This window comes from Saccoglossus kowalevskii, chromosome 12 (assembly GCF_978046115.1).
Source record: "Saccoglossus kowalevskii chromosome 12, keSacKowa6.1, whole genome shotgun sequence".
NCBI lineage: Eukaryota > Metazoa > Hemichordata > Enteropneusta > Harrimaniidae > Saccoglossus > Saccoglossus kowalevskii.
The window spans coordinates 28,189,587-28,261,675 of record NC_140652.1 but is presented as its reverse complement, the minus strand read 5'-3'; the positions used below and the strand labels follow the sequence as shown (position 1 = coordinate 28,261,675).

The window sequence follows — 72,089 nt, the reverse complement described above, 5'->3', positions numbered from 1 at the left end:
GTGGCACAATCTCACGCACAACCGAAACATTCACCAAAAATCTCTTGCAATTTAGTCGTTTTATGCATGGGGATGCGTGGTATAAGCCGTTAATCGCAACTCGTTGCCGTGCGTTTACAACTATAAAGGCCACAGTTTTTGCTAGCATCTTGTAAACGCACTCCAACTCGTGCGATTAACTATACATATAGTTGTCATTCTGAACAATGCTATTAACATGACAAAAACAACAAACAACGTTCGATAATAGCAAATAATCGCACGACACGTCACAGGTGATGTAGCAGTCAGCAATAGAAAAGATTCATGACTGCCTTGTAACTAAGGTTTGCGCATTTGTGCAAAACGCACAAACTCCCGTCAAGATCGTAGTGTGTGTTTCTTTGTCATGTCATGGCAAAATACCAGTAACAACTACGTCATAATTAATACTGTCGAAATTCCAAACATCAATAGAGATATAGTCTCTGATAAATAGTATCCATTACTTCAGTCGGTGTTGTGTTGTTTGAGTTGCAGTTTATATATCCGATTGAACACAATTTTGTTTCACTCCCTTCACATACAATCCAACATATCAACAAATTTAAACTTGTTTAAATATTGTCAGTGCAATAAGCATAATTCACAGTCAGTTGACGTAAAAGTGATAATAAAATAAATGCAATTAATAAACCGCTATTTAAAATACATCAAACATCAAAATTGCGTAAAATTAGTCAGATCGAAACGTGTTCCAGTGTCGGCGACAGGGTTTGTAAACGGTTTTGTTTAGGTTAGTTGAGTAGACATTTATGATAAACAAATACATTGTAGCAAACATAACGCCCAACCATCCACTGCACGTAATATAAATAGGTTATGGTAAATGTTGTATTGATGACGCACATTTGTGTTAGGCTAGTTTATAGCCCGGGGGGAGGTATAGGGGAGCATGGGCATAACTCTTCTGTGTCGATAAAAATCCTAATATCTGAAAAAACAAATTTGATGACACCAACTAAAAAACCACCACAAAGACTAATAGCCGACACAAAAAGAGCAACGGACCCACAGCTGAATCAAACTGTTACACTCGTTAAAACACGGTATATCTCTTTCTGGGGAATGTGGTGGCCCTAAAAAGTACCGTTTTGTACAGTTTCTGGGCTAAACGAAGATATCCTGTTGCACTGAAAAATGATCTAGTGTCAGTTGGTGTAATGTGCTCAACGGCAGAGTATATAGAATACGGAAAATGTTCGAAGCTGATTAAAGACAACGGTGGTCGCTCTGAACACCTTTATTTTGTTAAAACCAAATTCCCCAGACTATTTCACACACACAAATGCTTTTCACATTAATGGCGACTGTACGTGCTTAACGCGTGTTCAGAGAAACTTCCACTTCCTGAACTCAAATGGGTGCCAGACTGGGTTGCCAGACCGGGGTGCCAGGTAGTTCCAGCTTATCGACGGCACCAGGTGTCTGAAAGGACAAACGCATAATCAATCAAACGGACCGACTGTTCCAAACTAATTTCAAGCAATTATGCGGTTCGTTGTATGAAGCCAACATCTTGAATGCGGAATTAAACTAAATAAAGAAGACACAAGTTGAGAAACGCGGATTCCTACAATTTCGGATTCCTACAAAAAGGGAGGAAAATACCAAACTTCCTCAGCCATTATTATCACTTACACGCTAGCTGACTGTGACAAAATGTGTTCTGTGTATTATGTGTGCTACTTCCTTATTCCTATCTACCACAGATTGTGCTCAAGGGGACGCATTCCATGGTTGCCTGGTACTACAGTACAAGTGGTTTGTTTACAAAAAAGAATAAATGACTGCTGTAATGTGGCTCGAGCATATACCTCGCCGTATATCCGACTGTGTCGATGTTTTATTGATAATATGTGTGAGATATAGCACGACTACCAAGGCGATAGCCATGATATTCGGCTGATGTCGATATTATGGCTATCGCCTAGGTAGTCGTGCTCTATCTAACATACACACATTGTATAATGAAATAACCCCAAATCAATTGTATTCTCATTTTAAGTCGATGTAGCCAGGTTTGATTAAAAATACCTTCGTCCTGCTACTCCATCCGTAATCGTGCACTAGCATACAATTAAATGCGATGAAACTGTCGTATTTTAATATTCACAATACTATTTTAATACACACAAAACTGCTACAAACACGTTATCACATATCAATACAATTCAGGACATAAAACATTCAATGTCCTGATCAATGTACCCCTGACTAAAACAGGAAGAAAATAAATGATTCTTTCCTATACAAGTAACCTGTATAATGCTGTGTGGGTAATATTTTGTATTGATTTTTGTTGCATTTGCAGCAATTAGTTACCAAACAATGAGAAATCTATAGGATTCAATATACCTCTCAGCAGGCTTCGCATGCATAGTTCAAGACTGCCTAACTGGTGCTTATACCAGGATTTAGTTACAGCACTTAGACAATAGAAAATAAAAGACTGACACTCCTATGCAATTAATAGCAAGTGAAATTTTGAAGTCACTGATGTAGGCAATGAATAACTTCAAGTTGACGAGGTGCCGTAATTTATTTTATCAGTGCTGAACTAGAAATTGAAATTATAATTACTATGACGTTCGTTGTCATATAATTAGTTTATTTCAATTTCTTCTGTAGTCGAATAGAATTTCACTTAATTTATGTTCCCTGAAAAGTTTTCGAGGATTACGTGTGAATCTAATTTTCACTGTACTGTATCAAGTCTCAATAGAGTATGAGGGAAATGGCATTTTCACTAGAATTTATTTTAGCGGAAAAAATGCATTCCACATTATTACATATATACCGCAGTTTATTTTGATTCGTCCCTGCAATCAAAATCGATGTTTACCGTTGTCATAGCAATAGCCAAACAACTTTTTTTCTTGGATAGCTTCGCGCCAAATGTATCTCCTCCTACAAATTTAGGATAAAACACCTCAGATATAGCTCATTCTACTCGGCTTGAGTGTGGGCACAAATTTGAATTTTTGATATCTTTTTTCATTAGCGAGAAATTTAACTCCAAAGTTGGGGTAACTGTTCACCAGGAATGGCTTCTTCTGTGATTTTTTTGGCTGGGCCGATTTGGTTAAAAAAATGATTTTTTGAATACCTTCGCGCCAAATGTTTAACACCCTACATTTCTACTATTAAAAAGCACGAACGTAATAATCTCATTCTACTCAGCTTGAGTGTGGTCAACTATTTACTGTTTTTGTATGTCTATTTTCATTATCGAGTTCATTTACCGTGAGTTGAGGTAACTTTTCACCAGCAACGGCTTTTTACTCTGTCTTTTTGTTTTTGGCTTGGCTGATTTTGTTCATACTCGTTCATACAGGTAGGTCGTACTGTCACTAATTGGGAAAACAATCCTGGTCCACCCCTACCATGGCAATAGCCAAAAACTGTTTTTTTTAATTCGTTCGCCCCATTTGTTTTACCTCCTATGAGTCTTGTAATAGTGTTCAAATGATCATGCTTTTTATTTTGGTTACGTTGTACACTGGTAAGAGATCACCGGCGCCGACATTGTTGCACTGTATCAACGCAATCCCAACGCAACTTTGAACTTTGAATGAACAGTAAATGCTGCCTTTAATCTAGAAAATAATTTTGCAAAACGGCTGGAAATGTTTTTGCGAACTTCGTATACGGTGCCCGGTTTTAGTTATAAACCGACGTTAGCTTCACGTTCATGTCCTACCATAGCAACAGCCGAAAACATGTACATTTTTTTTGAGCGGAGCGGATCGCCAAACAGCCTACCGGCTTATTTCCATTGGCAACCGAACTATTTTTATTTTGTAAACAAATTTTTGTCTGCTATTTTTATCTGGTTCAAATCGTTTAGCAACATTTTTGGTATAGTACATCACATGAAATACTACGATTGAGTGACCTTGATGTATGTTGAGTTTTATAAATCTTGAAGGGCTCTTGGAATATCCACTCTCAGTAAAATTAGCGATTACCGTGGAGGCGCAACCATCAACAGCGAAGTACCAGGGGGTTTCTGCTGGTGACGTTGCGGCGTTACCCAGTTCCAAATAAAGATTACCACCGCCAAATGAGCAACAATCAAGATTCATTCAATCCACGACCAGCAAGCAACATCACAAGCAAAGTTGTAGCGTGCAGCTCGGCGACGACCGCAGTCGACGAAAGTCATCCCGTCAGTTGAGTACCGCAGTTGCACAGCATGTTTTCCAATGCAGAATTGTAAATTTAAACTACGTATGACTGACTTCGAAAATTTCGTCACATCGTGCCAATCCTTCACCATTGTATTCAAACGAATCACGTTGTGCGCTGTTACATTCCCATTCAAAACCGGGATTCAACATCACAAATCATGTAACATGTTCAAATCAGTATACGGAAACAGAAATGCTCAGCGATACAAAAGAAGGACAGATATTACTTTTCAGTATAGACATCTCTGTTGATACAATACATATTCTACTCCCAATTATTCCTGCGTAAAATAGAATAGCCCCTTTCGATGTTGACATTTGAGTAAAGTCACGTGATAGGCAGTTAAAATTGGCTGTTACAGACTCTTTCGCGGGTCTGGAAAATGTGTTTAATCAGCTCTCATTCAAGAAACAAAGCAGATTTCCCAGTTGGAGTGAAACTAGTTCGACTCTGTCATAAACAAATATTAGTGTTTTCAGCAAAAATCGAATAAACCTGGAGAGCACACAATACACTGAATTTCAGAACAAATCTTGCATTAGTTACAGCAGCAGAATACCACAGAAATATCAGACGAAACATGAACACACTATATATTAGATTTCGGACTGAACCCTCTCTATTACAATTCCAGGAATTACCCCCATATATGCAATTATTTTCCGACTTGGTATCACTCACCCGTGACAACGAACTCTTAATATCACGCTAAAGCGTTTGGAAATAATGAGCGGTTGACGCAACTCAACAGATCAAGTTTACATTAAATTAACAATATCGCTAGCGTACAAACAAATGATAAGTACTGGCTTCAATAAGCTCACAATATAACATATATTTGTCCTAAACAACAATTAATAGAGCGACGGCGTTGCGGCGTGTATACCGGTTCCTTTGTGACTTCTTCCATGCCAGCTTTGCTAGGATTCGAACCTATACTCCATTCCATTACGAGTTTGCACCCGTTACACGACCAGTTACTTAGTAGTTCACTAAGACGCAGACCAGACTATCAGAACAAATGGATTCATCCTATTGTTCGAAATTTCCATAGAATCGTTATACACATCTTGGACAAATTGTTCAGATTTCAACCAATCGCTTTGATTGGAATATAACTCAGGTGATTATAAAAGTGATGTGATTCGCCAACACGCTATCGAGGGGTATAAATAAGTAGCCCGGGAAGCATGTTCTCTTTTTTTTGGCATTGTTGGGACGATGAGTTACCCTGTATTTTCAGACGCCAGTGAGAACGAAGAAGGTGCGCGATATCGTTCTCATTGAATATAATTAATAATAACGAACATCGTTTATTGTTTCGTGCAGGATATAAAATAATGAATTACATGTCATTTATTAGTCCCAGTTCGGACGCAGTCCGAAAACGGGGACTTATGGATTGACCTTTGTGCGTTCGTGCGTTCGGACCTGTATCTTAGACTTGTCTCGTCCAATTACAATCAAACTTTACACATACATCATGCATAATACTATACATATGCACATCAATTTGTTTCACGATCTGATTCAAAATGAGTTTTGTTCAAACTTAGTATATACATTGGACGTTATAGGACCTTGATACACATCATTTTGTTTTTCAGGTAAGATTAAAAATGGCCGACTGGCGGCTATTTTGTTTTAATGAATGTGATTCTAGTGCCATATCTCTGAATTGCTTTGACTGATTATGTTCAAATTCTAAATAATTATTACACATCATGTCATAGATATACAGATATATTGGTTTGGCGATCCTATTAAAAATGGCCGAATGGTGCCCTTTTCAGTGCTAAAAAATCATCAATTATCAAGCATTTCAGGCATTTATGGATGGATTGTGTTCAAACTTGTACAAATATTATACATTACGAATTCCTGATGCACGTCATTTTATTTTTCAGATCGGATTCAAAATAATTTACTAGCGGCCATTTTGTTTTAATGAATGTGATTCTAGTGCTATATCTCTGACATGCTTTGACTGATTATGTTCAAATTGTATATATTCATTTTACATTATATTATAGATATATAAATGTATACAAAACGGCCGATTCGGTTTCAATTAATGCTGTTCCAGAGCAATGTTTCTCAATATGGAGAAGTACTCGTATAATTATAATAAACAATATGTCAACCATTTTATTATTAAAAAATCATAATTGAGCATCTTCTTCTGGACCCATATTTCTGACATGTTTATGTTCCAACTATATTACTATAAACAAAACTATATATCTTAAATTCTATAACTAACGGAGACTGTTCGTGCATGACTTGTTTATATTGTTTCAGGGACATTCACGTGGACGATTTGCTGACCCTGTGACCGATTCGACAGTACGAGTAGTTGCTAAAGATCCTATGAATACACAGCGACGCAACATGTGGGCACTTCGTGCATTTATCACGGGGGAAATTCTTCTGGTCTAGGTTTCTCCAACACGTGTCAGGGGAAATTCTTGTCTGTGTATCTATGTCACGTCTGCTTGAGGTACCGGACCGGGAAAGTCACATAAGCTTACAGTCAAATAAGACACACACAACGAAATACGTTTCAATAGCCAGTCTTTAGCCACATCGAGAACGCCTCGAGGCAAACTGCCTCGTAGGGGTCTCTGCCCAGGACCGACCAAGACTCTCTCGCCTCGTGGAGTTCTCTCCCTCTCTCTTTGTGGCCAAGGACTTAGACTCTCTTTGTGACCAAGGAATTAGACTGTTTATTACCTATCAACACTTAACGAATTACAAATCAGTTTAAAGACTCTAAGGTGCCTTTAATCATACAGCCAATCACACTAAGTACTTGACACGTCATATCTACTGATTAATCGTCCGCTATATTACTAACTGCAAATACCACACGTCAGAAATAGCGGTGCAGATGGCGACGGTTATATCGTAATTTGTTCCAAATCAATGAGTCAAGTTCCGTCCAGGACCTCGCATGAGCCTAAATGATGATAGATATAACTCAGCCATTCACTAGTAATCAGCTAAATAAGTCGGTCAACAGATACGCGAAAACTAATTCATGACACATTCAACGAATGAGCCATGGTCCACAATAACACGCGTTTAGAACTCAATTCTGACAAGCACGCGAAAATCCTGCAAAGTTTCGATGTAATGGATATAAAAGATGTGTTATTTTAGAGGTGAAGAAGGTAGACGGAAATTGTTACCCTCCTAAAACATTACTCTCGCTGGTTATGAGATTACAAACTTGCATGTGATATGAACGCCAACAACGTATTAATTTCCTAACCGATGTCGAATTTGAAGGTTATCATCAACTGTTAGATTCCGAATTTGTGTGTGGATAGCATGTAAAAATATTGAATGTGTTGACTGTATTCCTCATGTTGCAAAATTTGATAAACACATGCTGTGATCCTTATGTTCTGACTACGAGACTAAGTATGCACAATTTAAATGACATAACTATTTGCATTTTTTACTTGACATTGAAAACATATATACTTTGACCCTATGATGCAGAAGGTCGTGATGATTCTACAAATATAATTGTACAAATAATTAAAGAAATGTAATGAAAAAATATGTAATCTGAAACGCCTGCAGATATGATACACGAATGCTATGCATGTTAGTAATAGAAAACAGAACCGTGACTTGTGTTAATTGGTCAAGGGCAGTAGACACCAGCTCTCGAAATATTCGTAGTTAAATTTTGGTGGTTACAGCAAATGTTAAAATAATACATAGAACAACAATCACGTGATGACAGTTTTTTATCCATCTTGTCCAAACTCGTGCTTTGTAGACTAATCATGCTACCACAGCATAGTACGATTAACAAATTGTACGCACATTAACAGAAATACGTTGGTCACATGGGCTATATGGCGAACATCTAGTGGCAAGATGGAGTTTGCATACGAGCGTATTAACAAAAAGCTATGTATTTTATGAGTCAGACGTACTAAAATATAAGCAAAGCGTGCAAACAAAAGTTCGTGTCAAACATGTCAAGTAGTGCCCTATCCATTGAGGCCCCAATGTCACTAATACTTTATACCCGATCAACTTTGTTTATTGTCATTGGACTGGTATGAATTTACACATTTCATTTTTAAATCGATATCTCATCATGCAACCGTGCCAGCCTCTGTGTGTAAACACTATTAGAGGGCAAACACTTGAGTTTTTCTGAAATTCGATCATATGTACGACTGCTATCAGTCATCTCAAGAACTAATTCAATTGAAGTAGAGAAGCCAACGCGATAAAATGGGTCAAGTGTGAAAATCGCACTCATAAAAAGGTGCGTCTCTAACGCATATGATCTGGGGTCATTTAGTGTAATTTTTATAGACTTGTCAGCTTATAAATCCTAATATGACGTGTAAGAACGTAAATAATCCATGATTGTTTACGTTTTACTCGTAAAGGCGTGTTGGCTGTTCCCTATCTGAACGCCTTTCATATTCCCTACGTGTACTACAATCAGTTTTGCAAGTCCTCGCTTGACGTCAAGTTATAAACGCGCTACATCCGGTTGAACACATTTGTAGACAGGCTACCATTGCAAGTATACCAAAACAACAAAAATCAAGTTTTGAAAAGTGGCACCGTTCGTATTTTTTTATGAGTCAAAATAATACAAAACTAAAGTGTATGCTGCTTATATTGAGCTGTCAAATCGATTTTTGCTAACAATGTTCAATTAAGTGACAATCGATTGAAACAAACTGTTTGCAAGTTCTAAACAAACTAAAATATACAAGAGTAAGTCAAAACATGATAGAATTCTCGTTTTCTGTCAATAATAAACAAAACTGATATGAGTCAGCTATTTTGAAAAAAAACAAAAAACAAAATAAGATGCATCAAGAACACACAATTTTCAATGTGCGTGTATGAGCGAAACCTATACACGAGCAAAAACCTGCTTCCGGAATGATGTACGTTTGAACATGATCAGACAAGGCGTACCATGGATACGAAAATGATGCACATCAAGGTCCTATAATGTAAAATAGTTGTACCAAGTCAATCAAGATTGAGATCAATCCATAGGTCATCGAAGACTATGATTGTAATTGAAAAGTTAGATGTGACTAACTTTAAAACATAGTTTACAACATAAGCACATGTCTAAAAGCCATTCTTGGGGTATATAATTGTAAAACAACATTCTTACACATACCACACGCATCTTTTTTTTGGAATGCTATTTTTTCTCACCCTTATACTGGCAGTATGGTAAATATAACCTTTAATTCGATGAATGAACATGCTGCAAATGCATCTTGTTTTGCTGGAAAGTTATTGCGAAAATTTAAACTAGGTACTGTTATGAAACACTGCTAGTCTGAGGGACGGCATATTAGAAGGTACAAACTGATTTGTACTCGCATATTTCTTCAAATTATTGTAACAGTACTCTTTCGCATAGTTTGTATAACCGGAAAACACAGTAGTGGCACAATACTTGTCTAATAATACGAGTTATTGTTCCAGCAGTTGTATCAAATATATGCGCACGCCAATATATTTTTCACAATGAGAAGGCTTGTTGATTATCGTATGTCTGAAAATAACTATTTGCTAATGATAATCGAAGGAAGAATTGCAAATTCTTGAAACTGCTTATCGGAGTGTTAATTCGTACTGAAACATATTTGGAGTATAAATTACTCACAACCGAATAAAAATGACATAGATCTCATTCACATCGACTGGTACACCAAACCAACTGATACGCACCAGTTACGTCATAAAATCCAAGATGTACCAAAGGCAACATACCATTAGACATGCTCCTCCATAAACATATACTTTGCAATCCGACCTAGTTAAAATTGGCTACCACCCACAGATTCGTTGAGTTCTTTAACCTTTATAATCTTCCCTCAAACCATGTGTGGAAACAACTTTCAGAGTACTTGGAAATACCATCAAAGTCTGGGAACTCAAAAATTCTTTGTGACCCATGATTCAGAAACATGTTGTTTTCATGGACACAAAACATTACCAATAAATTCATGAACTAAGGACAAGACGAAAGGATTCTGAATAGCATGAACCTATCCAACTTTGGAGGAAACGTTTCATAAACAACATCTTTCTCATCTGGACTCGCGATGAAAGCCAATTCATCACATTCTTCAATACCCATAACGCTGAGCGTCATTTTGTCAAACTCTCCGTGATTTGTACATTTTCTTGACACCACGATCTACATAAGGAAAGCATGTTACAAACTGTTATATATATCGCAAATCAACAGACTCACAAAACTACTTATTGATTACAACTCAATTTGTTAACATAATTTGCCCGAAGCAACTTGTGAAAGATGGCACTACTCAGTTCACTTTTACGGTTATAATTTCACAACTTTGACGGCTGTTGCAGCATTGTGTGTTTCTACTGTTTTAGAAATTATTGTCTCCTTGTTTACAGTAGTTTGTTGTGTCTGGCGTTGTTAGGAGTTCCTGATGTTATCCTTGTCCATTTTCCCAGAGTTTATTCATTGTATTCTATTTGATCAGTTCACATTTATTTTATTATGTCTACATTTTAATGGTTATTTTACCATTTACGTCGAAACTAAACTGAGTAAACTACACTAACCATACCACCCAAACCATATAGAGATGTGTATTTTGTGTAAACTTCTTGACATGACCTACAGGATGACTTCAAATGTATGAGACTCCTTCGGCTTGACATTTGATCTCGTGTAACGTGTTGTGAATTAGGTACCAAATGTGCCACTATACAGTGAAAGTAGGCAAGCATCAGTGAGAGTCTTAACATTACTAATAGTTCACCAGTTATAGCCAAGGTCCAGTTATTGTATGGCGATAAGCGAACCTTGAGTCACAATTTGAAGGTTGTATGTTTTCTGTAGGCTGATCCATTGTATTTCGATGGATTCATTCATGCTTTTTGTTTAACCATCCTTAAAACCTAAGAAAATATGAAGATATGTTCTACAAATCGACATCATCCAGGGTAACGAAGCTTGTCTTGGCAAGTATTATCATAATACAAAAAAAAGGAAAAAATAAGTAGGATTCGTGTTGAGCTGACAGTGAACTTGCCCGAATTCAGAGCACAACATCATAAAATATTAATTGAGCAGGAAACCCTTTGAATATTACAACCCTGTGTATGTGTGTGTGTGTGTATCGGTATGTACCGATTACATTTCATATTATTTCAAGTAAATTCGCCTGTTAAAGATGTGTGTGTCAGGTGGGTGTGGGGCTCCTGAAAAACTTCGCCATGTTATCGTTCCAAAAGCTGAGACACCTTTAAATATTACGACGAACATATAAAGAAAATGAATGTGATATAAGCAAACTAATCCGTATCCCAAATTACCAGGTGATCTCACACCAAGATGTTATTCAATTAAACTGTACTTGTTGAATACAATATTTTTAATCCGTCGATGTTAGAAACATAATATAACTTCATATCAGAATTTATTTAATAGACTAAACTACAAGTGAACACATCGACTAACCATTTGTGTATTTCTATGTAAATTTACGGAGTTAAATGCGTTTTCTGCAAAGTTATTATTCAGACGATTGTTCATTTAAGAAACAATGAAACAGAAAACCGTGTATTTACGTATACATTCTGCAGATCTGTAAACTATCTTTGTTGTGCAAGCATCGATATAAATTAGATCTGCGTATGTTAACGTATTTTTATCACAGCGAGGTCCTTGTGGCATGTCTTATCATGTGGTCTGTGACAAATTTGCTATTTTTATTAGTATGCTCTGTTGTACCCAAGAATCACGCGCATGCGCACTGGAACTAGACTACATCTCATATAAACAATATGAACGGCCTCCTTTCCATTTACTAACAAGGTGGCGCATAGCCAGAAAGCGTATAAGGTATTGTAATTGTTAAACATTCGAAGTATGTGCCAATTATTTGTGTAGGGGAGTTCACAATATATGAGAGTCACCTGTTTTTGCATTGTTAAATTTGCTAACAAGTACTGCCCTCTATGGCAGCTTATTACGCAGGCGTCCCTTTTAGCTGCAATGTTGCCTGCCCTCTACGCTGAAGCATATCATTCATTTTATTCGTTAAAACATGTCGAGTTAAAAATCAATACGGACATTGTTGAATAACACTCAGATTAATTTACTAAGCGTTGTGTCGGAAAAAATGGTTATTATTATGGCCAAAATGTAGATTTATTTATCGTTATTTATTTTTGTTATTGAGACTATGTTTAATAGTCACCAAATAGTTAGTGTACTTTATTATAAAAAATGCATATGTATGTAATTTGTTAGTTTGCCCTGATGAACAAACAACATCTCTAGTGGCAAGTTTGGGTAAGCCAAGGTCAAAGGTCAGTGACTCCAAAATGATGACTAACAGAGAAATTGCATGTAAAGCTCTGTAAAATTTGCCTGCATTACTGCCATTGAGCACTACTAATCCTAACTGATTGAAAGTCATAGAATTGTGTTGGTTGATATTTCTTGCAATTCGCTGTGTTTTGTATATACTGAAATTTTCCATGCTGCTCGATACAAGTGCCAATAGATTGTGATGCAATAAATTGGACAGTGAACACTACTTCATAAAGCTATGTATGATCGATTAAACTATCGGCTATTTACAGCACATTTATTCATTCTCGTTCATGTTACACTTGAATGCTTTCATAATTCAGTATTGTCTGTTTTTATGTCATATTTGATCTGAACGATTATTTACTGTAAAATTCAGTGAATATGAATTTACCCACATGATGCATCTGAATTCCAAGTCATGTAGTTTATTGTATGCTATATGATTTGTTATGTACAGCAATTTGCTTATTGACTGTTTTTGTTTGTTTGCAGTCAATCGTTACTTGTCATACAATGCTGGGACCGGAATCAATTAGTTGCAAGTCATATTTGTGTATATTGATTTGTTTCATTCGTTCGCAAAAGACGCATTGGCGAGATACACTCAGCTGACCTTCTAGTGGCTGTGAACATCATTGTATTCCCCTTGTGTAAACACGTTATTCACTTCAGCAATCGTGTATTTGTTCACCTTTAAATACAGTTTCAATTAAAGGAAATTATCGTAAAGTTCGATCTAAACTTCCGATTCTTCATTGTTGCTAACACGAAAGTGTGAGACTTGAAAATATGTATCACAACGCAGGCATATTTGTACCATTTTGAGACTTTCATCAGTTATAAGATAAAATATATTCAATCGAACTAAAACTGATTGAGTATGTGTAATGTTCGATTAGATCCTGAGTATCCATGCCATGTCTTTACTCTTTTCTCCCAAGATACACCGCACAATTCGTGACAATGCTTTCCATACGCCATGGTAGAACGATGAACTGTATGCATACGTCGATATAGCGAAATAATAAGCTATGATGATATATAGCGTGATTTGCTTAAAATAAAGTGAGATCGTATCAGTGAAGCCCAAAGTATGCATGAACAGCCAGAAATTGTTATAAACGATTTAATCAACATTTCACAATTGCTGTAAGATTCATCAAGATGTCATCACTATCACATCTGTTAAGACATTAAGTGTATGATTTATTTGTCTCATGTATACACACAACAAACAAGTACATCAAGCCGATCTTTTACTTTTCGTCACTTCACAGCCCCATGTGGTTTGATTACTTCGAATTTTGCAGGTGATTAGCACTAACCTTTCCCATAATTCAATGTTTTCTTTTTACATTATTGTCTATAGGGATTTAAATTTATAAGCGATATGTATATGCAATGCTATGGTTACGACGCATGTGGGATCGTCAACACCATGCCATAAAATTGCAGTATCCTAGAAATCAGCCTGACAGTTAGGACTTTGGCTGTCTGCAGTTCTACACGTATAACACTTCAAGACCTAGGGTGACCACGTCATTTTTTCATAGGAAATCAAAATAAACACAGTACATATTATGAATATTACATATTATGGTCGATGCTCAGGCCGCTTTTGTTTAGCATGTATACTTTCCCACTTGGTAGTATTATAGAACATCATGTACCATCATATCACCTCTATGCCGATGATATCCAGTTATACATTTCATTTCCTCCAAACTCAGTATATGATCGTGATATAGCTATGACTAATCTTAAGTATTGTGTCAGTGAAATTAAAGATTGATTATAAGCTAATAAGCTAAAACTAAATGATGTGAAAACAGTTATTTTAGTTTTTTGGCATGCCTCAGCAAAGTAAGAAATTAAATTTGATTTCCCTCAAACCAGATAAGAATGATGTAAGTAATCTACACAGCTAAAAATTGCCAGGCATGCTACAGACATGCACCAATGCTGGCAGTACATATCTGGCACATGGCTGACATATCGTTCTGCTGCACATGGCTGACATATCGTTCTGCTGCACATCTGACCCGTCAGTTCAGACTGCTGCACATCTGACCCGTCAGTTCAGACTGCTGCACATCTGACCCGTCAGTCTGTTGCACATATGACTCATCAGTCTGTTGCACATCTGACCCGTCAGACTGCTGCACATCTGACCCGTCAGTCTGCTGCACATCTGACCCGTCAGTCAGCTGCACATCTGACCCGTCAGACTGCAGCACATCTGACCCGTCAGTCTGCTGCACATCTGACCCGTCAGTCAGCTGCACATCTGACCTGTCAGACTGCTGCACAATATATGACCCGTCAGTCTGCTGCACATCGGACTCGCCAGATTGTTGCACGTCTTACCAGGAAAACTGAATCATGTATGCCCATAATGACTGTTTCAATGAACTAAATGTAATAAAATGCCACTTTTAACAGTATTACCGGTATGTGTAATGATAATTTATACGCATTCTGTATGAATATTCCATCTATTCACTTACAATTTCAAATTGGGCAACATATCTTTGTACACATATATATATCACGTTGGGAATCGTACTCCTCCCTTCCTCCTCCTCCTCACTATTATTTTCATGATTAAATAACAAATCATGTTCCAAAACAATATTTAAATCAAGTCTTTTGCCAACTGCATCATACCAGGTGGTGTACATTTTCCAAAAGCCCTTTCTCTCTGGCTGTTCTTCTCTCTTGAATTTTCTCTGCCAATGAAAACAATTTTTTTTAACGTCAAGCCAATATGTTGACCAAGAAAATGTTAAAACATTTAAAGTAACATTAATCTTTCTCAGTATATTTTGTAATTGTTTTTATTAAAACACGTATCACGTACATCTTATTTTGTATTATTTTTACTATCGCTATATGCATCTGAAAGGACGCATATATGACAAGATTTCAACAAGATCCCCCTGATTGGTTTTGACAACCAATCAAAGACCCCCTTCTAATTGGCTCTAGTGATGTCACCAGTCAGAAATAGTGCAACGAACTCAAATAAAATGGCGGATGTTTACGATCAAGAAAAATGGTAAGTTTATCATGTTTAAACGCTATAAACAACAATCTATGATTTTCACAGTTATACTGTGGATCAATGGGTTCAATTTACTTTCAATTTGGGGGTTACTTTTGTGTGATTGACTATTTTTGTCCACCGGTTGGACCAAACACAGGTAACTTTGATGTCGTTGCACTGGAGACTGCACTGGTGTTGGTTTGTTGATGATCTTACCGAAATAGTCTACGGCTGTAGGTTAATTGCTGCATATTCATCAAAATCTATCAACAAAATTCACGATAACTCTTTACTTATTTAGCTGATTAGAGTTAGAATAATAAATAATAACAAAATCATGAAAAAGCGATTGATCTATTTAGTGTGGACGCCGTGTGCCAGTAAACTTTTTGCAGCTTAAAGCAGTTGGGTCAAATCAACTTGGGATTTGGTTGTTGTGATAATATGTAGTAATATACAATACTATAGCTGTTTGCAGTTTTATAATCAATATGACCTATTTATTGTTTTTGTTTCAATTCTAGTTAAATAGACTAACGGGGTGTAAAGTTGAAGCTTCAACATAAGTGAGACGATGGCTGTATAACAAACTTTTGGTTTGCGAAGATGCAACAGGAAGTGTACACAGTTTGTTGGGAATGAAAAATATTCGAATGATGACAATAATTGTAAAATGTTTAAGAATCACATTTGTGAATAGAAAATATAAATTGTTCTAGTTTGGTTTGCATATTACTTAATTGAGTTTTATATGAATTTGCTGGAAAAATATAATGTAGGGAAGATTGTAGGTGGAGTATTGCAAAATATTAATTGTTGGCAAAAACACTTTCTCACAGCTAAGAAACACTTCATATGATTCTTGCCAATAAGATTTTCTGCTATAGCTTTGTTTGAACTATTGAGTCACTGGCTCCTGATACATTTATGTTAAATCGCAATTACTATTTTTTTTAGTAACCATATTTAAATGAAAATTTGGTAGTATTATAGTCATGTATTGTATTAGGAGTCATATTTATTATTAGCTTTTAATTAAACATAATCATGTCTCTTATTGCAGTATGTTTTTTTGAAGACAAACCATTATTTATCATTTATGTAAAGGCAAACATAGACTTTAGCTTTTTTTATATGTAAAGGCACATTGTGATACAGCATAACAGATGTTTAGTGCTGTCATACTGTGACTAACAATGTTATTTGTTATATTTTATTCATTATTCAAATATAATTAAAATATATATTAATATATTAACATATATGCATGTGCAGTTTGGCGCTTTTTCTGTCAAAATCTATGTGTGTGACTGGTATAACATAGATACAACCAGCACAGGCATGGTATTGCCTCAAATAAATTACTGTGTTTGAGTGTTAAAATACAATTTTAATAACAACAAATTGTATACGAGAATACTAGTTCATGCAAAAGTACTTGCATCAGCATGTATATAATTACTGATATCACCTACTGAAGCCTCCATGGACATAGTAAAATCAGTGAAAAAAGGGAGTCAGCAGGTGATATGTTATTAATATAGTATTATAAAGTACTGTACACAATATTTTGACTTAAAAATTCCAATTCATTCGAGTCTGCACAAATTAAAGATTGTGTCCTTATCTGGGTACATGAGCCATTCAAATTTTAGTGCATTATGAAATATTTTTGTGAGGTTAAACAAGTATGTATGATTTTTAATAGTCAAAATTGTGTTTGATTTGGTCAAAACTTTCTTACAAGTCACTATGATGTTGTATTGCAATATGGTTTATTTAACCACCCCCAAAATTACAGTGGGGGCTGATGGCAAGGAATTCTCAGCCATAAAGACCTGCACACCATATGATCAGAATGTTTGATGCAGTTGTTATCCCGTCACAGTAGATTAGATTATTCTGTGTACAGCGAGCAAAATATCTTGATCATATTAACCAACTCTAAAATATTTTATTTCAAAAACATTTGTGCAATGTTTCTTTTACATTGTGTATGATGTCCTTAATGATATGTTATAATCAACAAGGCTTTCTGGATATCCAAACAGGTGTCAGCGGTAGAGTCAAACTAGCTGCAGTGTTGAAAGACTTGAGTCAAGTATATGAGATATGAGCAAGCAATTATCTTCTAACGTTAGTGAAGTTGATATAAAAATAACAAAACAGTAATTATACTTACTATCAAAGTTAAACATTTAATTGTCATGGCTGATGGTGATGCCATCTTCATTCAAACAGGTTGTGTGCAAGTTCCTCTGTATTAATGTATTTGTACTGCTTTTTAGTTTCTTCATTACATAAAATCTATTGTTGGATTGATAGAGAAAATATTGTTAAAAATTAACATGTCTATAATTAATAAAATAAAAGCTAATTATTAATGCACATAAAAATACTGATATACAATTCAAAATCTGAAAAGTAATTCATGAATGAGCATAAGATTATTCATGTAAGCTTAGTAATTTACTTTTCTTGCCTCCTCTTGGTTCCATTCTCCAATTTTAATTTGGCAGAATGATAATAACTTGTTCAAAATTGCAATGTTCTCTGCGAAATCCGGCGCAACATTTTTTAGCATCTCCTTTTTTGAATAATAATAATTATATCAGTGTTCATATAGATAGATTATTAATCTGTTATTTGAGTTTAATGTAAATATGAATTGTACAGTATTTGTCATATAGGTGCTAATGCATCTGTGTCGTACTCAACCAAAGGAAATTACAGCCACTAGTTTTATATGCACTATGTAGAAAATAAAGATGTGTGATAGAAATTTGTATATCTCATCCATGTGATTATTTACGTTATATGATCAGATAAATATTAAATACATTGGTTTCTGTACTGCTCAGCTGTAAAATTCTGTCAATGAATTGAACACGCTAAGAAGAAGATCAAAGATTATTTTAAGTAATCATGAACAAAGGAATTAAGGAAAAGTTTAATTAATTGAATTCAACTGATGTATTCCATTTCAAATTATAAAGACAGGAACAAGTGTTTATTTTTAACTATAGTCAACCATGGTCATCATTAACATAAATATTATTTATTTACAATGACAACAGGCACTACTAATGTAATTTTGTACATCACCTAAAATTTGTTATTGACTGACTAGCAGATCTATGAGTTAGGCAGGCATGTGCAATCATTTGTCATTCATGCATCCAACTTTACTTTATGACATTGGGTTCATCAATTTTATATGACATCCATGTTTATTTCCATTTCATTCATTTTAAATATTGTGTACTATTCAATGTATTTAAGACATATCATATCATATATATCATAGTGAACTACATAAATTTTATAAATTATTTGAATTACCATTAATAATAATGTTACCCCGGTAACAACAAATTTAAAAAGTAATTACTAATTCATGTTCATACTTACAGTTAATCTACGTATAGAAACAAATCTACTAGGAGATGATAAATATTTTTTTGCCAATGATGGAACTATCAAATTCTGTAATAAAAATAATTGCTGTGTCAATGGGAATACATGTAAAAGGTTGTTTTTTTATTCAATAGTTTATAAAATGAAGTGTGAATAGGATTTTTTTATTTTGAAAACATGTATGATATTACCCTCATGCTATCTGCTTGAATTTTAAATACAATTTACAATTAATGTAATTTGTCATATAAATACATATACTATAGATGATTAATAAAATTATCATTATATGCAGTAAAAACAAAAGTGAAAAAAACATAGAACAAAAGAAATCTATGCTTTGGGCAACACAAAAAAAAAACAGTAAAATAATATAATTGAAGTTATTGTCATGAAATGAACAAATCTAATTATAGATATTGACTAAAATAAATATTAAACAGGAATACTCACATATTCAGCAGAACCTTTTTGTACCTTGAAGTCTTTTAACATTCCTTTTATTTATTTTTCCCACCATTGAATGTAAAACCAATACTTTCCTTTTTAACTGTCGGTGTATTTTAAGACTAACTGTTACAAGGTAAACCGAAAAAAATGGTAAATGTAAATTATTTAGTCAAGGAAAAGTCGACGTGCTTTAACAAACTGTGGTTTGCAACTTTGTCAAGTGATTTTCACTTACCTTTTCTAGCTTTCTTTGCCGGTGACGCCGTTAATAGGAATGTCGGACTCCTTTGGTCACGCGTACGGTCACCGTGACATCTACTTTCGCTTACAAAACTTTTGTAAATGGGAATGTTTCCTGACGCCATGTTTTAGCTAAGACGGCCAACTATAAACTGGTTACGTCGTCTGCATAGAAATGCCGATTAAACGACATGACATCATTCAATTGGCACATTTTATATATATTTCCATAAAAATACAATTTGCTAGTAAAGTTTCTTGTAAATCAAATCCAGTTATTGCGTCTTTAGGGTGTTGCTTCTGTAAATTGTCTTTATTTTCCAAACAATAACAAATAACGAAAACATTTGTAGTTACAAACTCCGCGAAAACGAGTGTTTACATTCTCGGGAGTCAAATGCCACTGAAATGTGACAGCTGTCGTGATAGGTCAGTTTTATATTATAATAACGTTATTTTATTATGACAACCAATAAGAAAGCTGCTGACTTCGTTGTCACGACTTGTTCTCATAATTTTGCTGACGATTAGACAGTACACTTCGTGAAGTTAAGTGTTTTTTCTGTATTTAAATATTTCTTGATTTGGTTATTTATCAAAACAACAAATGGATGAGACGCCGCGACGTACTTAGTATGTCCAGGGCCGGTCAGCTACAGCGCTGATACTGCTCGAAACCAACAACTTGTTTCATACAATCTTGGGTTTAAATTATTTTAATTATTAAATAAGTAATGTAACAGTCCCTCGTGGGGTATGTGTTCAGACCAAGGCTTTGAATATTACTTGTAACTTGTGTTGTACACCGTGACTACGAACATATATTACATGTACCGGTAGTTGGTTTAACTGTTCAGTTACAATGATCAATATAATCGGCGATCTCCATTTATACGATTCAAATTAACTCCATTCTTAATAAAGTGTAATACTATAACTGGATTTTGTAAGTTGACTATTCTCTGTGGTTCACACAGCACTTCAACTCCTCCAGCTGATTTGAAAATTAACATTTCGACCGAGTCTGACCCCTAACGCGAGACGCGCCCTGTCAGATTGCGTAAATGCTGCTCCTTGATTGGGTGAAGATTTCATGCCTGTCAATTATTAACTGGCACGTGGAGGCTAGCGTCTGACTTTTGTTTGCGGAATATGCCGCCGAGTCAAAGGAGTACAGTTCAACTAATTGTATTTTGTTTGCCTGAAATCGTGTATGTCTGATTTATTCCTCATGAAATCAGCACAAGTCTAGCTGATATAATTAAAACATGTCTGTGGGGTTATGTTATAATTTTGAAACTGGTTGAGTATTGTATGACAGTAATCATAACACCGAACGATGGGTCGGTAAAGTTCCACCATGTCTGATGTTCGGCGATGGTTTCGCGTGTGTGTCAGACTTATTCTCGGGAGCAAAATACTATACGTAATTATGTTTTGTACTAAACATCGCCATAATTTACGACTGTGTTCCACTGTTGTAAGGATTCCTATCACTGTTGATTTTAAGGTTATATGGCCGGATCAAGAAGCAGAGGGCACCTTCTTATCCCACTGCATTAGTCTTAGCATGTCGTAGATACTTGTACCGGTCTTAGATACTAGGATTCCGAATTCAAACGTGAACTATCATTAAATTGCATAACTGTTCCCACCCTAACACAGTCATAAATAATTCAAAATCATTATTGTAAAGTGCAAGTGTCACATAAAATTGAATTTCATATTGTTTTATTGCAATTGTACATTTATTATATAATTCCCTATCTAATGACTATTTCTTTCTTGACACTGACAGATCAGATAAAGTTTGCACTATTTGTGTCAATGAGTTTGAGACTTCCAATAATCTTCGCAGACATTACTTTTCTGAGAGTCACAAACGGGAGAGAGTGCAGGTTATTAATAAAGATGATTTGTTTAAGGTAAGATAAATTCCTGTTATCAGATTTTACTGTATTTTTATTATTATATATAAAAAATCGTAAATAAATTCCTCATACCATTTGTTTTCATAGAATGAGAACAACATTGACTTAAGGTTATATGTAATAAAATAATCAGTTATAAATTCAGCAATGAGAATGCCAATATTTTAATGATTTTAATATTTGTATTATTAAACGTACACAAAAATCAGTTCTCTGGAAAATCTTCAGTAGTTGAAGTAAGTTAATACACTATGTCTTCATAAATTATTTCTTAATTAGAAAAAAAAAACTAAATCAAACTTCTATAAGTTCTGATACGTCTGATGTTGGGTTGATTTAAAATTATAAATTAAATCTATAGTGATTCAAACCAAATTACAATATTGGTTTAAGAGTATATTGTTACAAGGTGTGGTATGGTTGAATCTACATTTCTTCAATTTTGACCATATACGCAACTACCATATTGCTTAAAATTATACTTACCTTTATTAGCCAAATTGCACAAATGTTCATGCAACTATATGTAATGATACAGTATATATTAATAGGTCATGTTGGTCATACATTGCATAATCTTTAGTGATATAATTAATTATTTGTATCGGTAATTTAATTCACAGAATAATACTCCTTTAGATAGAGACTCTGAAGACTTTGAAATAGTCTGTGAGGCTGATATACCCAACCAAGAAACCACCCAGGAAGGTGAGATTTAGACTGTTGCAGGCTTAGATATAACTTTGTATAGTATAGTAACAAGACATCAGTATGCTAGTTGGTAATTGTCTGTCCCGACCTTTGTGGTATCCTCGTAATAACCTTGTTATTATACATCCTTTCCTTACAAGGCTACATCACTGGTATGCTGATATCCAAAAAGTTGCAAACAGATTTACTAAAGTTCCTTGGGTAAGTTCCTGTCAAATCCTGGGGGGGGGGGGGGGGGCTGCCATGTCTGTTTTTATAATTACCCATATAATTATCCCATATTTGGAATGCACATGTCCTAATATGGTAGGATGCAAATACCTAGTGCAATACTGAAAATTACCGTGACGGCATGCTGCAACTTACTGAGTTATGGTGACAGATGTATACTAAGAAAGTTTTATTACACCATAATGAAATTACTAATTAATTTTTGGCTGAAAGGAAGGTAAGGAGTAAAATACAGAATGTTAAAATAATATAAGATCAGGCAATACTAATTTTTATAAAAAATAATGCAGTTTGTTTATTCAAAACACTTTCAAATACTGCTTCATGTGTATAATTTCAGGATAGTTAGTATTAATACTGATAATGAACTTATTGTTTTCAGACTGGAAAGTGATGATTTCTTTGGTAAATTCAGAGTACATAGTTTAACGTTTCATCAGTATAATAGCTAGATTCTGTATTGAAAAACTGTACCTCCTACACTTATCACAAATCCTGTTCTTTACAGAGATGTTAGGTCTCTTATGACTGCCTACTTGTATTTGTGGTTTGTATCAACTAAGTCTGAATCGAGACAATAATTTCATAACTTGTCTATTATTTAACAGTTGTAGGTATTCAGCTGGACTAATGTCACTATTAAGTAGACTGTAAAATTTGAGTTTTGCATTTGCTCTCTTGATATTATTTTTTCCACATTTATACTGCTAGAAACAGTCCAAAGATCGATATTGTGCAGGTCTATAATTTTGTTAATAATATTACTCATAGTTTTGTTAATTATTATTTATATAAAAGCATTTCCCTAAGCCAAAGTATCTGCAAATTTGATAAGCAGCCAATAAAATACTGCCAAAAAAAAATAGTGTGCATGCTTTTGAGCACATTGTATGAAGGAATGATGAAAATATCTCAATAAATTATAAAAAAAAATGTTTTTTGATTAAGTGAAGTCATAATAATGTTACTGTCTCATATGGATGTTAAAACGTTCACCAAACGTGCACGTTACGAATAAAAACAATCTCAGAATATCCAAATTTGCCTGTTGCAGAGACTGATTCAACTTGTTAAATCTATGCTTTGTGACTGATTTTGTAGCTCCTTAATATTCATTATTGGCTCATTAATATTCAAGATTAAGCAGCACTCCCATTCGGCTGGTGAGATCCTGAAGACTTATTTAGTAAATTTTATACTTATATTTCTACATACTGTAATATTTATCAATACATTTTTTTCAGAATGTATGGAATGGATGAAGATATACCATTTTCAAATCCTAATCCATGGCATCCATTTCCAAATGAGCATTATGCTGAGCTCATAAATGCTCCTCGTCAATTGGCATGTACTGTGTTACATTTTCCTTATCTGAATTATGCAGCTATAGCAACATTCACATTTCAGTCATATATTTGTTATACAATTGTGTTGTTTACTGATGACCTGTGAAACCATAATGGATAAAAACACACTTTGTGCAATTTTATGTATGAGACATTAGCCAAACATGCATGTATGAGGAGCGCAAACTGATTTGTACACAACGTTCTTGTTAGGCAGGCCTCATATGTTTATCTGTTGGACAACCTATATTATTTTGCATTACTATTTCTTGGTAATACCGGTATATGTTCTGTTCTAGATTGAAAATTTGGTAATAACATTGTCGCTTTCGTAACTTTTTTTGTGAATTGGAATTAATATAGACAAACATATGTTAATCATCAAGTTTATTGCTTTTTAGGGTGATGGGAACTTGCAATTTGTTTTTCATTTATTGAGAAAACGTGCTCCTAGTATTCCATCTTATTATCAAGTAAAACAAATATGTGCAAAGTTACCAGGAAGATTGGAATCAAATATGGTGAGTGCATTGAAATAATCTCAATTAAGTTTCATTTGAAGTTGGTGTATTGCATATTGAGTTATACAGGTCATGTCACATTTTTTCAATACTTAAACAAAGATGGTAGATTGGTGATCATTTTGTTTTTGTTGAAGTCCAATTTCTCACAAATATATCACCTTATTTAGTTGAAAGTTTGCACTCATTTTTTACACTCATAGGTAATACTCGGGTTAATTGTGTTATTTAATCACTTATATAGCAAATACAAATAGAACAGAAAAAAAAAACTACATATTTTTATTTTTTTTTAATTTCAGCATGTGCATGTTTATATAATAACATACTAGTATATGATTTTTGATATGATAGGTTATTTAATATGACACATGATAAATATGGTGATACTGGTAATCGTTTTTTGACTCCTGTGTGCGAAACACAAAATGGAAGTCATTGCAGTTAGTGTGAGTAAGCCTTAAATACCTTCAGCACTATGGAGTTCTTTCTAGGCTTTAATTTCTTGTTATCTTAGTTTGTAGATTCTGATGGGAGAAGTAACCACTCACTTTCAATAATTGATGTCATACGTCAAAGAATGGCAACTCCAGATACAGCAGCCAGATTGGCTCGATATTCCCAGACGCCTTTGGATGGAGTTATAAGGTATTTATTTATTGTGTTGCGACCCATAAGTGCAAAATGGTCAGCAATGACGAACAATAATAGCTTAACAGCATGAATAGTATTGATGCATATAATAACAATAGTAACATATGATAGTGACATATATAATCTGGCTGGCGACTGCAAGAGTTCAGACTTTCATGTTAACTTTGTGATTCCGCCATCTTGTTTTGTTGGAGTTTAATTCAGTCCATTCTTAGTAGAGACTGGAAAACTCTATTTTTCTATCGTTACTGAATTGTGATTTAGCTGAGACGCTCCCGATAATGACACTGTCGACTGGCCAAAATCAAATAGCTCAGATTCAAAGCTATCAAGCCCTAATATTTCTTTTATTGGAGCAGCTAAATCTTCCTATGTGCTCGATACAAATTTGTAGAGATTGAGACAGAGAGATTGACTCCCTAGCTTAACTTAACTAATAAGATACATCTCAAACATTTTTTGGAACGACCTTCTAAAAGCGCAAATAACGTATCAGTAGCGTAACGTCATAATTAATAATATAACATTTTTAGTAAATTTCAGGACTTTCCAGTTAACTCCAAGTAAAATATTTACCAAACTAAAGGGAGGGAATGATTGAGTGAAAATAAAATTAAGCGAATATACCTTTTTTCCTACATTTAACATTTAACTTGTCAAAAATCAGTGAAGTTAATTCCATACAAAACGCAGAAAAAGTCAGTGAAAGTTAATTCCAGCTAAAATAAAGTATTTTAAAAGTAATTCAAAAGTGAAAGCTGACGCAAACTGGCCATATAGATGACATAGTACTGTTTTACTGGACAATAGCACATTTCAATTATTTTGTTATCATATACATATATTTATTACAGCAGTGAACAACGTCGCTATTTTTGTTCAGATACAAATAAATGGCTCTTGCCAACTAGTCACTTTGCATGTGCTCCTGGCCAAAAAATGACAAGTGTTATTACAGGGCTTGAACTTCAAGGAAGTATCAAAAGTAATTGCCTCGATGCTCAAGAAGTTTGCAGAACAACCCCCATGCAGGTCCTATATGCAATTTTTTAATATTACTAAAATATTACCTTGAAAATGAATACCCTTTTGTTATATTTGCATCATGATTATTTATATGCAGCAGTTATCATTTTTTGTAGAGGAATGTACCAATCTCAGAAGTGGATGCTCAAGAGACAATATCACACTCGAATGATAAAGGAACATGAGCAGGACTTGTTTTGTGAAAGATGTTGTCACATACAAATCAAAGAAGATTATAGGATACATCTCAGCATTTAAGTAGGTTAATTTTATTATTAGTTCTAATGTAATGAGATACGATCTGTATCATTTTGTTAAAACTGTCACTCTGCATATATTATTTTTTACTCCTGTGTGCAAAACGCACAATGAGAGTCCTTGTAGTCTGCATATCTGTGTGTACGTCTTTGAAATTAAAGGCACATGTACAAACATATAAACATGGACCACAGGATTCAACCTTGCAGTGTTTATATCACCTATATCCATCTATACCTCAATAGCCATTCATCTACTTGGTACAAAGTCTCTCTGGGCTAATGAACAAATCTTATTAGGTTTTGGTTGAAATCTGTGCATAATAGTTACCTAAGTTGCGTAATAATTATTCCATTTCAGCCGTTACTCTAATATTGCAAAAGCCAATTTACAGATTTCAGTGTAACTGTATTTCTGTGGGGACTATAGTTAAAATCTATGCTTATTAATCACCTAATTTACATTAATGTTGAGCTTGACTTCAATTGAATGGTGAATATCCGAATACCTTTACAATGTGGAAATTAAAATATGCCCAATAACATCACTGTTTGCAAAGTTAATTGTTTGTATATTATATATATGAAAATAAATAGTTATGCTTAACTGATGATACCATTAAAGTTCGAACACAGCACCTAGTTTGTCGGTATGAAGGGCCACTTGATAATGGTGTATTGGGGTGGAAACTATCAAATCAATCTGTACTTGAAAGACTATCCAAAAATGCGAGTACACTGTAGTAGTAAAAAAACATTTGTTTAGTTTCTTAATAAAATTATCGCTAGTTAGCTTTATTCTGTAGATCATATTGATTTCACATTTTTTTAATAGTGTCTTAAATTTGAAATATTTTTATATCTGTTTCATGGTTTTATTACACTCGATACCCAGAAGTTCTTTACCAGTATGTTTCTTTTGATATTTAGTCTGTACTCTTCACTGTTTTAGTTATCTAAACACTAACATGAATTTCAAAAGAGACACATGTCTGTGCATTTGACAAATAGTCTGCCTAAACATGCGTTACCTATCACGTTTGTAACTTAATATTTATCATTTTCTTGTAGTCATGCAAGTCTCTGTGTGAGGGAAATATCCTCAGAAAAAAATGTTAGAGGAAAAAAAGTTGTTAGTGTTCCTGTAGTACTATTTTCTGATGATGTGGTTGGAAGTACCACCAACAAGTTGAACTCGTTCAGTGTATGGTATCTGCTGTTAGGTTGTTTACCAAAAAAAGACAACAGCAAGCTTCAAAATATATTATTGTTGAATGCATCCAACTCTGTCAATGCTTCAGAACTTTCTGAACCTTTAGTCTCTGAACTAAAAATATTGAAAAAAAATACCAATTTGATGCAATTTCCCAGAGCGAGCAGCGACTTGTTGATATTGGCGCCTTCTCTGAACCTTGCACCACGGTTTGTGGTAACAGTTGCTCTCTCTGAACCAGCTAAGTCAATCAGTGACATCTTGGCTACTTTCACATCGGCACTCAGCCCAGCTGTACGGGCTTTCTGTCTGACAAACACCTATATGTGTTTAATAGATAAACAATGGGACTCTATTACAAGCGACTCTCCAATATAAGTGAACATAAATCAATCACTGGATTGTTCACTGGAGTATAAAAACATTGCTTAGTTTCACCGTAGACCTATCTATTTGCACAAGTACATTAGCTACTATTAGAGTAAATATTGCATACATCCCGCTAATGATGGCTGTAACTCAGAATTAAACTACATAAGAATAACAATGCAGTTTGCTATTACATTTATTTCAGTTCGGTTTACATACATTGATCCCAGAGTCTTGTATATCATAATTGTTTATATTGTGTACTGCTAATAATTATAAATTCTTGAACAACATCCACAAGCACATGATGTCTTTGCTCTATTCGAAGCAAATTTCAACAGAAGTGCACATACAGTAAAATAGCAAATACATTTATTACATGAACACCTGTCAATTACATGTATGTAATGAACACACATGCTACTAATAGAACAAATATGTAATACTTTGTTATCATCTGAACAAAGAAAATAAAAATTCCTGATAATGTAGACACTTTAGATTTATCTCTATAAGATATGTGTTGGAATCGCAGTGTACTTTTCTCATATTTTTTTAAGGTATGCCTAGCTATGTGTCACATGTTTTACACAAATCAAATCTCCCAGAGAGAACAATCAAAAACTAGCATTTATTAACACTAAGTGACTTTTATTTATACACACTATTCGTTCAAACAAAACAAGGCATGCATGACAAAATCCTGATTATGCAACTGCTACTGTGTATTCTCTTGTGTCAGGAAAACACATCACTGAAGCATGATACAAAAAATGACTGACATGTCTGATGAAGCCAACACACCAATTGGTAGTATTGATAACCATGCATACCTGAAAGACAGCGTGTGATCTCGATGACTGAGCATTAGCATCGGTCGGATGTTGTGTTCTATTTTGATTACCATATTCTAACATGTGCAATAAATTCTCGGCATCATTTTCACCACCATTTTTGACCCGAAATGACCATATTGTGCCCCCAAAACACTACTACAAAATGTTGATAGAATATTTATTCCATTAAAATTTGTATTTGTATACAACAGGAAAAAGATTATTTTAGACTAAATTGGCCAACTTTACCCCCAAAAGACTCGTTTAATTTGGATGAATCAAAATAAAACTTTAAGTGCACTCCATACCATAATACATTGTCTATGTAAGAAAAAGTTATGATTTTGGTTCTAGCATTTCAGACATATAAATGCACGGAATGAAAAACAAGCCCAAATTGTAAACAGACTTTCAGATGAGAGCTAAAATACTTACCAAATGCAGAAGTGGATTTGTCAGGCATCCTTTTTTTCCCTGTAAACATTATGGTAAATTAAGAAACGTCAGTCAAAATAAACAAATAAAATTAAGGTGTTTCTCTGATTTTTATTTTTAATAAAACATTTCCTGTGTCATTGGTGCCAATTTGTGATGGCCATCATTCAAATGAGGACACTGAACACATAGCATATACGCTATATACATGTACTGGCATTGTACATTGTAAAAATGGTCGCAACATTTCATTTCAGTCACTTATTAAAATTACAATTTTGTCAAGCTAACTTCTGAGTTTACGATACAAGATGGCAACTTACAGCGGGTCCTGAACAAAATGTCACTGACCTGTTACTGATGATTCAACCCTGATTTGTGTTTATTGCATATTATGTGATATTAGTCTTGTGTCGGGTCACTTTGCTCAAGTTATTGGTAAGTTATGTGGTTATCATTAAATCACAGCTATTGTCACTTTAAAGCGCGGTGGTCGTCGCGCAGCGCGTGATCGAATTTCATGTAAATAAACAATGTATTTTACACGCGTTGTATACATCGCAATGAGTCCCATATCGAACAGGGCGCGACACGCCCTTTAATACATTTATAGGTGTGACAGGCTGATAATCATCACCAATAATCAGCAAACAAATCTAAAACATGCCAATATGTATGTATACCTCCAATTAAACATTAAAGTCAATGACAATTCTTACTGTTTAGATGGCATTATTTCAACATCCAAGTTGAATGGAACTGGGGAATCGCTGATACATGAACAATGGAGTCCGTGGTGAGACCCTCTGTGGAGTGCTTACCACCTGTGCGTAACTCATCTTCTGACCTGATAAGAGTAAGATGCAAAGGATTAACCATTTATTACTTACATTGGATTGACAACATTGTACATTTAAAACTCATGCATGATGCCGGCTTATCAAACTCACAACATGAAGGCATTATTTTTTTTCATCCTTGTATACCATGGTTTGTCAAAATATTATAATTTTTAATCCATGACAATATGTCATTGTATATCATATTGTGAATTTATCAATATACGACAACAGACGAGTATCCTGACATCAATCGTATAAAACATCAGCCGATACCCGTGACAAGTTCACCTTGTTTTTACAATGTTGCGGGCATAAAAATACTTGTAGCAAGTGCCTAGTGACCATTTCAAATAACAAGGAATGGAGGGTTGTTAAATTTACAGACATACTAACCTGTACCCACTGGGGATCCACAAGTAAATGTTGTTGACAGGCTATTATGACTTGTTAAGTCACCACTGGCAACAATATGAGGTGGCACACTAGGTGATAAACTTGGTGATCTTAAAGGACAGACTCCCTCGATAGCAAAGTCAGAGTTCCGTGACAAACTTGGCAGAGATGTGGCAACTGTTGACTGGTTCTTCGAGTTCTGTGTTTTTGTGTACACATTTACCATTGAGTATCTTGTTGATGACGAGGAGTGAACATTAGTGGTATCATTAATTGTATGCACTGCTTTGTTGAACGTGTTTGACCTTTGGAGTCGTGACATAGATGACCTTGTGTCAGTGTTTGTTAAATTGGACGCTTTAGAAGAGCGTGCTGTGTTTGATGTTGAAGGCGTCCCTGAAGAGAATGCATCAACAGATGCAAGTCGTGACATCATGTTGCTGGATGATCGAGAGGATCCCATTGCCAACGAAGCAGATCTACTGGGATAGGTACCTAAAGCCAGCTCAGCTGCTGAAGTACGAGGTAGTTTTGGTGTCAAGTGTTTGGCCACATCGGCATACGAGACTGAATCCAGGTGAACTGGCGGCTGCAGGAGCTATCGACTTCATTGTTTTCTTTATTTGGAATGCCAAATCTTTTTGGTGTGTGTGATGCATTTTTTTTGTGTGTAAATATCCTAGATGGCCCCTTGGATGCGCATACATTAGTGCATGCAGAGTTATCTTTGTTCACTACTCTTAATGCAGAAATAGGACTACTAGCAGCTGTATCTGAAAATATCAAAAGCAAAAATATTAAACACTAAATTACAGTGTACCACAATTTACACAAGGTACATGTGTATGTGCATCTTGCATTATTTGGAAATGTGAATTCCTAATATGGACTGATTTGGTGCATTTCCAATATGGCGAGCATATTTAAAAAAATAGGGAGACAATTCTGGGCTCTATACACAGGAAGATGTATAATAATAAGATTAATAATAATAAAGAGATGACTCTACCTTAAAATACATTGTCTGAATCGCATGGTTTCTTAATCTTGATGTAACCCCCCCCCCCCAAAAAAAAAAATCAGTGCAGGATTCAACTGTGAAATCACATATTTATGACCTTGGAAGAGCTTTCAAAACATGCAGCCAATCAGATTTGCCCTACCATATGGCAATAGTTATCAAACAAAAGTATTTACCTGAACTGTCTTCTCCGTTCCTTGTTTTTCTTCTATTGCTCCTAGGAACTATAAAAATAAAGGAAAGTAAATTCTGGTAAGGGTTGGCTTTCTCTAAACACAGTCTTAACAATTTGTCAATCAGTATAATAGGTATAACAGAGGTTGTCAAAATATAAGATTAAAACTAGGGTATCCCAGGAAGTAAATCTGTTGAGATACCAGGCACAAAGGAAGGGTATGCACTATTTATAAATACAACTTTGAGATAAATATTCACAAGAACAAAAATGACATAAGATCTATTACTTAATTAATTTGCAGTGATTTGCAGTGAAATTTCACCTGTAGTGAATCATTATAGAAGTTTTTGGTTTAGACATGCATGGTCAAAATAGGTATTATTTAATGATTCTATTGAAAATACAATAGATGCTAAAATTCAACAGTGAATTGCAGACAACTTGTGTGCCTGACAAATAAAAATACATGTACCATGTATGCATTCACAACATGAATAAGTTATTTCTTGAAGACTGAGCTCTATCCATGATGAACAAAATAAGTGCAGATCAATAATGGTGTGCAAGGATCTTTGAAATCTGTTTCTTCTTTCAATTTTATCAGACGTGACCGAATAGTAACAGAAATAGAAACCATATGTCTTGCTTGCTTAGGTCAACTCAATGGAAGGTAACATGAATCCTTGGAATTGAGTCATCCACAAGTAGATATATGAATGCAACTGTGTTAATCTCACTGGAATTATGAAGGATTAGTAATATTCGAGATAAGGATTGAGATCAATAACGTAAACATAGTATTTGTTTGCAAGTGCCTTCCATATCCGCTACCACTCTTGTTGATATCAGTGCGATACAAGGGATGGACGTGTACATACCAAACGGGGATGCTGATGCACAACTCAATATTGGAATGTTGAATATTGCTTCCATATTGATGTTAACAGGTGCATTATTGTCTTCTCCTTCTGAGTTATTAGGTTGGTCTGCCCACACTACTTCACGAGTTCCTTCCAATGACTTCATAATACTCTCATATTTGTCAACAATATCATATGTAGCTTTATCTGACCCTTTAAGAAGGAAATGTTGCTCTTGTACTAACAGCAGAAGACTGTGAATTAATCTGTAATATACAGAGATTGTCAGTCATCAAAACATCAGAAAGTATTTTGACTTAAAATATGCAAGATAATATGCTATATTCTATGCTATAATTATAATATTATTATAATATGCTATGATTATTCCTATAATTCAGAATGTTGGTAGAAAACCGGTGTGAAGATATTTCTTATGTAGTTTACGGTATAAGACTTTGCTTGGAACTGTAATACAACTATACAGTTTAAGACTGCATTAAACAGTGCGTAAAACAGACAGTAATGTAACAAATGTAATTACTGACACACAAAATGCATAAATGTAATGGTAATCTCATACTTAATTATTTTACAAGCACATGTTTATAAGTTGCACAGATATTGGAGCATATTTGTGCACCAGTACATTGTATGTGGGTGTACTTGTACAAAGCCAGTGAAATGTACGCAGAGAAACACCCAGTGGATCACCACGTACCTTTCAGATGACTGCAGTACATTATTTTGTCCTTTAATTACTTTTTTTAAATGTTTTTCCATTTTTTTACGGTCTTTGAGTTCAACAGCAAGATGTCTCATTCTCAGAGTTGTCCTTAGTATCTGTAAATTGACATATACACCTTACTATACATTGTAAAAGATTAGCTGAACTTTTCTGTATTGTTACCATAGATACCTATCATATCATTGAGTTCACTACATTGTGTTGAAACATCCTTCATGATCTCGTAAATTATTATTTGGAAAAAAAAAACGTTATCTGCAAAAGTACCAATTTGGGGAAACAACCATCTGTGTTGCGTACTGTTTAAAAGGTTTGATTGTGGAATTATTAAACATACTCCCCATCTATGAAGTCTATAAAAGTTGCAGTCTAAAACCTTTGACCTTAAGATAGCAGCCGACTAATATGTTCTGGGAAAATTGCTCACAAATCGCATGACAATGTTCATTGGTTTATTATGTACAATCATGAAGCTATTGACACATCAAAATAGCATTTTCCAATGTGTGCTGCTTTTTGAGAAACTTGTCTTAAGGTAGCGAGAAGGGAAATTTTCACTTTTTTCTTGATTTTTCAAAAATTGATAAAACGGTTACTTTAGACCTTGATACATCATCCCAGGTTTACAAAAGATCGAAATTGCGAAATAACGTTGCTCAAATTAGTGTTTTAAAACACTAGCAGAAAAGACTACAACTGGCGTTTCGTGGATATTTGATTAATGTTTATCTTTGAAAGGGTTTAAATGATAACATCTTATCTGTATACTCTGTTGTTGACGATTCTGATATAACGGGTGATAAGCTTCCAGTTGCAAACAATGCGTGTTTATCCAACGTCCATTGTCAGCATTATTGTCAGTCGAGACTTCGTCGGAGAAACATGGTCATACAGTACTCATTTCGCCCAACCTTCCGCTTTTACATCGACCGCTTATCGCTTAATTTCCGACCACGCAGTCTTGTCCGACCGGAAACCGACCGCATTTTAATCGCGTTTTTTTTCGCTCGCTCGCTCATTGAAAACATTGACCGCTCGCCCAAACACTGAAAACTGGCACATGGGTGGTCGAAATGGTGGTTTTGATAGTAAAGTGTGAACATACAACTAGTATTAACTATTATTACATTCTGAACGACACTTCAAATCTAATAATTGTATTACACTTGTATCGTGAAAGCAACTGAACTGGTACCTCTTGTTACGTGTTTTTGGTGCTTGTTCTAGATGTAATATTTTTTTTTTTTATTTTAATGAGACAGTTACGTGAAAAAAGCCTAGGTAACTCCTTTTGACAGAGCAGAGAAACGAGGAAATGTTAGTGATTAATTCCAAAAATAACGATACCGAATCCACATCGGTCCTCGTCTGGTAAAATTTGACATTCAATTTTTAAAATTAAGTCTCGATCATTGAATGAGCTCGGTCTATACCGTATACGTACCGCAAAAGTGTTCCCACAAAAAATATTTTCGACTAAAAACGGCCACATGCCCTGAAAAAATCGAACAGAGCTTGACATGTATGAATAATTTATTGGGCTTAAAAGAAAAACGTGTCAAATTTAGTTATAGCCATAACTATTTGGTGGCCAGTCGATGAACAATTCAAAACTCAGGATTCACATGGAAGTCCTTCAAGACTGAAAATCATCGACCCTATCTGGTTTACTTTATTTCACAACTTGCAGAGAAAACTGATTCGCGTGAACTCTAATGTATCTTAGCCTAGTATTTTCTTTTTGAACTAAGGTCAAATTCCATCAGTTTGTCAAAATATATGTTTTTCAGCGAATAATGTTGAAGCCTGTCACAGCACAAAAAACTATGTGAATCGACGCCGGCGATTGGATTGTACGACGACCCTTCAATTAGCGTCAAATATGCTTTGTTACAACATCATTGATTGGCTGAGAGTCACCTGATCGGAGCACGACCTGGGTCACAGAACCATATTTGTCCGTATTATCAACAGGACTTTGCAAAATAACCACACCCACATTTTCAATCTTTTTTAGCGCGGAAGTTGCCAACAAATGTAAAAAAAAAATCGTGAATTTCATGGATTCGAATAAAATAAAGCAAGCGATTGATAAGGATGATTATTAATATTTTCCCCGATGCTCTTCGAATTTTTATTTTTTTATTTCAAGGTAAGAAATGGCTAGTTGAAGTTGCATCGTCTTCAATGCGGTTGTTTCACCGCGAACAACTCTAGCTCTGTTTTGGGCATGGTTTAGTTTTACGATGTAAAATAAAATATATATTAAAATATTAAAATAATAATACTTATTATAATTATTTGGGGTTTGTCTTCTCTCGGCTGATTGTCACGGTGTTGATCGACGCCCTTCCTAAACTCAGTATGGAGAAACCAACGGGGATCGACATTCAAACAAACAATCGAAATTATCAACGAAAGATGAGATTTTTCTAGATATTTACAAACATACTGTCATGACAAACATATGTAAAATTAACAAATACACAAAGAGGTGTAATATTAGGTTTTATTTTAGGCTTAGAAATATTTTCTTTCACTCAGCCCATGCAAGTAACTGCCATTTAGCTTTATGGTCCTTCAGCATCGGGGAAAACAACAATAATTATACAAAACACATTGCGAAGACTCAACAATCAGGAAAGAAACCCCAGACAACCATGTCGTACTTGTGTTGAAATACATTTTGTATTTCACGTCAGAATATTGTTTAAAATAAAATATTCAGTCCAAGCCAAATCGAGGTCAAAGGGTCAGGTTGTGTGCATATAATTATATATAGTTAAAACAAAAAGTATTTGAACTATTGTCAGCTGTTCAACATCTATAAAAAACAATTATAAGACAATGTGAACCTCGGAAATTACTCTGTTAGTCCGAATTTTAAATGCGCGCACGAGCGAGCAGATGGGCGGTGATATTTCGGGGTTTGCGCGGTCGAAAACAAAGCGGAAATTGTCCGGTCGAATTCAACAAGCGGTCGCAAAAGCGAGAGAAAAAGGTTATTGGAAAGCGGAAGCGGGCGAGAGGTTGTGCGAAAGGAGTACTGTAACTTTGCACAACTTTCTTTTAAATCGTTTTATTTTCAAAGTCAATATTCTATTTCACTAATACATTTTTTTCTAACACAATGGCGAAGAAAAGAAAGAAAGCGTTGACAGACGAGGCAAAGAAAAATCTGCCACTCAGTGTCGCACTCTGACACAGCAATTTTTTTTCAAACATCGGCCATTTTGTTTCACCATGAAAACCGTTTTATTAGATGTCTTATCAGAGACACTTGAAGGATTAGCTTGTTTGTAAACTGTCAGCTTGTACAGTGGGACAGTAATGTTTGTCAGAGGATTATCCCTCGTTGTTCGTTTGCATAACAATGGAAAACCCGAACGTTCCTGCAGTACGGACTCAAATGCCAGCAGTTTTCTTCATTTTTCACGCTCGAGCTTGAAATTATTCATTATCTGACACTCTTTATGAGTTCTATGATATCAGTGGTTAATATGTTTGGCCATTTTTAGTGTATATTTATAATAATGCAGCAAATCTACAGTGTTTTATTAACCAAAACTGTTTTTCGCGTTTTTCTCGAGTTGAAGTTTTGATCGAGTACGACTCATTGGGACCGCCGCCAAATCAAGTGCGTTCGGACTAGGACATTCAAAATCGCAGTTATCGTTCAAAAGATAATAATGGTGCGAAATATGTCTGGGTTTTAAAAGAAAATGCTTTGTCACAGAATAATAGTCTGTTAAAGGTGTCAAGTATGAAATAATTTGGGGACAAAAAAACAAACCTGCATAGAAATCGGAATAATAGGTCTTTTGATTATCGGAGACGCATTTCAATGGACTTGATTACGGACAATGCATGAAGTAAATTTCACCAGGAAATTCCGCAGTATGCTCTCGCAATCGCGGACTTAGTCATTTTTACAAGGTTCGCCATTTTTGATGTCACGTGATAATTATGTAAACAATGTCTGTCCAGTTTGTGCGCACTTGCACCTCTATACTTAGTCTTTTGATATATATAACCTAAATTACTGTTCTGAACGAGACAACAGACAGGGAATGTTTTATTTAAAAACGTCACAAAACCTTCTCGCTACCTTAAATATTTTTCAAAAAATAATATTTTTAGAACAATTCCATAGAACACAATGTTAAAAAAAAATTACCATTTTTCAACACTTTGTAATACCCAGATTGTTGACAACAATAAATACCAGTACCCCATCATTACCAATACCGGTACATAATTGTTCAGCCTATAACACCAGCCTACATACATTTTAAAATTCTACTTTAATACAAGCACTTATTTCCCAATGCTCACTAAAACTACTTACATCGGGCATTTCTCCATTTGTACCAAGCATGGTCATTTCTTTCTCCAGTTCTTCTAACTTGACAGAGTTATTCTGCATTCTTGTGTCCACCATTATTTTCCTCTCTTGTAATTTACACTGTCTATTACGGGATGCTGAAATAACTCGTTCCATTTTAGTCGTTACCTGAAAACAATTTATGTAGATTTGGTTACTAGAGTAGAGTATGTTACGCCAAGACTCATGCCCTCTATTAACAACTTTTTGAAACAGAAAACCCAATGTTTGTGACCTAATAGCAAACATTAACACCCCCCCCCCCCGATTTTGACATCTGTGGAACACAGCTCCACTTTGTTCAACCCCAAATAATACCAATATATCTAAATTAATATTAACTGGTAATAGTAATGTAAGGTACAGTAAAACAGATCTAAGGGTGCATAAACCTCCGTATTAATCATCAAACAGGTGTTTATAAGTTTGGACCTGCTTAATGAAGAATGCTTTGCACTTGTGCACAGATTTTAAAACATAAACTGGATATTGTATTTCAGAAAGGTTATTACAAATAACTCACACATTGTTCATGGTTCACCAGGTGAAGTCTTTCTTTATGCATTTCCTTTCTAGCTATTTTGACTGTCAAGTCTCGATCACAGGATTCTAGCTCCATCAACTCTCGCCTGATGCTGGATCTTTCAATGAATAAACTCATCAAAAGTTCTTGCATTTTAACTATGCCTTCATCTTCCTTGCTGTTGTTTCCTTTCCTGGCTTGTACATTGCCTTCTTCATCGGATTTTAGCTTCACTTTTAATTCCGTAATCTGAGAAAACAATGATGTTAATATGAAAAATCTAAAATTTCACTTCTCATCAAAAAAATTATTATTTATCCTGCAGTTTTTCACAATTTATTGGTTTTTAAATATTCTGAACTTCTAAACATGAACGGTGTATAAAGAATTTAAAATAGAAACACACCTATGACTGTTTTAATATATGTGAAAATTCAATTAAAAGTGAAACGATTAAACCAGCTGCTTCAGAAAATACAAATTAACCATTTTTTCTATGTTTAGCGTCTTGTTCGATTTATTTATTTTTTTTCCTGTATTGTTAGTATTAGTTATTTTTTATATGTTTTCAAAATGTATTACTTTATTGTACTTTTCATCAAAACCTCAAATATGGGGTACGATAGCAATAAAGATCCTATCCTATTATATTTCATTCTAGAAACTGTTTAAAGCCAGTAATCTCAAGATGCTTTATCTATATGGGAAATGTTGAAGTGTCTAAGACACGAGTACATGTCACCTGAACAACATGGCTGTTGACATCATTAAATATTGCGTTTTTGATGGAAACCCAACTAGTAATAGTAATCCAACTACCGGATATGTCAGTTCAAATTCTTCTCCTGTTGAATTGAAAATTTAGCAGCTATGGAGGAGAGGGCAGCACTTACAAACACTGTTGTTAATGACAACTATATGAAGTGATTGAGCCCACACTCAATTTCCTATAATTATTCACCAGCTAGATTACAATAATATTATACACTCACCTCAGTTCTCAACTCTTGAACAATTTTCACATACTTAGTCACATGAAAATCAACACTAACAACATTGCTCTTCAACTGAAACAAAACAAAATGAATATAAATACTACAGTAACAATCCAGTACAAAAAAAAATCTTTAAAAATCAAACTAATTCTGACAATAATATCATGAGCTGCTCATGTCATCGGATTGACAAGGAACTGAGAATCCCTGTACTGTCGACAACTGATAGAAGTAACAAGATCAACCCTTCTCTATTTATGTGTAGATTTTTTTTTCACAATTTTTTCCAAACATTCTTTACACACACCAACGAAAATGATAACAGTGTTGCACTATATCACCTCAGTGAAATTATGTCAGTAATGTACTTACATTAGAGCGAATATTCTTAGCTCTGTCTGCATACTTCAAAGTATGTGTCATCAAAAGTTAAATGAGATGGACTGAAATAAACGAAAGCAGCCGGTGTTGTTTGTTGCATACATAATCAAAACATAAAATTAGGATTTCTTCGATTTTAAACAAGATATGCAAGTTCCTTTAGAGTAACAGCTTTTTATCACATTCAGTGTAATAAAGTGCTTATTTGGGAAACAACTGAATATTAAACCGACATGTTTGTAGAAAAGTGTCCTTCAGCACACACTGCATTTAAATTTGTTTTGACTATTTACTTGTGTGGTAGAACAATCAGCACATATTAACATTAGAATAAAAACTAAATTGTATAACACACCATAAGTACAAAGTATATCTAATTTGATTACCTGACTGCAGCTATCATGACAGTTCTACAGTTTCCACCAAGAGAGTCCTTCAACAATCTTGTCAGTTTACTGTTCCTATACGGTACGGTATATGCTGTCCTTTATTCTAAAACATAAAAACAAAAGTGAGCAATATTTCACCTCAAGAGGACAGTGTTGTGAGATCCAGTGTGATACTTCACTACAGCACCAATTACATGTATATATAAATGACCAATTTTCATGACATTTCAACTCACATATTTTGATCAGAAACCTGTTAAATTGTATTCACTCACACCTAGTATATTGTATTTAGAAAAGCGGGCATCTAGAAATACCACCTTATAATTGCCTAAAAACCTAAAATTGATTTTATTCAAATATTTTGATCATAGATGCACATTCTGTGGTTCCTCTTTTAGGTAACTAAAAGGAGAAGAAATTTTCTTACCAAGGTAAAGAAATGTGCTACATTGTTGTTATAGTACAAAAAAAGAAAACAGGGTTTGGTGTGTCTGAGAATGAAAATCCACGCATGGAGCTGAATTCATTTGATAATGCATGGTATGTAAATAATACATCTTTAAATTCTAAGGTTATCAAAAATAAAATCATATTTTGTAATATTGAACAAAAGAACAGCAAAATACTTAATTTTTTTAGTTGCATTCAGTACATTTTGTTTATTTCCTGATGATATCCACAAATCATTTATTTTTTGTTAATGCTATTTTCTGCTTTTTGACAACTAATTGACATGGCAACAACCAAATATGGTAAGAGCATTGTGGGAAAATTAATTTCCTTGGCAAATATTTGATTTGTATAGAATGTTGTCAACTTTGTTTTGAAGAAGACAGCAAAGCAATTTCAAACATTAGGTCACTTGTTAGTCCCTGTTTGACCAAAGTTAGAAACAAAGAGTTATGTTTCTGTCTCATGTCTGTCTTGCATCTTATTTCAAAACCCTGTGAATCAAACCTGTTCATTCTTTGCATGTACTATGACTGACAGACATATTGTTATTTGAAAATGTCTTATGATTGTTTCACAATCAGATCAAAGATGGCTGACTGCCGATGGTCATCTTGTTTTTTGACCATATTACTATATATCTCTACACGAGCCTGGAAATTCAGTTTAGATACAAAGAAATGCATGAATAGCATATCCTGTTCAATTTCTACAATTTATTTTGATTTTGGAAGAGTTATTTAATACATCTAATTTCTGTTGATACACGACCAGCCAATTACCCAATTTCATACACTAACTATACTTTTGGTTCATATTACTATATTTTTGACATGAATAACATTCCCCGCTAAATCCAACCAGGACTTATTTCATTAAAAAATAATTTAATATCTTTTCAGATCTATTGCTTTTGTGAAGTTACATTCTGCTGAACTTGGTTTGGTTAGAATTGCCACTGATTTAACATTCACTGGCATGTCATCCAACAAACAATTAGTATCTGCTGCACAATTAGAGATATGTGTACAATTAATCATTGTGTAAGTATACTTTATATTTGGGTACGTAAACTATTTTATTGATAAAGAAATAGTTTTATAACAAAATACATGTTCAATATGGTACAACATAGATTAATGATAAAATGTTTTACAGGTATTTGACTAGACTGGTTATGGGAGAAGTACAATTCTTATTTGGGCAGGGATTGCTGAAACTGTCCCAAGAAATCAACTTAAGTTGTGGCATCTGATAAGTGAGGTGTGTTGTACGCATTGTTATAGTTTCATTATAATTAACAATCCTTATGACTTATCCAATGTCTTATCAAGAACATAAAGTTTACAGATGATAAGTGTAAAAGTTAAGTTTGTAGGAACACATGTTAAAGGGGCACTTCCATTTAAGCCTAATCTCACAACAAATTTTCTTTCTGGATTAAAATTACAATGGATAACAAAAAATAGATTAACATTGTAAAAAACATAAACAATTGTGTCCCATGATTCTTTGGTGCAATCCCTGTGCTTTGAAAATTCCCCTTTAAGTTTTAAAATAACCAAGGCCGAAATCGCCTCCTTCAGATTCTATTTGCTAGTGTTCTCTCAAGCAAGCAAACAAGACACAGGTGTACATTCTTTATGTAGACAAGTATCATTACACAATAGAGTACAAATCACGTGAAAAGACTCAATCATAAGGTAAATGTACAATGAAATTAATGGCAATGACAATTTGTGGCAATGTCAGGCAGAGTGCTTGGAAATGTCACGAGCCTCACTTAAATACTCGGAGCGCAGAACAGGATTCACACAACTCCGCTCAAATTCTCAAACCCAACCTTCGACCTGTCCTTCAGGTTTCACAAGCTGGCATTCAGCATGTATTTCCTGCCAACAGCGCCATCTATTGCCAAGACTGTCAGAACTTTTGTTTTCACAGTATATACAGTACAAATCTTGAGGATGTAACACCTAAATAAATATTTATTTTCTCTGGTCAGTCTGCACATCCATATTCAAGGCTGATCATATTTTTCTATCCATATTTTGCAGTGGGCACAGCACAAACTGTTTGCCATTTGTTGAAACCAAAAATTATCACCTTATCATCCCATTTTTGAAAAACATTTTTACCATAAACTTTTCTATTATTTAATTAATAATTTGCATTAAAAACAGTAAATGTTCAGGTTTTCCACTAATCTCCCAACTACTGATTATCACATTTTAATGAAACTTGATAATTAGATGCTCAGAATAATGCACATATATATATATATAATTAGTTTGGGACACATCATATATAATGTATGTACCAAATTTGAACAAAACTGACAAAGCATGTCCAAGATAACAAATTTTCAAATGGCTGTCAATCAGCCATTTTGGATTGAAACACTAAACCAGTGCATTTGCATATGTCCCACCCACAGGAAGTATTATAAACATGCAAAGAATGAGCGGGTTAACTCCAGATGAAATATGACATGTTATTGACTCCCGTTTGCGAAGCGCACAATGGGAATATTTGTAGTTACCCTGTCTGTATGTTTGTGTGTGTGTATATGTGTGTCTGTCTGTCTGTCCGTTCCACTGATATCTCAATAATCGTATGTTGGTTTTTAATGAAACTTGCTGTATAGATGCTCTGACCTAATGTGCAGATGTGATTAGCGTTTGGTTGAAATCCATACACATTAAATACCTGATTTGCATTATAATTAGCTAATTTGTAGCTGTTCTGTGACTGAAATCTAAAGACCCATTCATTTTATTTTGATATATCTTGGGACATAGATGCTCTGGACTAATGCACAGATGTGATTAGTTTTGGTAAAAATCCTTGCTTATAATAAACCTAATTTGCATAATGAAAACTCAACTTGGCTTTTCCATATATCTCGGGTACTAATCATCACATTTCAATGAAACTTGCATAGATACATCGGAAGATGCACAGATATATGAAATATAAATTACCTAATTTGCATAATTAATAAATTTCAGCTTTCGATATTTCAAGTACTTTTACTTCATCAATTCTCAATGAAACTTGGTACATATATGCTCTAGAACAATCCAAAGATCTGATTAATTTTAAGTAAAAATGTGTTAATATTAATCAACTAATTTGCATAATTAGTTATTTTTTGGCTTTTATGCACTAATTATCCCATTTCAATGAATCTTGGTACATAGATGTTCTTGAACAATGCACAGACCTGTTTAGTTTTGGGTTAAAATCAGATCACATTAATTACCCAATTTGCATAATAAATCATAATATTTGGTTCTATTCACATTTCAATGAAACTTCGTACACAGATGGTCTGTGACAGTATTTATCTTAATTCGGTGAATCTTGGTACATATGTAATTTGCATAATAATTTACTTTTCAGCTTTCTACTAATTTATTGTAAGATTAATCATCACATTATAATGAAACATTGTACATGTGCATCCTGAAACAATATACAGACCTAAATCTATGCATAATAATTGCTTTGTATAATAATTCATTTGGTTCATTGAGATAATCCACAGACCTGATTAGTTTAATGTTGATAAACATGCATATTGATTATCTATTATTATTACCTTAAAAAATCAGATTTAAATAGAATTCATCGCAGAGGTGCTCTGGAACAAATTAGACTAAAAACCATGGATAAAAAATCTAATGTATTTTCTGTATGCATTATAAATTTTGATAATGCGAATCATTTTTTGTTATGTTATGCATCTCAAAAAATAGTTGCCAAACTTCTTGTTTGAAAAGTAAATCTTAAATTTTTAATTAATTTTAATATGTCTCCAATACTCTCAGCACACGGGAGTTCTTTCTAAGCTTGAATTGATTTTAATTGTAAGTTCCCTTTTCAAACTTCATTTGAAGAGCGACTAATATGTGTAGTAAACAACAATTTTGTTTCAATACGAGTATAAGTTAAAAGAGTGTATTTTGTCATTCTTTTCAAATCTGGCTAGTATTTGAATTTGCTTATATACTTTACTCGATCGACTTAGCGCCCATGTTCGGCTAAGTGTCCCCCCCCCCCTCCCACGTTTGGGACATTTCTATTTTCGGGTTCACGTTCTAACCGCCTATCCCCTTCAAAATGCCGCTAATTTGACTGTCTAATCATAAGACTTAGTCTTGAAGCATTGCTTAATAAAATACTGGTAATCGTTTTGATAAACAAGGATTAAAATAAGCTGAGCATTCTTTTGTAATGTTTTAAGTTGTGCAATTTGTGATAAAAAATAAATATCATTTTTCAGGTATTTACTATTGTTCATGCTGATACATTCAAAACAGCTGATGAGAGTGTTTCAAGAGGAATTGTGAGTTCTCTTTTGACTTGTGTAACAAAAACATTTCCTCAAGTTAGAAGAAAACCAAAGATACACATGTTATCTCATATAGTGGATGACCTTAAAATGTTTGGTCCCTGTGATTGTTATGATACAGAAAGGTAAATACAAATTTCCATGACCTCATTACCTTATTGTCTCTGACATCACTGGGCATGTTTTTTGTTTTGTTCACCCAACTTCTTTGACCTCGAAATGACTGAATAGATTTTGTTCATAATTAATAAATAATGGTAAACATGGACACATATATTTGTTATTATTTTTGCCTTCCTTACTAAATGGCATTTAGTTTAGTTAAAAAAATAATATGTCATGTCTTAAGGGTACTGTTTATCGTGCATTGGGCCAATTTAAAAATCATTCTGAAATGGCATTGACATTTAATACTCATCATGTATCAATAGGTACGCTTTTATTAGCTCCGCATTCGACAAAGTCGACACAGTGGAGCTGTTCATATCACTGATTGTCTGTCGTCATCGTAAATTTTACAATTTCAACTTCTTCTTTGAAACCACAAGTCAGAATGTTTTCAAATTTGATATGCAATTTCCTTGGATGGTTCTTTCTCAGATTTGTTCATTTCATGTCAAAATCTCTAATTCTCTATTTTTGGTGAATATTTCTGTCATTTTTGGTAAAAAGCTATATTTTCGACTTCTTGTAAAAAAAACGTAAGTCCGATTACTTTGATATTATATATCTAGATACTATGGGGACTTCTCTCAGATTTGTTCATTTCGTGATGATAACTTCAATTCTCCAATTTTGATGAATATTTTTGTCATTTTTGGTAAAATGTGATATTTTTAACCTTTTGTAAAAAGAAAACACAAGTCCGATTGCTTTGATATTACATATATAGTTATTACATGTGGAGTTCTTTCAGATTTGCTCATTTCTTGATGATATCTTCAATTTTGATGAATATTTTTTGTCATTTTTAGTAAAAAGTGATATTTTCGACTTCTTGTAAAAAAACGCAAGTCTGATTGCTTTGATACTATATATATAGCTACTACATATGGACTTCTCTCAGATTTGTTCATTTTATGATGATATCTTCAATTCTCACTGGGCAAAATCGTTGGTATACGGCGGGTACATTAGCGTATTCGCACGCGTATATTCCCGATATTCGAAGATATACGTTGGTCGGCGCACACGTACATTCAACGTATGTACGGGGAATACGCAACGTATATTCACACATTCGGAACATACTGATACGTAAATATACACAGCAGTATATTTACGCAGACCGGAAGTATACAGTGCGCACATTAACGTACACCTAATGCAGAACAATGCTGTCTAACGTATTCCTACGTATACGTAGTATATACGGTCACGCAATAAACCAGTGCACACAATTAACATCGGCGTAGATCTACGTATATTTTGCGTATACTCGGCATATTTAAAGCGCATGCTATTGGCTGATTTTTCAGGAACATTTGCATACAGGTCAAATATTTTAGGTCATGCTTCATTTCCGGTTAATCATTCACGTAGTAATTTGGTTCTTGGGCGCCGGACGTGCTTGTAATTTTTCTAGGTGCTAGTATTTTGTTTATAAATAAAGTATCGATAGTACTAGTATTACTCGTGTTTGCTACCGCAACACATTTATTTATAAACACAATACAACAACCTAGTAATATCACGAGCTCCTGTTACAGTCATATACATGTAAAGATAAAGAAATGGTTATTGCCACACCCATGGCCATCCCAGTGATCAGACGTTTTTTTTATGACCAGCAACGAAGCATTAACCCTTTCTTTATCTGTAAGTTACAAGTGACTGTTCTCCCGTGACTTGCATCAGACTAGATCGCATACCACAGGAAATTAAACGTGGGAGGTGATTCACAATGACATATTTATTCAGTCGATGTTCAACACAAGTAGGATCAGGGCAACGTGAACAGTTCATAATCGGAAATAACGTTTACAGTAGATCTACGGTCAACGATAACACATTGCAACTAATGCAATTTCGTGTTAATTAATATTGAGGAGTTGTTTTTGGGTAATTGCAAAGGTGGGAATAAAATACAAAAATTTGTGATTCAAGTGATTTAGTATTTATTTGTAATAACAATACACACACTTACAAGTACACAAATCTTCCTCGACATACGTAAATAAATCATATGGGGTTTTAATTCCAATTTAATTGAAGGTGAAAATTAAGTTCATTTCAAGTGGTTTAAATTTAGTGGACTTCTTTAACTGAAATAACGAAATTCAACAATTAATGCATTTATAAATTCAATGAAACAAAAGAAATAAAATTCCAGTTATAAGCTAAAAATAGTGAAGGGTTTGGGTTTGGTTAGGAATAAAAAAAATCACGCTGGTCATCAAAACTTAGGGCAATCACGTGGGGTTTGACAGGTACATCGTGGTCCTACTTATTTCTGGAGCATGCGGATCGGTTGCCTCCTTGCCACTCGGTTGTCTTAATCCAAAATCAAGTCGTTCAGTGCCATGACCTGAATGTCGGAGACCTCACAATGAACATTCCTTTCCGATCTTCTTCGCCGTCTTCCTCATCTGACATCATAATGTCCACAACTTTCGTCACCATCTGCCACATCTCTTGTTCTTCCTCTTTAACTTCTTTTCCCGACATTCCGTCAGCTGCAATGATAGAAATGTTATTAATAACTAACACTATATTTATTATTACTGCTATTTTAACAAGCTTGAATAAAACGAATTCAAAATTATAAAAACTATAAATTAACACTTACTCATCTCCTCCTTGGTTCTTTATTTGTTTTTTCCAAGCTGTATAAAAACACTCTCGTCTTTCTCTGTCATTTTCTGGTAACAGTACCTAAAATAGAATATGTAACAGCTTAATTGAGATTTGTCAAACAAATTTGAATAGGAAAAGGTGTTGTATTATAATGTTTGGTGACCTGGACAGTTTTTACTCAATACATTACCGACTCAACAGTGGGCAATGAGATTCAAACCTACCTCCCGCTCGAAATTAAAACGTGCTAATCATTGTAGTAATAACTTATGTATTTTATATTTAAAATTATAGGGGTGAAAAATTTTTTAAAAAAACGCAAGCCAATCACCAAGAATAAAAAATGAACGCGAGCTGTAGCTGGAACAAACGTTGACACATTCAAGAAAAAATTAAAAAAAATATAAATAAGACAGCGTAAAAAAAAATTAATTGCAATGGTCATATCCCGTGATTTCAAATGTTTGCCTCAAATATTATGCCACATAAAGCTGTTGTTAAAATGCAAGTTGGTATGAAGTATTAGTTCTATATGACTACATCCACCCACACTTGCTTACAGGAAGTCAGTAGAAGACAAAAGATTTTTTCGTTAGTGTGGGGAAACGTTGGTCAGCGTGGGGGGGGGGCAGAGGTGTTAATCCGAAAATTCATTGTCTGTTCTTGTTTGTGATTGGTTCAGGCAACGTTTCGAAGATCGCGTCGTAGCTCCTTCGTTGGTAGTGGGAGCGTGTAAATGGCGAGAGCCAAGTTACCACGAAAGTTGGGTTACCGCTATCGCCATTTATACACTACCATATTTTATTTAATAAAAAAATAAAACAAGAGACTGTATGTAAGTCTAATGCCCACTTTACACTACTAGCCTGTATCGGTTAATTGCTGAACAGCCTGATCCCTTTGTCAATTTGAGTAGAGCTCTTTGAAAACAATGAAGGATCAGACAAAAGCGTGGAACAACGGACAACATATGGTATAACCAGCCTAACATGAATTACTAGTAATTTGGGTGAAGAGGTCAATTAATTAGATCGGACATCAATTTTCGACTTTCGCATACTTACGTTTTTTCTGACACACAAAATGAAATTGCGTATATAGCGATTTACAGGCTGTAATCAAAATTGATCCACTGAATATAAGTTACAATAGTTACAATGAAATGGTATAAACTAAGTGTGAAAAATTGAAAAGTGACTTTTCTATGCGTGTTTGAAATGACACAGCTAGACACGCTACATCGACTGAAAGTTAAACACAACTTACACAAATACTGCAGGGTCAATCCGGACACGCTGATTTTCAGAACTTCTAAAAGGGTTGATATCATTCTCTTGTGTTGACTTGGTGTCGGTTTTTAAAATAGCATGCTTTTTTCTGTCTGTTTTGATGTAGCCATGACTTCCTTGCGCAAACGATTTACTGTTGTAACTAAAGATCGCATAATGTTGGTGATCCGAGATGCTTGAAGACTGTGGGCGAGATCGACAAAACTTCCGAATAAACTTTGACTTGGTGAAGAATGAGATGGGGATTGAGATCAGCCTGAACGCTGAACGTCAGACAATCGACAACTACGATGGAAATGGGACATCTTGTTCCTGGATTAATGCAAAAATTACGTAACTGATTTCAAAAGGGCTCATCACTTCAGTCACGTTAGCGTATAGCATTTTGTTAGTAGGGGTGTGCGATTGCGAAATTCGACATTTCACAGTTTCATCATGTTCGATTATTATTTTATTTCCACCAGTAATATAGATACTTGTTATTTTACTATTCTGTACGTACCAAAAACGTAGTGTTTGATTTGTTAGTGACGACGGTTTCAACTCAGCCCATAATGATAACGTCCAACCAGTGTATTGCGCCCTCATTATTTTGGACAGTGTTCTACGGACGCCTGTTCGCGCAGAGAATTGTGGGACACTCTACTACAAAGATGAAATGAATATATATACCCGAACGAGAGACTGCACCATTGGAGTATCTCTCACGTACACCATAGACTATGGAAAACGGAAAATTTCCAGTAAAATGTATTTAGGAATTTAAATGATAGTAAGAGACAAACATTTATTTAAATTTATAAATGAAACCTGATAACAAAATACAAGTTTACAGACAGATTCGGAAAAGGATCGTCGTGACCCAAGTATAAATAGGCTTCTAAACAATATGAATTATTTCTTTGCAATTCTCGCCGCAGTAAACAGTAGATGTATGTGGCTATGAATATCACGGCAGTTAATCAATGTTGTATTTATGATTTTGTTGAATAAAGGTACAAAAAAACATGAACCGGTAAACCGTTGCGCTGCTAAGCATGAATAATTAACTGATAACAATCGATGTCATGTGAATGCACCGAAACATGAATCGTCAGTCTAGTTTTCACAAACATTTACACAGTTCCTAATATGTTGCAAAGTACCACATAGCAGGTTCAACCATAGACTGTCTATGGTTCAACGAAGACAATGAGAATTGTGTTCGCAAATCTGAAACGTCATTGCAAAGAGTACTAGCCAGAAATATCCATAGTTGTTTGAAATGAAAATGCGATGTTTAGCGTTGTTCACTGTATGTGCTCCGAGTGTATGTGGTGATATCACAGTCACTCTACTAGTAGAGTGACTGTGGTGATATAGATCGTATTCTGAAAATAACGCAGCGTACGATGGTAAATGGAATAGAAATGAAACTCCGAAATCAAACGATCCCTAGAAATGGCGATGACGGCAAATTCGATCAATTTTGTTACATGTGTCTCAGTGAGAATTCATTTCACTTTCTTGGTATGGACTTTGTGGCTATTCTTACCAAAATGCAGATCGGCCAACATTCACGTGTATGAGACCACAATCCGGCCCCGAGAAACACGCACACGACCCGAAGGGAAAGCATTTTAACACTCACCAAAATATTCACACCTGTATTGTTCGCATTCATTCTGGCTTGCAAATGATATTGCAATTAATCAACGTATACTCTATTGTGCAATTTCCTGTCTTGTGTTCGAATTCACCAGTGTATAGTGAGACAAATGAAGACGTCACGTTAATAGCGATGGTACACTTCAGTCAGGAAATGTTTTTTTTTTATTTGGAAATTAGTAACAACCGTTTCTAAATTGTACCTGTACATAGCCATTTCTCAATTACATGTACTCGGCAAAACAGGAGACGTTTTTAGATCGATCCAAGACGCCATGCGAGTCGACAGTTCCGGTAATTATTTATTATAAGTACTGGCGGCCGCGATCCCAAATAAAACCGGACAATTCCACGCGCACAGTATTCTCCACGTATGCGTAAATATACAGACTTCGTAAAACAACGTTAATTGTACTACATATGAAAACATTTCTACAAGTAAAATTTACACTTCACACATGTTTGTGACATAATAACACATTTTTGTAAACAAAATCGTATTTTGCTCACATAATACCAATAACAGCACGATTTTCATTTTCATCTAATAATGTATATCTTTCGTTAAACAATGTTTGAGACCGAATTTCAGGGGAGAACGCCTCTCTTGCAATTTTGTATTTGTTTTCTAATCCCAGTGAAGATTACTGTTGGTTTGTGTTCAACAATTAAAACCTCAACTCGTCTGTGTATTTTCTGACATATGGAAAAAACTCGATCGTCTCTGTGAAACTAAAGCACCCATAATTTCAATCGGTCTGCACTGTTCAACCAACATTCTATTCGATGTTGTGTGAATCAAAATGCAACCTTCACATATTTTATAATTAAAACTTAGGCGTAACTTGGAAGCAATGAATCAATGACGTTACTAGTATAATCAATAATATTTGCTACATTTGCTAGGAGTTAAAGGATTGCAAAATGAAAACCATGGATTCCTAAACAATAGTGGACTACGTAATAGAAGTTTATATCAAGTATACACAATCAAGACACGTTTATTCAGTTTCTCCAATTTCGAAAATGTGGCGGTCAACTTGTATTTGTTCTGCCATTTTCATTTTTAAGCTATGAATATTTGCTATGGTAATAAACTAATATGCATGGATTTGTTTTGACCCCCATAATGACACATAAGGTCAGTTGTTTTTTAATCCTTATCCACGATTCGCAGAATCACAGAAGTGCAGGTATACTGTAAAACAGAAATAGTCCTTAATATGTTTTGATATCCGGCATTCTCACGTTGTGCACTGTACAGCTAGCGTCGTCCGTTCATTTCATTATGTGAGTACCAATCTTAACAGATCATTGTAATATCATAATTTGCGCCTAGTCATTCAATGATCTTGTTTTATATGTTTGTTTTTATTTCGAAATATTATTCCAATTTTTCGATAAACAAATATTTGTGATTTGTAATCTGTTAATACCTCTGTTTGCCATTCCATAATGTTGCCAGTTTGAGTGATAAGGTATCTCTCATGAAATGGACAATTCTATGTCTATGTATATATCATCCACGTAGTGAAAGTTCATAACAAATATACACAATCAAGACACGTTTATCAATTTTCTCAAATTTAGAAAATGTGCAGAAAATCGGTATCTGTTCTGCCATCTTAATTAAACTAATAATATCTGCTATGATATTCGATTGCAAACTCGCTCACTAAAAGCGTTGATGATAAAAAACATAACCACGACACTTGGTCTAAAACATGGCGTATACTTTATGATAATATTCACTGTCTCTTTTCAAAATACTTGCTTTTGCTATTTGCACACAAATCCACTCTCTACTCCTATCCCGCCCATCTTTTTAAATACAATGGTTTATATGGCCGGTGCATCGCCTGTCGCAGTAATATAAGAGAATGGAAAGTATATGATGAAAACCAAGTGTTATAGCCTCCTCGCTACAACGAAAACTCGTCGGTCATTTATGAATAAGTTTTATTTTCAATGCACATAATTTATGTACATATTTAATAATAGAACATGTTGATTACAACTCTTTTATTCATAAATTGTCTCTCAACACCGCCAATAAAGAAACAAATTCAGCACAATGTAATAGAAATTTATATCTTGTTTAAGAAAATCAAGTCATGTTTATTCATTTCCTCCAATTCCCAAATTATGCAGGTCAACTAGTGATTGGTCGTCATTTTTAATATTTTGTTTATCCATGAATATCTTCGTGACAATCAAAATGAGAATATATATATATATATATGTGGATTATATTTGACGTCATAGTTCAGATATTAGTTTCGTGATTCGGAAATGCAGGTATCTGCAAAACAAGAATAATCGTAAAAATGCTTTGATATTCGGCATTTTCACATTGCACACTGTCGAGAGAGGTTCGTCCGTTTAGTTCAGTATGTGAGTACAATTCTTAGCAGATCATGTTAATATCATAAGTTGTGCCTGGTCAATGAAAGATCTTGTTTTATATAGGTATTTCGAAATATTTTTTTTCCAATTTTCGAGAGGGATTTATTTATGGTTCAAAACTCGCAATCCGTCTTTTTACCGTGTCATAGGGTTGCAAGTTTGAATTATAATGTATCTGTTATTGAATGGCCAAAGATAAGTCAATATATATAATATCGGTGGTTATTTATATGTTTAGATAAAAATTACATATGCTGTTTTTTTATTTTTTTATTTATCGTACAATTCAGTAGACAAACGTGTTGAACAAGTACTACATGAGGCATGGTACTTTGCAGGGTGCTTTGTCGTAATATGAATACTAAATATTTGTTTCTGTTTCTACCACGGTATTTTTTATTTAATTCATGAATTTGTTTTGTTTGGTGTTTCTGAAAAATCCCACGCAAAGCTAATTGACAATGAACACATATCATGTGTAATCACTAGCTTTTGCAATAGAATGATGTACATGAATCCAACATCTACCCCTATCAGTCCCACTTTTTACAAACATCATGGTTTTACATGTTCAGGGGCTTGAAGAATGCAACGTTGTTAAAGAAGTCAGGAAAAAACAAACGCATGGCCATCACTCTCTAAACGAAACCTCAACTGACAATCAAAACTAAGAACTAGAGTCAATACACACATGTTATACTATTAAGTGAACAAGTGTGCTTGTTCATAGATTCATCATAAATCAGTTGTTTCATATTCCTTTCTCAACATCCCCAACAATAGTTACTTCTATACATTGCAGTAAACGTTTATATGAAGTTTACACAATGAAATCATATTTATTCAATTTTCCCCAATATCCGAAATGTGCAGATCAACTAGGTTTTGTTCAGCCATTTTTATTTTTAAGCGATGGATATTTGCTATAAGATAAACTAATATGCATAAATTCTCATTGGCCCATAAAGACGCATTAGTTCTGTTGTTTTATAATCCTTATCTACGCTTTGGTGACATAGAAATGCAGGTTTCTGTAAGACAAAAATAGTGAAAATAGGTTTTGATATCAGGCATTTTTACATTGTGCACTATACAGAAAGAATCGTACGTGTTTCCATCATGTGAATACCATGTTCGCAGATCATTTTAATATCTTAAATGTTGCCTAGTTATTAAATATTCTTGTTACATATTTTTGAGGAAGATATTTTGAAATACTCTTTAAATTTTCCATTAGAACAAATCCGCGATTCGTAATTTGGCAATTCGTTTTTTTAACCAGTCCATAGTGTTTGGAGTTGAATTGAAAATGCTTATAGCATGATAGTGCAAAATATATGTGTATGCTTTATGATAATGATTCACTGTCTATTTCCAAAGTACTTGTTTTTACACTTTGCTGATACACACAAAATCCACAATCTACTCCTATCCCGACGACGGTTTCAAAAAATATTGTTTCCATGGCCGGTGCATCGCATAGATATTAGAGAATGGGAATCTATTAGCAATGTCATATGTTGGTACGCGCCGTTTTCTTCCCATTACAACTGGAAGATGGACACAATTCCCGATATTAATCTTTACATGACAGAAACTTATGGTTTATGAGTTGCTAGGCTGGGTTTTGATACCCAAAATCAAAAACCCAAGATTTCATAGTGCTAATTTTGCTTACATGTCTCGTTTACGTTGTAGTTGCCTTAATTTCAGGTCAAAGTGAAGTCATAGTATGAGGTATCGTGTTGCATGACGGTGAATTTGCCGTTTTTAATGAACAATCTAACGGTATCGTAATTTGCCTGATTTCCTGATTCCCTCGGCCCCGGTATGAATGGTTTGTTTACCAGGAACGCGGTTCGAGACAAAAGAACGCACGCCGTTTCCAGACCGGGAACAGAGGGAATGTGATATGGATTATGATTGACGTCATAATTCAGATATTAGTTTCGAGATTTAGAAATGCAGGTATTTGTAAAACAAGAATAATCGTAAAAATGTTCTGATGTCCGGCATTCTCACATTGTGCATTGTGCAGAGACGTTAGTCTGTTTAGTTCATGTGAGTACCATTTTTAGCAGATCACTTCAATATTATAATTTTGTCTAGTCATTGAATGATCTTGTTCTATATTTTTATGTATGGTACATCGAAATATTCTTCCAATTTTCGATAAGAACATATTTGTGATTTGTAACCTGGCAATCCCTCTGTTTACCATTCCATACTCTTGCAAGTTTGAGGGATAATGTATCTCTCATGATATGGTCAATTGTATGCCTATGTATCCACGTAATGAAAGTTTATATCTAATATACACAATCAAGACACGTTTATTAATTTTCTCAAATTTCAAAAATATGCAGGTTAATCGGTATCTGTTCTGCAATCATTTATTTAAGCTATTAATATCTGCTATGAGAATACAATAATATTCGATTGCAAACTCTCTCATTAAAATTATTGATGATAAAAACATAACTACGATACTTGGTCTAAAACACGGCGTATATTTTATGATAGTGATTCACTGTCTTTTTTCAAAAAAAGTACTTTCTTTTGCAATTTGCCAATACAACAAATCCACCTTCTACTCCTATCCCGACCACCTTTTTAAATAAAATGGTTTTCCATTGCCGGTGTATCTCCTGTCGCAGTGATATAGGAGAATGGGAAAGTATTTGAGGAAAACCAAGTATTGTAGCTCCCTCACTACAACAAAATATCGTCGTCATTTATGAATAAGATTTATTTTCATTTTACATACTTTCTGTACATATTAAATAATAGAACATATTGATAACATCTCTTTTATTCATAAATTGTCTCTCAACACCGCCAATAAAGAAACAAATTCAGCACAATGTAATAGAAATGTATATCATTTTTAAGAAAATCAAGTCGTGTTTTTTTCATTTCCTCCAATTTCCAAATTATGCAGGTCAACTACTGATTGATCTGTCATTTTTAATATTTTGTTTATCTATTAATTTTTTCGTGACAATCAAAATGAGAAAAAATATATCTATGTGGATTATATTTGACGTCATAATTCAGATATTAGTTTCGTGATTTGGAAATGCAGGTATCTGTAAAACAAGAATAATCGTAAAAATGCTTTGATATCCGGCATTTTCACATTGCGCACTGTCCAGAGAGGCTCGTCCGTTTAGTCCATTATGTGAGTACAATTCTTAGCAGATCATGTTAATATCATAAGTTGTGCCTGGTCATTGAATGATCTTGTTTTATATTTTTGTGTAAGGTATTTCGAAATATTTTTTCCAATTTTCGAGAGGGATTTATTTATGGTTCATAACTCGGCAATCCGTCTTTTTACCAGGTCATAGGGTTGCAAGTTTGAATTATAATGTATCTCTTATTGAATGGCCAAAGATATATCAATGTATATAACATCGGTGGTTATTTATATGTTGAGATCGAAATTGTCGTTATAATATATATTCTGATTTTATTTTTTCTTTATGGTACAATTCAGTAGACAAACGTGTTGAACAAGTACCATATGAGGCATGGTAATTTGCAGGATGCTTTGTCGTAATATGAATAATAAATATTTGTTTCTGTTCCTACCACAGTATTTTTATTTAATTCATAATTTGTTTCATTTGGTGTCTCTAAAAAAATCCCACGCAAAGCTAATTGAAAATGGACACATATCATGTGTAATCACTAGCTTTTGCAATGGAATGATGGACATGAATCTAACACCTACCACTAGCAGTCCCACTTTCTACAAACATCAAGGTTTTACATGTTCTGGGGCATGCAAAATGCAACGTTGTTAAAGAAGTCAAAGGAAAAACAAAACACATGGCCATCACTCTCTAAACGAAACCTCAACTGACAATCAAAACTAAGAACTAGAGTCAATACACACATGTTATACTATTAAGTGAACAAGTGTGCTTGTTCATAGATTCATCATAAATAAGTTGTTTCATATTCCTTTCTAAATATTCCCAACAATGGTTACTTCTAGGCCTTGTAGTAAACGTTTATATCAAGTTTAAACAATGAAATCACATTTATTCAATTTTCTCCAATATCCAACTAGGTTTTGTTCAGCCATTTTTATTTTTAAGCGATAGATATTTGCTGTAAGAATAAACTAATATGCATAAATTCTCATTGACCCATAAAGACGCATTAATTCTGTTGTTTTATAATCCTTATCTACGCTTTGGTGACATAGAAATGCAGGTTTCTGTAAGACAAAAATAGTAAAAAATATGTTTTGATATCCGGCATTTTTATATTGTGGCTCTATGCAGCAAGAATAGTACGTATTTTCCATCATGTGAATACCATGTTAGCAGATCATTTTGATATCATAAATGTTGCCTAGTTATTAAATATTCTTGTTACATATTTTTGAGGAAAATATTTTGAAATATTCTATCAATTTTCCATTACAACGAATCCGCGATTCGTAATCTGGCAATTCGTTTTTTTAACCAGTCCAAAGTGTTTGGAGTTAAAATGAAAATGCTTATAGCATGAGAGTGCAAAATATATGTGTATGCTTTATGATAATGATTCACTGTCTATTTTCAAAGTACTTGCTTTTACAATTTGCTAATACACACAAATCGACTATCTACTCCTATCCCGACGACTGTTTCAAAAAATATGGTTTCCATGGCCGGTGCATCGCCTATCGCAATGATATGAAAAAATGGGAAACTATTAGCGATGTCAACATGTTGGTACGCGCCGTTTTATCCCATTAAAACTGGAAGCTAGACACAATTCCCGATATTAATTTTTACATGGCAGGAACTGGAGGTTTCTGAGTTGGTAGGCTGGTTTTGATACGTATCAGGATTCAAAAACCCAAGATTTCATAGTGCTAACTTTGTTTAGATGTCTCGTTTACGTTGTAGTTGCCTTAATTTCAGGTCAAAGTGAAGTCATACAAAGAGGTATCGCTTTGCATGACCGTTAATTTGCCGTTTTTAATGAATATTCTGACGGTATCGTAATTTGCCTGACTTCCCGACTCCCTCGGACCCGGTGTCAATGGTTTGTTTACCAGAACGTGGTTCGAGACAAAAGAACGGGTTTCTGAGTTGGTAGGCTGGTTTTGATACGTATCAGGATTCAAAAGCCCAAGATTTCATAGTGCTAACTTTGTTTAGATGTCTCGTTTACGTTGTAGTTGCCTTAATTTCAGGTCAAAGTGAAGTCATACAAAGAGGTATCGCTTTGCATGACCGTTAATTTGCCGTTTTTAATGAATATTCTGACGGTATCGTAATTTGCCTGACTTCCCGACTCCCTCGGCCCCGGTGTGAATGGTTTGTTTACTAGAACGTGGTTCGAGACAAAAGAACGCACGCCGTTTCCAGACCAGGAACAGAGGGAATGTGATATGGATTATGATTGACGTCATAATTCAGATATTAGTTTCGAGATTTAGAAAAGCAGGTATCTGTAAAACAAAAATAATCGTAAAAATGTTCTGATGTCCGGCATTCTCACATTGTGCACTGCGCAGAGAGGTTAGTCAGTTTAGTTCATGTGAGTACCATTTTTAGCAGATCACTTCAATATTATAATTTTGTCTAGTCATTGAATGATCTTGTTCTATATTTTTATGTATGGTACATCGAAATATTCTTCCAATTTTCGATAAGAACATATTTGTGATTTGTAACCTGGCAATCCCTCTGTTTACCATTCCATACTCTTGCAAGTTTGAGGGATAATGTATCTCTCATGATATGGTCAATTGTATGCCTATGTATCCACGTAATGAAAGTTTATATCTAATATACACAATCAAGACACGTTTATTAATTTTCTCAAATTTCAAAAATATGCAGGTTAATCGGTATCTGTTCTGCAATCATTTATTTAAGCTAGTATTAATATCTGCTATGAGAATACAATAATATTCGATTGCAAACTCTCTCATTAAAATTATTGATGATAAAAACATAACTACGATACTTGGTCTAAAACACGGCGTATATTTTATGATAGTGATTCACTGTCTCTTTTCAAAAAAAGTACTTTCTTTTGCAATTTGCCAATACAACAAATCCACCTTCTACTCCTATCCCGACCACCTTTTTAAATAAAATGGTTTTCCATTGCCGGTGTATCTCCTGTCGCAGTGATATAGGAGAATGGGAAAGTATTTGAGGAAAACCAAGTATTGTAGCTCCCTCACTACAACAAAATATCGTCGTCATTTATGAATAAGATTTATTTTCATTTTACATACTTTCTGTACATATTAAATAATAGAACATATTGATTACATCTCTTTTATTCATAAATTGTCTCAACACCGCCAATAAAGAAACAAATTCAGCACAATGTAATAGAAATGTATATCATTTTTAAGAAAATCAAGTCATGTTTTTTTCATTTCCTCCAATTTCCAAATTATGCAGGTCAACTAGTGATTGATCTGTCATTTTTAATATTTTGTTTATCTATTAATATTTTCGTGACAATCAAAATGAGAAAAAATATATCTATGTGGATTATATTTGACGTCATAATTCAGATATTAGTTTCGTGATTTGGAAATGCAGGTATCTGTAAAACAAGAATAATCGTAAAAATGCTTTGATATCCGGCATTTTCACATTGCGCACTGTCCAGAGAGGTTCGTCCGTTTAGTCCATTATGTGAGTACAATTCTTAGCAGATCATGTTAATATCATAAGTTGTGCCTGGTCATTGAATGATCTTGTTTTATATTTTTGTGTAAGGTATTTCGAAATAATTTTTCCAATTTTCGAGAGGGATTTATTTATGGTTCATAACTCGGCAATCCGTCTTTCTACCAGGTCATAGGGTTGCAAGTTTGAATTATAATGTATCTCTTATTGAATGGCCAAAGATATATCAATGTATATAACATTGGTGGTTATTTATATGTTGAGATCGAAATTGTCGTTATAATATATATTCTGATTATATCATGTGTAATCACTAGCTTTTGCAATGGAATGATGGACATGAATCTAACACCTACCACTAGCAGTCCCACTTTCTACAAACATCAAGGTTTTACATGTTCTGGGGCATGCAAAATGCAACGTTGTTAACGAAGTCAGAGGAAAAACAAAACACATGGCCATCACTCTCTAAACGAAACCTCAGCTGACAATCAAAACTAAGAACTAGAGTCAATACACACATGTTATACTATTAAGTGAACAAGTGTGCTTGTTCATAGATTCATCATAAATAAGTTGTTTCATATTCCTTTCTAAATATCCCCAACAATGGTTACTTCTAGGCCTTGTAGTAAACGTTTATATCAAGTTTAAACAATGAAATCACATTTATTCAATTTTCTCCAATATCCAACTAGGTTTTGTTCAGCCATTTTTATTTTTAAGCGATGGATATTTCCTATAAAAATAAACTAATATGCATAAATTCTCATTGACCCATAAAGACGCATTAATTCTGTTGTTTTATAATCCTTATCTACGCTTTGGTGACATAGAAATGCAGGTTTCTCTGTAAGACAAAAATAGTGAAAAATATGTTTTGATATCCGGCATTTTTACATTGTGGCTCTATGCAGCAAGAATAGTACGTGTTTTCCATCATGTGAATACCGTGTTAGCAGATCATTTTGATATCATAAATGTTGCCTAGTTATTAAATATTTTTGTTACATATTTTTGAGGAAAATATTTTGAAATATTCTATCAATTTTCCATTAGAATAAATCCGCGATTCGTAATCTGGCAATTCGTCTTTTAACCAGTCCATAGTGTTTGGAGTTGAAATGAAAATGTTTATAGCATGAGGGTGCAAAATATATGTGTATGCTTTATGATAATGATTCACTTTCTATTTTCAAAGTACTTGCATTTACAATTTGCTAATACACACAAATCGACTATCTACTCCTATCCCGACGACTGTTTCAAAAAATATGGTTTCCATGGCCGGTGCATCGCCTATCGCAATGATATGAAAAAATGGGAAACTATTAGCGATGTCAACATGTTGGTACGCACCGTTTTATCCCATTAAAACTGGAAGCTAGACACAATTCCCGATATTAATTTTTACATGGCAGGAACTGGAGGTTTATGAGTTGGTAGGCTGGTTTTGATACGTATCAGGATTCAAAAACCCAAGATTTCATAGTGCTAACTATGTTTACATGTCTCGTTTACGTTGTAATTGCCTTAATTTCAGGTTAAAGTGAAGTCATACAATGAGGTATCGCTTTGCATGACGGTTAATTTGCCGTTTTTAATGAATATTCTGACGGTATCGTAATTTACCTGACTTCCCGACTCCCTCGGCCCCGGGGTGAATGGTTTGTTTACAAGCCACGTGGTTCGAGACAAAAGAACGCTAGTCATTTCCAGACCGGGATTAGAGGCAATGTGATATGGATTATGATTGACGTCATAATTCAGATATTAGTTTCGAGATTTAGAAATGCAGGTATCTGTAAAACAAAAATAATCGTAAAAATGTTCTGATGTCCGGCATTCTCACATTGTGCACTGCGCAGAGAGGTTAGTCAGTTTAGTTCATGTGAGTACCATTTTTAGCAGATCACTTCAATATTATAATTTTGTCTAGTCATTGAATGATCTTGTTCTATATTTTTATGTATGGTATATCGAAATATTCTTCCAATTTTCGATAAGAACATATTTGTGATTTGTAACCTGGCAATCCCTCTGTTTATCATTCCATACTCTTGCAAGTTTGAGGGATAATGTATCTCTCATGATATGGTCAATTGTATGCCTATGTATCCACGTAATGAAAGTTTATATCTAATATACACAATCAAGACACGTTTATTAATTTTCTCAAATTTCAAAAATATGCAGGTTAATCGGTATCTGTTCTGCAATCATTTATTTAAGCTAGTATTAATATCTGCTATGAGAATACAATAATATTCGATTGCAAACTCTCTCATTAAAATTATTGATGATAAAAACATAACTACGATACTTGGTCTAAAACACGGCGTATATTTTATGATAGTGATTCACTGTCTCTTTTCAAAAAAAGTACTTTCTTTTGCAATTTGCCAATACAACAAATCCACCTTATACTCCTATCCCGACCACCTTTTTAAATAAAATGGTTTTCCATTGCCGGTGTATCTCCTGTCGCAGTGATATAGGAGAATGGGAAAGTATTTGAGGAAAACCAAGTATTGTAGCTCCCTCACTACAACAAAATATCGTCGTCATTTATGAATAAGATTTATTTTCATTTTACATACTTTCTGTACATATTAAATAATAGAACATATTGATTACATCTCTTTTATTCATAAATTGTCTCTCAACACCGCCAATAAAGAAACAAATTCAGCACAATGTAATAGAAATGTATATCATTTTTAAGAAAATCAAGTCATGTTTTTTTCATTTCCTCCAATTTCCAAATTATGCAGGTCAACTAGTGATTGATCTGTCATTTTTAATATTTTGTTTATCTATTAATATTTTCGTGACAATCAAAATGAGAAAAAATATATCTATGTGGATTATATTTGACGTCATAATTCAGATATTAGTTTCGTGATTTGGAAATGCAGGTATCTGTAAAACAAGAATAATCGTAAAAATGCTTTGATATCCGGCATTTTCACATTGCGCACTGTCCAGAGAGGTTCGTCCGTTTAGTCCATTATGTGAGTACAATTCTTAGCAGATCATGTTAATATCATAAGTTGTGCCTGGTCATTGAATGATCTTGTTTTATATTTTTGTGTAAGGTATTTCGAAATATTTTTTCCAATTTTCGAGAGGGATTTATTTATGGTTCATAACTCGGCAATCCGTCTTTTTACCAGGTCATAGGGTTGCAAGTTTGAATTATAATGTATCTCTTATTGAATGGCCAAAGATATATCAATGTATATAACATTGGTGGTTATTTATATGTTGAGATCGAAATTGTCGTTATAATATATATTCTGATTATATCATGTGTAATCACTAGCTTTTGCAATGGAATGATGGACATGAATCTAACACCTACCACTAGCAGTCCCACTTTCTACAAACATCAAGGTTTTACATGTTCTGGGGCATGCAAAATGCAACGTTGTTAACGAAGTCAGAGGAAAAACAAAACACATGGCCATCACTCTCTAAACGAAACCTCAGCTGACAATCAAAACTAAGAACTAGAGTCAATACACACATGTTATACTATTAAGTGAACAAGTGTGCTTGTTCATAGATTCATCATAAATAAGTTGTTTCATATTCCTTTCTAAATATCCCCAACAATGGTTACTTCTAGGCCTTGTAGTAAACGTTTATATCAAGTTTAAACAATGAAATCACATTTATTCAATTTTCTCCAATATCCAACTAGGTTTTGTTCAGCCATTTTTATTTTTAAGCGATGGATATTTCCTATAAAAATAAACTAATATGCATAAATTCTCATTGACCCATAAAGACGCATTAATTCTGTTGTTTTATAATCCTTATCTACGCTTTGGTGACATAGAAATGCAGGTTTCTCTGTAAGACAAAAATAGTGAAAAATATGTTTTGATATCCGGCATTTTTACATTGTGGCTCTATGCAGCAAGAATAGTACGTGTTTTCCATCATGTGAATACCGTGTTAGCAGATCATTTTGATATCATAAATGTTGCCTAGTTATTAAATATTTTTGTTACATATTTTTGAGGAAAATATTTTGAAATATTCTATCAATTTTCCATTAGAATAAATCCGCGATTCGTAATCTGGCAATTCGTCTTTTAACCAGTCCATAGTGTTTGGAGTTGAAATGAAAATGTTTATAGCATGAGGGTGCAAAATATATGTGTATGCTTTATGATAATGATTCACTTTCTATTTTCAAAGTACTTGCATTTACAATTTGCTAATACACACAAATCGACTATCTACTCCTATCCCGACGACTGTTTCAAAAAATATGGTTTCCATGGCCGGTGCATCGCCTATCGCAATGATATGAAAAAATGGGAAACTATTAGCGATGTCAACATGTTGGTACGCACCGTTTTATCCCATTAAAACTGGAAGCTAGACACAATTCCCGATATTAATTTTTACATGGCAGGAACTGGAGGTTTATGAGTTGGTAGGCTGGTTTTGATACGTATCAGGATTCAAAAACCCAAGATTTCATAGTGCTAACTATGTTTACATGTCTCGTTTACGTTGTAATTGCCTTAATTTCAGGTTAAAGTGAAGTCATACAATGAGGTATCGCTTTGCATGACGGTTAATTTGCCGTTTTTAATGAATATTCTGACGGTATCGTAATTTACCTGACTTCCCGACTCCCTCGGCCCCGGGGTGAATGGTTTGTTTACAAGCCACGTGGTTCGAGACAAAAGAACGCTAGTCATTTCCAGACCGGGATTAGAGGCAATGTGATATGGATTATGATTGACGTCATAATTCAGATATTAGTTTCGAGATTTAGAAATGCAGGTATCTGTAAAACAAAAATAATCGTAAAAATGTTCTGATGTCCGGCATTCTCACATTGTGCACTGTGCAGAGAGGTTAGTCAGTTTATTTCATGTGAGTACCATTGTTAGCAGATCACTTCAATATTATAATTTGTGTCTAGTCATTGAATGATCTTGTTTTATATTTTTATGTATGGTATATCGAAATATTTTTCTAATTTTCGATAAGAACATATTTGTGATTTGTAACCTGGCAATCCCTCTGTTTATCATTCCATACTCTTGCAAGTTTGAGAGATAATGTGTCTCTCATGATATGGCCGTTTATCAATTTTCTCAAATTTCGAAAATGTGCACGTTAATCGGTACCTGTTCTGCAATCATTTTATTTAGCTATTGATATCTGCTATGAGAATACAATAATATTCGATTGCAAACTCTCTCACTAAAATGATTGATGATAAAAACCACGATACCTTGTCTAAAACATGGCGTATACTTTATGATAATGATTCACTGTCTCTTTTCAAAGTCCTTGCTTTTGCAATTTGCTAATACAACAAATCCACACTCTACTCCTATTCCGACCACCTTTTTAAATAAAATGGTTTCTGTTAGCGGTGCATCGCCTGTCGTAGTGATATAAGAAAATGGGAAAGTATTTGGGGAAAACCAAGTATTGTAGCTCCCTCGCTACAACAAACAATCGTCGTGATTTATGAATAAGATTTATTTTCATTTTACATACTTTCTGTACATATTTAATAATAGACCATATTGATTACATCTCTTTTATTCATAAATTGTCTCTTAACATCGCCAATAAAGAAACAAATTCAGCACAATGTAATAGAAATGTATATCTTGTTTAAGAAAATCAAGTCATGTTTATACATTTCCTCCAATTACCAAATTATGCAGGTCAACTAGTGATTGATCTGTCATTTTTAATATTTTGTTTATCTATTAATATCTTCGTGACAATCAAAATGAGAAAAAATATATCTATGTGGATTATATTTGACGTCATAATTCAGATATTAGTTTCGTGATTTGAAAATTCTGGTATCTGTAAAACAAGAATAATCGTAAAAATGCTTTGATATTCGGCATTTTCACATTGCGCACTGTCCAGAGAGGTTCGTCCGTTTAGTCCATTATGTGAGTACAATTCTTAGCAGATCATGTTAATATCATAATTTGTGCCTGGTCAATGAATGATCTTGTTTTATATAGCTATTTCGAAATATTTTTTTTTTCCAATTTTCGAGAGGGAATTATTTATGGTTCATAACTCGGAAATCCGTCTTTTTACCAGGTCATAGTGTTGCAAGTTTGAATGATAATGTATCTCTTATTGAATGGCCAAAGATATTCCAATGTATATAACATTGGTGGTTATTTATATGTTTAGATATAAATTGTCATTATAATATATATGCTGTTTTTTTTATTTGTTATTTATCGTACTATTCAGTAGACAAACGTGTTGAACAAGTACCACATGAGGCATGGTACTTTTCAGGGTGCTTTGTTGTAAAATAAATACTAAATATTTGTTTCTGTTCCTACTACGGTATTTTTTATTTAATTCAAGATTTTTTTTATGTTTGGTGTCTCTAAAAAAATCCCACGCAAAGCTAATTGAAAATGGACACATAACATGTGTAATCACTAGCTTTTGCAATAGAATGATGTACATGAATCCAACATCTACCCCTATCGGTCCCACTTTCTACAAACATCATGGTTTTACATGTTCAGGGGCATGAAGAATGCAACGTTGTTAAAGAAGTCAGAGGAAAAACAAAACACATGGCCATCACTCTCTAAACGAAACCTCAACTGACAATCAAAAATAAGAACTAGAGTCAATACACACATGTTATAAAGTAAACAAGTGTGCGTGTTCATAGATTCATTATAAATCAGTTGTTTCATATTCCTTTCTCAACATCCCCAACAATGGTTACTTCTCTACCGTGTAGTCAACGTTTATATCAAGTTTAAACAATGAAATCATATTTATTCAATTTTCTCCAATATCCGAAGTGTGCAGATCAACTAGGTTTTGTTCAGCCATTTTTATTTTTAAGCGATGTATATTTGCTATAAGAATAAACTAATATGCATAAATTCTCATTGACCCATAAAGACGCATTCATTCTGTTGTTTTATAATCCTTATCTACGCTTTGGTGACATAGAAATGCAGGTTTCTCTGTAAGACAAAAATAGTGAATAATATGTTTTGATATCCGGCATTTTTACATTGTGGCTCTATGCAGCAAGAATAGTACGTGTTTTCCATCATGTGAATACCGTGTTAGCAGATCATTTTGATATCATAAATGTTGCCTAGTTATTAAATATTCTTGTTACATATTTTTGAGGAAAATATTTTGAAATATTCTATCAATTTTCCATTAGAACGAATCCGCGATTCGTAATCTGGCAATTCGTTTTTTAACCAGTCCATAGTGTTTGGAGTTAAAATGAAAATGCTTATAGCATGAGAGTGCAAAATATATGTGTATGCTTTATGATAATGATTCACTGTCTATTTTCAAAGTACATGCTTTTACAATTTGCTAATACACACAAATCGACTATCTACTCCTATCCCGACGACTGTTTCAAAAAATATGGTTTCCATGGCCGGTGCATCGCCTATCGCAATGATAGGAAAAAATGGGAAACTATTAGCGATGTCAACATGTTGGTACGCGCCGTTTTATCCCATTAAAACTGGAAGCTAGACACAATTCCCGATATTAATTTTTACATGGCAGGAACTGGAGGTTTCTGAGTTGGTAGGCTGGTTTTGATACGTATCAGGATTCAAAAACCCAAGATTTCATAGTGCTAACTTTGTTTAGATGTCTCGTTTACGTTGTAGTTGCCTTAATTTCAGGTCAAAGTGAAGTCATACAAAGAGGTATCGCTTTGCATGACCGTTAATTTGCCGTTTTTAATGAATATTCTGACGGTATCGTAATTTGCCTGACTTCCCGACTCCCTCGGCCCCGGTGTGAATGGTTTGTTTACCAGAACGTGGTTCGAGACAAAAGAACGCACGCCGTTTCCAGACCGGGAACAGAGGCAATGTGATATGGATTATGATTGACGTCATAATTCAGATATTAGTTTCGAGATTTAGAAAAGCAGGTATCTGTAAAACAAAAATAATCGTAAAAATGTTCTGATGTCCGGCATTCTCACATTGTGCACTGCGCAGAGAGGTTAGTCATGTTTTTTCATTTCCTCCAATTTCCAAATTATGCAGGTCAACTAGTGATTGGTCTGTCATTTTTAATATTTTGTTTATCTATTAATATTTTCGTGACAATCAAAATGAGAAAAAATATATCTATGTGGATTATATTTGACGTCATAATTCAGATATTAGTTTCGTGATTTGGAAATGCAGGTATCTGTAAAACAAGAATAACCGTAAAAATGCTTTGATATCCGGCATTTTCACATTGCACACTGTCCAAAGAGGTTCTTCCGTTTAGTTCAGTGTGTGAGTACAATTCTTAGCAGATCATGTTAATATCATAAGTTGTGCCTGGTCAATGAATGATCTTGTTTTATATAGGTATTTCGAAATATTTTTTTTCCAATTTTCGAGAGGGATTTATTTATGGTTCATAACTCGCAATCCGTCTTTTTACCATGTCATAGGGTTGCAAGTTTGAATTTGAGAGGTTCGTTCGTTTAGTTCATTATGTGAATACAATTCTTGGCAGATCATATCATAAGTTGTGCCTGGTCATTCAATGATCTTGTTTTATTTTTTGTGTATGGTATTTAGAAATATTTGTCCTATTTAGAAAGGAATTCATTTGCGGTTCGTACCATGTCATTTGGTTGCAAGTTTGAATGATAATGCATCTCTTATGTAAATAGATCAAAATTGTCGTTATAATATATATACTGTTTTTATTTTTTATTTATCGTAGAATTCAGTAGACAAACGTGTTGAAATACCACATCAGGTATCCTACTTTGCATGGCGCTTTGTCGTAATATAAATACTGAATATTTGTTTCTGTTCCTACCCGGGTATTTTTATTTAATTCATGAATTAATCTTGCTTGGTGTCTCTAAATATTGCACGCAAAGCGGATTGAAAATGGACACATGACATGTGTAATCACTAGCTTTTGCAATAGAATGGTGGACAGGAATCCAACATCTACCTCTGTCACGTCCAGTGTTACCAAATGTCATGCTTGTACCCAGTGGAATGACAAGTGCAATGGTTTTAAAGAATAAAAACAAAACTGCTGGTTCCCTCTCTCCACAAGATTTTGACAGCTTTTCAGCAATAAGGAATATTGTTATTACACACTGATTATATTGTAAAGATGAAGAAATGTGCCTGTTTAATAATTCAGCTTCTTGGTCACACATTACTCTCAGCATCTTTAATAAATGAAAATTCTGGACTATGTAATAGAAGTTTATATCAAGTATACACAATCAAGACACATTTATTTTGTTTTCTTCAATTTCAAAAAACTCGGCAACACAGAAAAGCAGAGTTAAGATCGTAAAAATAGTCCAAAATATGTAATACATGATAATGAGCATGTGCGTAAGCTGCTTTTTTAGTATAAACGCATTGAAGATGATGATGATGATGATGATGATGATGATGATGATGATGATGATGATGATGATGATGATGATTGATGATGATGATGATGATGATGATGATGATGATGATTGATGATGATGATGATGATGATGATGATGATGATGATGATGATGATGATGATGATGATGATGATGATAATGATGATGATAATGACTTTCAACCTTGCAGAATTGTTTGTTTGATTTTGAGTCATTGGCAATTATGGGAAGAACATACCAGCTGCGTCATGTACTTGTAATATTGGCACTATCCGTGGGCTGCATAAACATGGTATTATATTACATTCAATTACATTTCAGTCCACTTATATAAAACATATGTTGTAACTTATTAGCACCATTACCAATGTTATTATATATAACATAATATTATTAATTGTTGTTATTTTATTTGCAAATAGCTTGGCATCAAAATACTGTCTTTCGTCAAATATATATGTTACATACAACTCATTTGCGTTTGTATTTGGAAATTGTCGTAGGTGGATGTGCAACCCGAACCACCTGAAGAAGCTGAGACACCGGGGGCCTTTGAATCGGACATGATATTGACACCAGAACAGAAAACAGCACTGGAAAACGACATAGAAGGTCTCCAAACTAGGAAAGCACATGCTGATGTAACTAAACGTTGGCCTGGTGCTATTGTGCCTTACGAAATATCATCTACAAGTAAGATATATACATCATTTTACATGAATTACCACAGTTTTCTGAACTACATAAAAGTATAAATAACGCAGATACATCTAGTAACGATGTGTGGCATGCTATTATTATTTTTCTCCCATAAATTTGTTTGCAGGCATATGCAGTGATAGGAAGTGTTAGACAGATTGTACTTCGCGAGGTAGTTTTGAGGCGATATTCCAAATTTTGAATTGCATAGTTTTAATTTAAAATACTGAAAATTCAAATTTTGAAATTGTGATATTTTGAGAACTGCAATTTATTCCCGGTTGATATGATGAGCATGTACATGAAACAGCCTAATACATTTGAGTTTATATTTCCTAAGGAATATGAAGATTTCAAAGTTTGGGTATCTATGTCAAGTTTGTTTAATATTTGTTTTTTTTGTAAACTAATTTGGGCTGTCAAGCAATTGTTTGTGGTGATATATAGTGATATATAATTAAAATTACGATATTTTCAATTTCATCACAAAGTCAGCCCAATTTGTTTGATACTCGATACTAGGTACGTTCCTAATCATGATATCTTTCTAACAGCCCAATTGCTTTACAACTGTTATGAACCTTCTTTGACTGTTTGTATGTATATGAAATTGGTAACAATAATGCATTTTAACAATGTTTGTTTCTACACAGATAATTTAGTTCTTGATGAGTTACATTCATTATTAAGACAATTCAAATATCTTTCTAAATATAATGGCCAAAATTGGTGTAAAATTATTTTTTGTGTCTTTTAGATCTATTGCATGATATCTTACACTAAGTAACATGACTACACCCTTGTCAACATCGACACAAGTTGAGCATTACTAATCGCAGATATAGCTTTGTTTTGTTTTTGTGAACTGCTCTTTCAATTAATGCTGTCATTTACCCCGCGATATTTCCTACACGACTTTTGTATACAAATATATATAGTTAAGTATATTATAATTGTTATAATTGATTGCCGTAATATATATCATAGCATTGATTTAGGGTATAAAAAAGCCGAAAAATTATTACATAATTGCATTTTTTTACTAGATATTCTTTTTCCTTGTTGACTTAATTGTATTATTCTAATCATTATTATTCAGGTCAAGGTGACAAAGATGTAATTCTTAGTGCAATCCAATATTGGGAAAGTGTTTCGTGTCTAAGATTTCCTGCTTATAGCGCTTCAGCAGGCCACACATCGAGAATCCGATTTGTAAAAAAGAGCGGGTAAGTAATCAAATATTCTTAATTACTATATATGACAATACTACATGTGGATTACAATTTCCTTCAACATTTAAAAATAAGCATCAACCATCATATTTTCTAAATTATATGTATAAGACCATTATAAACTAATAAATAAATAAATAAATAAATAAATAAATAAATAAATAAATAAATAAATAAATAAATAAATAAATAAATAAATAAATAAATACATAAATACATAAATAAATAAATAAAATTTTATCTGAGTTTCATGCACAAGATGCCATTTAATGAAAGATCGCTTAAAAGAATATTAATGTCAACTTTAATAGACAACTTCAGGCAGACAATATTTGGGTTGACACAATGACCATGTAGACGTAGGTGTAGCAAGGAATGCCACTTTCATTACAATTACTAATACATTATTTGTTTACAGATGTTGGTCATACGTGGGCGTCTCGAATCCCGGTGGGGCACAAGAAATATCAATTGGATATAGGTGCGAATATGTACGTGATACTTATCACTTATATTTTCTTTATTTTGTACAGTCACAGTCAGTCAGTATAAACAATGGGTACAGGAAATGTATTTGAGTAACAAATGGCCGAACATTATTCGTAATTAACATAATTATTCGTCTGTAATTCGTCGAATTGTAGATTTTGAGGATCAGGAGTAAAATCCTAAAACTAAGCACAGGCACGAATTAGACCAATGATTTTGCCTGGTTCCAACTGCTGCCAAAAGGGTGTCAAGTGCGATGTGTGGCATAACCGTTATCGGAATTTGCACTTTGAGTGCCATCCATCAACCGATTGCTGATTGAGACCTGGTTTTTGATTCTACGTGAACGTCATTGTGCGTAAGCAGGGAATGCCTACAATCAAGTTGTAGATAACTTGAAAATCATGATGATGAATACAAACTCCGGGCAATGAAAAACATTCATTTATTTGACACCAGTAATTCAGCTGAAATACATCTATGGCCAACCTGACCAGAATAGTATTAGTGCCCAAAATCGCTTCAAAAAATGATACACAAGCGACCGATAACACTACGATGAAGATTTCCCGTTTTCGACATTGTGAAATTGTTTTTGATTTGTTGTAGAAAAACCCTGAAAAACTAA

The 72,089-nt window shown here is 34.1% G+C and overlaps 1 protein-coding gene and 2 pseudogenes across 1 annotated transcript in view; 2 read left to right on the top strand and 1 right to left on the bottom strand.

Annotated features, from left to right (window-relative positions):
• Positions 1–21,096: 21,096 nt before the first annotated feature.
• On the top strand, positions 21,097–28,028 carry LOC144351995 (uncharacterized; annotated as a pseudogene).
• Positions 28,029–30,027: 1,999 nt separating this feature from the next.
• On the bottom strand, positions 30,028–44,497 carry LOC146735700 (kinesin-like protein KIF18A; annotated as a pseudogene).
• A 23,123-nt stretch (positions 44,498–67,620) lies between these two features.
• Positions 67,621–72,089, top strand: part of LOC100373070 (uncharacterized) — an 8,126-nt gene continuing 3,657 nt past the window's right edge. The window contains exons 1-5 of the mRNA XM_006818468.3: positions 67,621–67,639; positions 69,232–69,333; positions 69,545–69,734; positions 70,840–70,966; positions 71,391–71,463. Of these exons, the coding sequence (XP_006818531.2) occupies positions 69,265–69,333; positions 69,545–69,734; positions 70,840–70,966; positions 71,391–71,463 (459 nt within the window). The 5' untranslated portion in view covers positions 67,621–67,639; positions 69,232–69,264. The remainder of the gene's footprint in view (positions 67,640–69,231; positions 69,334–69,544; positions 69,735–70,839; positions 70,967–71,390; positions 71,464–72,089) is intronic.